Source organism: Urocitellus parryii, chromosome 4 (assembly GCF_045843805.1).
Source record: "Urocitellus parryii isolate mUroPar1 chromosome 4, mUroPar1.hap1, whole genome shotgun sequence".
Taxonomy (NCBI): Eukaryota; Metazoa; Chordata; class Mammalia; order Rodentia; family Sciuridae; genus Urocitellus; species Urocitellus parryii.
In genome coordinates, this window is record NC_135534.1 from 105,083,572 (window position 1) to 105,155,112 (window position 71,541).

Consider the following 71,541-nt stretch of genomic DNA (forward strand, 5'->3'; position numbering starts at 1 on the left):
CTGCCTCTGCACAGACTTGCACAGACTTGCCCTGCCTCTTTGGCCAGCGGGGATAGTGCACCGAGCACTGTCAAACTAAGGCCACGGTGCCGAAGGGGCGGGGCGCACAGAGGCCCCGCCCCGCCTCCACTGACGTCAGCCTCCCAGCCCCGGGAGCGGGCTAGGCGAGCGGCTAGAGCCGCCAGTCTCAGCCCAGCGGAGCAGCGGCAGGAGGCTTTCGGGCGGCTCCGGACGATGCGGCGCGCCCAGAATGCTGTCGCGCCTGGTAGTGCCTCTGGCGGCGCTCCTCAGCCTGTGCCTTGGCTCCAGTGCGCACGGTAAGGCTCCGGGTCCCGGAGCAGTGCTATATCACCAGCTCTAACCATGCGATTTCAGGCAAGCAAGGGAAACCAAGAGGGACTGGGAGATGTCGTGGACATAACTCCAGAAGAATTAAGTCAGTAGAGGAACGCCTCGACCTCTTCGCGGCTGCCCCTCTGGGCTGTATGGATGGCCAGATCCCACTCCCGTCCGTCGGTCCTCGGCCCTCCTTTATGTTCTGCTTCCCACAGGGAACTCGATTTAGCTACCCTCTCGGAGAGGGATGCTCATAACCTCCCTGTCCCTACCGGGGCTCCTTCACTCTGGCAAGACTGAGCCTCAGGCTCACCTGTTGTGGAAGTGGAAGAGGTTGAGATTGAGGGGTGTGGGGATCAGTAACGCCTCCCCACTCCAAAACTCATCCACCCACTTTTTTTTTTTTGATGCACTTCTTGAGAAAGCAAAAATTTAGTCATGGTTTTTCTGCTCTTCTGGTGCCATGATGGGACTGCTTCTTCCCGTGGGGAGTGATTTTGATATTTTGATCCCCTTCTGACTCTCCTCTCCCTTTGCCTTCTGGTCTCACCTCCATCTCTGCCCTTTCCCCACCCTATGGATTACTCCTATGTGACCATCAGAGATGGTCTTCAGCCCCCCAGCTCACTCCCATTGCTCCCTGCCTCCCTCCTGCCTTACCCCATCTCTTAACTCTGTCTGAGTTTCTGCAACCAAGAAGCCCCAGAAAGAGAGAATGGAAGGGCCCAGAGTTGGAGGGACCAAAAGCAGATGCAAGGAGAGCAGGGACCCAAATATCTTCTACATGATGTCAAAATAAAAAGTAAAACACTTTCACATGATCAGGGACTCAGGTGGGGATATGCAGCCCAAACCCTGCAAAGACTTGCTGAGTTTTTCACTTTCCATCTAATGTTTTGCAACAAAACAGAATTAATGCTCAAAGACAGTAAATGAAAGGAAGTAAGAGACAGGAAGGTCTGAGGCAGGAGGATCAAAAGTTCAAGGTTACCCGAGGCAGTTTAGCCAGACCCCATGTGTGTGTGTGTGTGTGTGTGTGTGTGTGTGTGTGTGTGTGAGAGTGGGGGTATATTTTCTAAATGAAAATGGCAGAGTCAGAAAGAAAGCAAGATTTGAGAGATGTTGAGAAGTTAGAGAACTGGGCAAGTGGGGGCAGAGCCACTGTCAAAGAAGACGCCCTAGGGGAACCCATTTGCTATCGACCTTCACTGTACTTTGTGCTTAGCACCACATTGGCAAGGGCTAGTTTGAGGCTCCTGGAACCAGTGCTGTCTGTAGTGAATGGTGTGTTGGGTTGAGAGGATGGTAGCATGGAGACAGAGCTTGGTGTTTCAAATCTCACCTTAGATCCAGGGGTGCTAGTTCTCTGAGGAGAGGTCCTTAGCACAGTCTAAAACAAGGGCTGACTCCTGGCTGTCCTCGCCTAGCCTCAGGTGGGTATCTGACTATAGGTGAAGCCCTTCTAGGATTCAGGGAATGGAACCAGCCCTCAGTTTGAGTGGCCCAAGAGACCATCTGCCCAGGCAGATGTCAATAAGTAAGATGTCTGTGTAGCCAGAAAAGTGGCCTTGGACTGGGATTGGGTGGGGACCAGGTGTAGGGGTGGGGGACAGGCCTTAGGATGATACTGGAGCAAAGACAGTGTTCAGGCAGAGCCAGAAACTAGCTCATCTGAGCTTGCTGCTGACATGCCTCAGGCTTCCCCCTGTCTTTTCCCCTGGGCTGTGTGGGACCCAGCTCTGTCTTCTCATCCACCACTGAGCTTCTGGTCACCAACAGTGCAGGACCCAACCCTAGCTCTGGAATCAGACACATCTGGGGGCAAGTCCACACTCTACCTCTTACCAGCTCCATTGGCCTTGAGCAAGTCACTTACCCTCTCTGAGCTTCCATTTCTTCTTTAGTAAAATGGGGGCAATAAATGTTCTCCATGCAGGGCTGATGTGACATGGAACATAGCAAAACACTTAGCACAGTGCTCAGCTTATTGCAGAGGACCCAGCAAATGAATTCTAATTCTTGTCACCATCACCCCCTGGAAGTAGAAATGGAAGAGGTTGAGATTAATGGTGTGGGGGATCAATAGCCCCTCCCCACTCAAAAACTCACCCACCTACTTTTTTTATTTTTTATTTTTTTAGACATCGATGGACTTTTTTAAAATTCATTTATTTGTATGTGGTGCTGAGAATCAAACCCAGTGCCTCACACATGCTAGGCAAGTGCTCTACCGCTGAGCCACACCTCCAGCTCCCCACTTTTTTTTTTTTTTTAATTCAAATGTACTTCTTGACAAAGCAAAAATTTAGCCATGGCTTTTCTGCTTTTCTGGTGCCATGATGGGACTGCTTCTTCCCGTGGGGAGTGATTTGGGTCCTCCTAGTCCCAGGGGATGGATTCTACAAGCTATTGACATCTCTTCTCCCCAGGAGCGGAACTGCCTAGCCCTTCATCTGTGTGGTTTGAAGCAGAATTTTTCCAGCATATCCTCCACTGGACACCCATCCCTAATCAGTCCGAAAGCACCTACTATGAAGTGGCACTCCTGAAGTAAGAAAAGGGGAGGATGGAGGGAGGAGAAGGGCGGTGGGGGATGGGCCAGTTGGTCTCCATCTGCTCCCCTTTCACAGGAAGGTGCCTGCCTCGTTATTGAGGCAACACAACAACAGTGGACCCTGAAACATATCTACCCAGCTGACATCCCCATCTATACTAAGCAGCATGCTGGGATCTCTGGTGTGAGAAGGCCAAGATTGGCTTTCCCCCACCAGGTTTCTCCATCTTACGGGGATAGCCTCCACAGTATTGTTGGAGAACAGGGAAACCATATGTCTGCATATGTAGCTGGGAGAAGTTAGAAAGAAGGCTGAGGGACAGGGCCCGAAGGCCTTTCTGGAGGGATAGCACTTGAGCTACTCCTATTCCTTCTGTTGAGTCTTCTACACCACAGAGAAGCTGATAGGAGGTCCCCAAACCACCAGAGACCCCTTGCAATTAGATGCCCTGAACTACAGGAAATATCCTGAGCGTGTTCCCCTTTCTTCCATGATGGAAGCTCTCTGCCCAGACCTCTGGAAGCCCTCTTAAAGGAGTAAACTTGAGCACAGTTCCTGCCCTAGCGCCTACCCTGATATCTCTTCAGGTACGGAAGACAGCCCTGGGAAAACGTCACCAGCTGTAGGGGTGCCCTGGAGTTCTGTGATCTCACCGCAGCCACCCTGGACCTGTACCACAACAACGGTTACCGGGCCAAGGTCCGGGCAGTGGATGGCAGGCGGCACTCCAATTGGACTATCACCCAAACCCGCTTTTCTGTGGATGAAGGTGCTTTACTTCCCCCTGGAACTAGTGCATGGCTTTGGCTTCTTTCCAGCCAGAAACTCTAGCCTAAGGCTTTTCTTTCTGTTCCCATATCTCCTCCCGTCATCAGACCTTCTAGCCGGGAACTAGTTACCCAAACAGGCCTGAGTCAGGTCTTTGGAGAGGTTAGATGAAAACAGCCAAGTTTTCTGAGATTTAAAAGGGAACTGGAGTTGTTTATCCTACAGAAGGGAGGTCTTGGGGTGTACTGGAGCCGCTGAGTCATGAGGGCCAGGCCTGTGAACTTGTGGAGTTTAGGGAAAGGAAGTGAATCCATTAGCACTCAGCATAGCACCTGGAGCAGTGGGCGTATTTGGTCCTCCCACCTGCAGGGGAGAATTCCCAGGGGTCATCCTTTGGAGCAGGAAAGTGCTGCTTAAGAAATGATGAAGCCTCAAGCCCAGTGGGATTTTTCTATTCCACAAATTGGGACTGAGCTTGGTCTGGGTGCAAGTTCTGCTCTGCGGGATTCCAGTTGGAGTCGATGGTCTAGAAGGCTCCCAAATGCTTGCTCACATGCCAGTGCTCAGCCAGCTGCAGAAACATTTTCTAGGGAGTGTATTTTAAAATATATTTCTAGCCAGACAAGGTGGCGCATGCCTGTAATCCCAGCATCTTGGGAGGCTGAGACAGGAGGATTGTAAGTTCAAGGCCAGCCTCAATAACTCAGAGGGGCCCAAGGAACTTAGTGAGACCCTGTCTCAAAATTTTAAAAAATAATAAAAAGGGTTGGGGATATAGCTCAGTGGTAAAGCACCCTGGGTTAAATTGTCAGTTAAAAAACAAACAAACAAACAAATAAATATATAATACATATGTATATATGTACATTTATGTGTACATATGTATTTGTGTGTGTGTTTGTGTGTGTGTGTGTGTATTTCCAGGGTCCAGCCTGCAAAATTCAGGTTCCCTATGTCTGTAGAGGGCCCAGGGCATCTATATTTCAAACATTTCCCAAGAAGTTCATATGTTCTGTGGGATTGGAAACCTGTGGCCTAGGTTTTGGGGGAGGTAAACTTGACCCTGGAGGAAAGTCATGGGTGGGATCTCCAGGCCCTCTCCATGCCTCAGCCTCATGGCTTTGTCCCTTCCCCATTCAGTGACACTGACGGTTGGAAGCGTGAAGCTAGAGGTGCACGAGGACTCCATTCTTGGGACAATCCAGCCCCCCAGGCCCCAGATGGCCCCTGAAGGTGATACGTATGAAAACATCTTCAGTCACTTCCGCCAGTATGAGATTGCCATCCGCAAGGTGCCAGAAAACTTTCCGGTACGGGGTCTCCAAGGCTTCCCTGTCCCCTGGGCTAGAATCACCTTTGTGCAGAGTAGAAAGAACCTGGGTACTGAGGAAGGAGTTGAAATGACCTCTGCCCTCGAACACACACTCCTGCGGGGAAGGCACTGCCTGCCAGGTGTCAGCAGCTCTCAAAACATGTGATGGATCTTGTTTCTGACGCCCTCGGCGTGGGTACTTTATTTCATTTTACAGATGAGGATGTGGAACATTCCAAGGGCACCCCTGCGGGTGGGAAATCTGGAATGGGCAAAATCCATCCTCTTTCCTCTTCACCACAATTGATTCAGGTTCCTTCTAGAGAGATCCTCAGCTTCTAGAAAAGATTCCCTTTTCTCTATTAATGCAAAATTGGTTGTGGTAATTACAGAGATGCTGGGCTGTACTGATAATCACAGTTGATTATCTTAGGAATAGACTGAAGGGGTTCTCGAAGGCCCCTCCAGGGTCAGGGATATTTGGGGCTCAGTGGTAGAGCACTCGCCTAGCATGCAGGAGGCCTGGCTCCATCCTCTGTATCACACACCAAAAAGGGGGGCCTCCAGCTCTTTTAGGTACCATGGCATAAGAGGATTTTGTTCATTGTTGTTCTTGTTTTGGTTTCAGTTGAGAACGAAGAAGGTCAATCATGAAAATTTCAACATCACAGCCTCAGGAGAGGTGGGAAAGTTCTGTGTCATAGTGAGGCCATCTGTGGCCTCTCGGACGAACAAGGGGGTCTGGTCGGAGGAGCAGTGCATCGTCCTCACCAAGCAGTGTGAGTGGGCTCAGATTGGCATCCAGGTGGAGAAGGACCTGGAAGGGCTGGCACAATCCATAAAGCCTCACTCAGGCTGCTGGTGCCAGTCACTGCACTGGCCCTGCCCTGTGCAGCCAGTTCTCCCTGCACAGCCCATCAGAGAGGTCGCTTGTCCCATATTAGAAAAGCTCCAAGAAGACAACTTTCGAGGAAGGGGTGGGCCCATAGAACCAGGTCCCCTGATTCTGGGGTCCTGCCACTTACATACAGCTGTGCTTTCCAGGGACCGCCTCAGGACCCCCCACACCCCCACCTCCCCGTCAGCTGTGCTAGTTCCTGTTTGTTACAGTCTGTACTGACCTTCCTCAGAGCTGGGGTACGAGGGCTTCTCCTTGCCCCCTCTCTCTCCCGAGAGGAAGCAGAACTGAGCTGTCTCCTGGGAAGAGCTGCTAAAGTCAGCAGTAGTGGGGGAGAGATGTCAGTGTGGAGCCAAGTCCTGCCCACCAGGATCCTGCCATCTGGCTGGGGGCAGAGTGTGCCCTGCCCAGCAAAGATGGCAGCTACTCTACTTCACAGTAGGGCCTGTTGTACGAAGAACACTCAACAACTCATCGTCATTGAAGTGCCAGGGCAGACTAAGGCACCAAGGACGCATCAGGCAGTGTTAAAAGCTTTTTAAGGCCAGATGTGGTGGCACATGCCTGTCATCCCAGCAACTCGGGAGGCCAAGGCAGGATTGCAAGTTCGAGGGAGGTTTCAACAACTTAGCATGGCCCTAAGCAACTTAGTGAGACCCTGGGGATGTGACTCAGTGGTAAAGTGCCCTTGGGTTTAATACCAAGTACCAAAGAGAGAGAGAGAGAGAGAGAGAGAGAGAGAGAGAGAGAGAGAGAGAGAGAGAGAGAATTTTTTTATAGAAGAAATAGTTTTGTTCTGGTCTTAGCTTGTAACCTTGGGCAAGTGACTTGGCTTCTCTGAGCCTCAGTATCCTAATCTATGAAATGGGAGTGATGATAATATTTATCTACTCAGGTTGTTAGAAGGGCCTGATGAAGTAAGTAAAATTCTTGGGACAAGATTATACTTTACAACCATATTGTAAGGTATAATTTTTTCTCATTTTAGAGATGAACAAACTGAGGCTCAGAGAGATTAAGTACTTTGTCTACACTCCAACAGCTAGCAAGTGGTGCAGCTGGGGGATTTGAACCCAGGTCTGGCTGCCCCCAGAAGCCTCTGTTCTTGCCTGCTCTGCCATCTGCCCTATTGTTCTGTTTGCCTTGGGTGCAGAGAGCTGGAAGCAGAATTGGTGTGCCCAGCGAGGGGACCCCACACAGAGGTTGGAAGACTGGCAGAGATTCACTATGGCTAAGAAGTTGCCTGTAGGGGTGGCCTGGGTCACTCACTGAGTAGTTCCTCAGAGTGGCCAAGGGACCTCTGGGGACAGTCCCTTAGTGCCCCATGGTGCCAGGTTACTAATGCATCTGTCTGCCTGCAGATTTCACTGCGACCAACCTCAGCATCTTCTTCTCCTGTGTCCTGCTGCTCTGTGGAGCCCTGGTCTACTGTCTGACCCTCCAGCTGTATGTGCGGCGCCGGAGGAAGCTGCCTTCGGTCCTGGTGAGTCTCACAGGGAGGCCATTGCTCCATTTCCCAGGCTCTCCAGAGCTCCCTCCCTCCCAGGCTGCCCATTCCCTTGGCTAACCTCGGCTTTCAGCCCTGACATTATCATGGGCACCCTCATCAAGCACCATGGGGACAGAGGGGGGAAGTAAACACAAAACCCTGTCCTGAGAACACTATCGTCTAGTAGCCCAGATACCACAGGTACATGCTGAGCAATCACAAACCCCAGTGACCACAAGTCTTGTCATTTCTATTAATAATTGGCCATGGACCAGCCCCTGTACATTAGTACCAGTTACTATCCTCATTTTAGAAGTGAGGACAGAGAGACAGTTCCATGCACAGATTTGTACAGCCGGGAAAAGTCATGAAAGGAGCCCATCTTCCTACACATAGTGGCCAAGAGCAATGACGCCCAACAAGACAGGAAGAAAGATGGGCTCAAGCTGTCAGAGAGGGAGGGGGCAGAGTAGAGAGGTGACAGTGGAGAGGAAGATTCTTAAAGGAGGCCAGGACCTCCCACCTGTCCCAGTGGGCCACATCTGGGCCACATCTGGGAGTGGCATGTCAGCCTCCAAAAGTTATCGTGTAAGAACTGTGCAGCAGTTCAGAAGTTCAGCCCACCCCCACCTGGGCTCAGGCTGCACGGAGGGTCACCACAACAGCCCCCTGAGCTGGCCTTACTGTGTGCCAAAGGACCCAGCTTGGGCAGGGAGGCGGGAGCCCCAGGGAAGCTCACAATGGTGGTGGAAAACTCCAGAAGGATCCTAGGATCTCTAAGGACAATGATGAGAGAGACCGAGTTGTTTTGAGTGGGACCTTCTGGATCCGTGTGTGTGTGCGCGCGTGGCCGGCTGCCTGGCCTGATTAGTCTTTTTCCAGGTGAGAAAGCACCGTGTCCCCTGCTCTGTACCCTGGGTAGACAGATATGAGGAGGAGACTGGGGCAGGCATGCTTAAACAGCCCTCAGGGGTTTTATAGTATCTCCTTGTGTCTAGCTGAAGTGTCTACTCATCATCCTTTCTCTGTGTTCCTGGGAGAGCCAGCTCCTCGGCCTGTTTCCCATGCACTTTGAGCATACACTCAAGACAGGGCCTGGAGCTAGGGTGGTAGCTTAGGAATGCACTGGGAGACTGGGACGAGATGGCTAGAAGAAAGTTGGGGTGGGAGGAGGGTGGTCCTGAGACCCAGGATGGGAGATTCTACTTCCGGGTCAGGAGAGGCATCTAGAATGTGTGAGGTGGTGCTTGAGCTGGTTACTGAACATCCATCACATGCACAGTTCTGTCTGGGAAGGAGCTGATTCATGTGGCCTCTGGTCCCAAGGGACTTTATTACAACCAATATGTAAACTGTGAGCTTAGCCCAAAGCAGAGAAATAACATCCGAGCAGCAGAGATGACCAGCAGTTTCTGGGGTTTTGTTCCTTCTGTACATTTGATCACAGAATTCACTTGTCCTGGAGGGTTTTTTCTCCTTGGGTTAAATACAGCCCAATTTCCTTCCCCTAAGAATCCGAGTCATCACTAATGTATAATGCTGAGAGCACTTTCACATTCTTTAGTTTGTCCTTGTTCATTAGCTGGCTTGATCTGCTCTTTCAATTGTCCATCCAGGGAAGTTTGATTGGAAATCAGGGGATCTCACAGGACAATTGAGTATAAATTTCAGATTTACTCTTCACTGCTGTGTGATTTTGGGAAAGCCATTTAACTTCTCTGTGCTTCAGTTTTCTCCTCTAAGAAATAGAGGTCAGAATACTTCCCTTGAAAAATCACTGGAGGATGCAATTCAATTGAGCACATATTTCCTGAGTTTCTTCTTGGTATGACTACACGCCTTAATGACACAAGGAGGCATGTGCCGTTATTGTTTTCACTCTGCAGATGAGGAACTAAAGCACAGAGAAGATAAGTATTTTGGTTCAACTGACAACGTTTATAGGAGGCAGAGCTGGGATTTGAACTCGGGAAGCCTGGCTCCTGAGTGTACGTCTTTAACACTAAGCAATGGTTTTAAAGTAAAAGAGACTATAATAGAGACTCAGCCAGTGAGAGTTGCATTTGCATCATTGTGTACTAAGGAAGTGAGGGCAGTTGTGCAATGGTGAGTCAGTAAGTCAGTCAACAAACCTTATGAGTGTCTACTTGTGCCAGCTCAATTCAGGCTCTGGGGACAGAGTGGCAAAAAGACTAGTTCTGGCCTTCACAGAACTAAGGTTCTTTGGGGAATGGGGAGTGAATGAGTGTGTATTATTTCCAGGAACTAAGTACTAGGAAGAAGTAAACAAGGCTCATGTGGAAAGCATGGCTGGGAAGGGCTTGATGAAGAGGTGACATCCAAGCTGAGACCTGAATAATGAGGGGACCCAGCGATGCAAAGTGCAGACAGAAGAGTATTCCAAGCAGAAGGATTAACATGTGCAAAGGCCCTGACGTGTTTGTTCTGGGACAGAAAGAACACAACTGCAGCTAGGGCAGAGGAGAGCCAGAGGGAGGGGTCAAATGACTTCCCTGGGACCCTTGGCCATTGATGGGGAGCAGGTCTTTAGCTGCTAGTTCTGCACTTGTTCCACCACCCCACGCTGCAGCCACCCTGTTTGTGGAGGTCACAACTCAGAAAGTGGAGAGATTAATTTGATGTCTCACACCCAGAAATTTTTCTAAAAATGGGTGGGATGGGATAGAGTAGAGGATCCGTCGCGGCGCACAGGGAAGCTGCTTCCATTTGCTTCTGTATGAGTTATAGGAACAGGTTGTCTTGTAATATTTGCATCTATTTGAGGTCATTGTCAGGAAGTTTGAGGCACACTTCTAGATGGGTGGGTGCAGCCTGCTGTCAGGTTTGAAAAGCCCAGAGGGTGGAGCCGCCTGGGGGCTCGGGGGTTCCCTGCAGGCTCCCATTCCACCTGGCCTCCCTTTCCATCTGGCTTTAAGGATCGCAGCTTGTGTGCATCTGGCCTGGGCAGAGAATGCCTCAGGGGAAAAGCTGATTCCAAAGAGCGGCCTGCAGAGTCCTCCAGGCCTTGTCGTCCCCTTCTGTTGATGCTCCCCTCCTGGGCCTCTGGCCTCCCTTGTGGCTCTGGGGAGGGCTCCAGCAGGTGGCTCCAACCAATCTCACTTTGTCCTCTCCTCCCAGGTCTTCGAGAAGCCCAGCCCCATTGGCGCTGTGAACCAGCCTCCCTGCCCAGACATCGTCTACCTGCTTGATGAGGAGGCCTTCCCGAAGGTGTCCCCAGAGCTAAGGAACTCAGACCTGCATGGCAGCACAGACAGTGGCTTTGGCAGTGCCAAACCATCCCTGCAGACTGAAGAGCCCCAGTTTCTCCTCCCTACTCCCCACCCCCAGGCCTGTGGGGCTCTGGGAACGGAGGTCCCCACAGAGCTACAGGACAGCTGCAGTAGTGGCAGCAGCAGTAGCACAGACAGTGGGATCTGCCTGCAGGAGCCCTGCCTGTGCCCTGGCAGGGGGCCCACCTGGGAGCAGCAGGTGGAGAAAGCCAGCCAGGGCCAGGATGACAGTGGCATTGGCCTAGTCCACAGCTCTGAGGCGCAGCCAGGGGATGCACAGGACTGCTCTGCCTTGGGCCCGGTCAGTCTCCTGAGGCCTGAGGTGCCCGAGGAGGAAGACCCAGCCGTGGTGGCATTCCAGGGCTACCTGAAACAGACCAGGTGCACAGAAGAGAACGCAGCCACAGCAGGTGGCCTGGAGGAAGAGGCGCCCTTGACAGACAGCCTTGGCCCCCAGGTCAGGACGTGCCTGGATGCCGAGGCAGACTGGCCTCCGCCAGCCTTGGCCAAGGGCTATGTGAAACAGGATCCTCCAGGAGTGACTGTGGCTCCCTCAGATGGCCCTGCCGGACAGTGGAACCAACTGCCTGAGGAATGGCCACTCCTGGGCTTGACCAGCTGTGGTGACCTGGGAACAGCTGACTGGAGTTTTATCCATGACCTTGCCCCTCTGGAATGTGTGGCAGCCTCAGGAGGTCCCCTGGGCTGCTTTGATTCAGACATGGTCACCTTGCCACTGATCTCCAGCCTGCACTCGAATGAGTGACCTGGGCTCAGGGCTGCTTTTGGTTTCAGTCATGCCTGTGCCTCTGTCTGGATCAGGCAGGCCAGGCTGGGCATTTTTCTGCAAGCCTATCGGGGCCAGCCCTGGACAGGCCCTACAGGACAGGAGGAGACTCTCTCGCTGGAGTAGCGCAAGGCACGAGGTTGGCATTGGCCTGTGCTGCTCAATGGGGCCCTGCAGACTCTAGCAGCACTAAGGGCGGGGCAAAGACCTCCCCTCCTTGGGACTCCTTCCTGTGCTGTCAAGGGTTCTGTGCTCAGGGGAACCTCAGGGGGTTCTGGAGTCGTAGTGAGGCTGCCAGGTTGCAGTCCGCTCAGACCCTGATGCCTCCTTCAGGCTAGTGAGGCATCAGAGCCTCCTGCAGGTTGGAGTGCTAAGAAAATGGAGTTTCAGGGCCTCGCTGGAGGGGTCATTTCTGGGGAGAGAAGGCAGGAGCAGAGGCTGAGCTTGATCTCTAGTGTGGTGGCAGGGAGAAGCTCCCCCACAGGGAGGTGTCTGGACTGGTCAGACCACCAGCCTTCAGGTGACCTCTGGGCTTGGGCATCAACTCAGGAGATCACCAGAGAGACAGGGCTGGGACTTGCACCTGTGCTTGCTGCTCATGTCTAGCCACAGACCCAGAGGTCAGGGCCCTGGGCTGGGAACCTGCATGCTTGGTGTTCAGTCTTGTGATCCTGGGCCAGTCACCTCTCAGAGGGCTTCAGTTTCCTCATCTGCAAAATAAGGACTCAATCTTTAGAGGGTCTCTGTGCTGGATGTTAGCCAAGATGGCCCTGGGGGTGACATTTCAGACCCTGTCCAACTCAGTGCTGGGAGGAAATCGACTCTGGAACAAATCTTCCCAGTGAGCTTCCTGCTCACTGCAAGGGCTAATAGTTCTAGCATCAGTCTGTGGGATCATCCTTGGAGAACTGCCCATCTCTGAGGTCCAGAGGGATAGGTGTGGGCTCTGCGTCCCCACTATCCATTTGAAATCTGTCTTCAAATAAAGGCCGTTGACAGTCCCCAGACAGGATGCTGGGAAGAAGGGCATGCCTTCCCAAGCTACCTCCTGGCCCTGAATTTCTCTGTGGAATTTTGAAAACAGGCCTTCTGGCCCAGGGAACCCACCCATGGCCCCTGCCACTCTGCCAAGCAGCTCCTGGGTACCAGCCTGATAAGTGAAGCCCCTCTGGCAACATGCTCAGGAGAGGATTCCTCAGGGTTTCCTTGACAGCTTATTTATTTATTTTGCTCCTTTATTTATTGAAGAGGCAGCATAAGACAGGAAAGAATTCTGTTTCTAGCCATGTGACCATGGCCAAGTCACCTTTCCTCTTTGAGCCTCGGTTTTCTTGTCTGTAAAACTGTAGAAGAATGTCTGGCTCGTCTCATTCCCAGGGACACGAAGTTCCCCTGAGAAAATGGAAACGCGCCTTGAACATGGAGCGCTATGAATGACGGATGTATTGTTATTCCAATAAATGTCTAGACCACGGAAATCTTGCGAAACCAGTCAGATTTCTGGTGACGCAGTGGCTGACTTAGTTGACGATACTTGGGATGCTAATGAAGAGGGTGTTGCTCAGACAGAGCCCTCATGAAGAGCCTGTGCTCACATGTATTGCTGTGACCTTGAAAAAATGATTTATCTTCTCAGAGCTTCCAATTTCCCATCTGTAACGTGGGGATGGCAAGTCCCCACAGGGATGTTATGAGGTTTAAATGAGATTATGTGTCAAAGAAGTTTAACATGGAGCCAGGCATGTGGGGTTCCCATGTGAAAATAGCTGTCCTTGGTTATGAAGGCTGTAAAGGAGATTTTTTTTTTCTTGGAAATGGGTGAAAATGAGAGAAGGAGTTTGCACAAGGATTCTTTCACGAGATGAGAAAAGGAACCAGTGGAAAGTGCACTGCAGCATTTCAGACGTGGATTCTGACAACCTGGAAAGGAAACCCACCACCTGTCAGGAAGGCAATAGCCCCGCCCTCCTGGAGCTCACCTGCTCGCCTTGCCCGGGAGATGTCCCCGGGAGTTCTCATAACTGCGGAAGCTCTCTGCACTCTGTTCCGAAAGCAGCCTTCTCTTTCCTCGAAAAGCCACACGTGGGTTTGACTGTCCCTGAGCTCAGCCTAGTGGGTGGAGCAAACCACAGTCCCGTGGCCTGAGCCTCTGGTGTGCTGTACTCTGCCCCAGCCTGGATCCCCCTGGAGGTGACACCTCGTCTCTTTTACCCTGTATCATCTCCACCATGTCTCTCCCTGCTTTTGCTCTGAGAAAGTAAGTTCTGGAAAAGTGCCCATTTTATGTCCTTCCATGAACTTGACCGTTTGGAGTCTGCTCGTACTTTCACCTGGAATTGTCAGGATGGAAAGGGGAGTGGAGGGTTGGAGGTGGCACCTTCCCCATGGAAAAGGCCTCTGGGAGGTGGGATGAAGCAGACCATGGGGTGGGGAAAAGGTTCAGGAAATAAGAAAATTCTCAGAAGAAATTGGGGCCAGTTTGGTGGAAGAAGGCAGCGTGAGCAGCGCCCTGCAGGACAGAATGGAGTCAGATGATGCTGCTCTCAGGGCAGCCCCCGCTTGCTCCAGTGGAAGGAGTGGGAGTTTGCTCTAGCTCCTGGGCCTCAGGGCTGCTCTCTGAGCGCCCAGCAGGGCAGGACTGTGGGAGGGGCTGAGAGCTCTCCCAGGCCACAGGGTGGATGGGACACTTGCCTACTTCTCTGGAATTGGAATTAAAGTCCCCAAGAGAAGGCCCTAATGGTTCTTAGTCTGAGCAACCGTTCTCCTAGGGCTTTTCCAGGCTGAGGAATGTGTGTGATGCTGTGTTTCTGTGAGCTAACGGAACTTCCTCTTTAGAAAGGCGAGGGGTGAAATGGGCCCATATTGACGGAAGAGGAAATTCTATTGAACTGTGTTTTCCCAACTTTGCTAACAGCTGTAGTCAAGGGTTTGCCTGTCCTCCCAAAATATCTCTATCCACCACCCCCATGCTCACAGTCTCACAGAGCACACCCAATCCATGAGCCTGGGTCCCACCCACAGACTCCCTGCGGCCCCTACACTGCAAAAGTTCTCAGAGCCCCTCCTGTGAATGGCAGATAAAGGGGAGTCATGGGCTGTGCCCACCTGAGACAGCAGCCTGGTAACTGTAAAAGCCAGGTCCAGGAGTCAGGGTTGATTTTATCAGGCCCGAGCTAGAGGCCACTGGGTACTGGGAAGCTTGACTCATTCATTTCCTGCAGTGCTCATGGGTTTGAGGGTTTCTTTCGAAGCAAACCCACAATTTAAAGGCATTGTTATTAATGGCCTTCATCACCTTTCTTCACTATCATATTGATCTTAACTTTTCTTAATTTCCCATAAACCTCAAAAAAAAAGGAGATGGGGCTCAACACTGATGAGGAAGGGCTGACTGGAATGAAATTAATATCTTAAGAACATCACCCTGGCCGAAACACAAGGCTCGAGTCAGAGGGGGTGAGGCAGGAAGCGGGGAGACCTGCTTGGGAGGTTTTATTGTAGTCAGCACTTCATTTCTTCCACAAACACCTACTATGTGCTGGACATGATGTTCAGCCCTGGGTATGAAAGGGGCTTGGCTTCATGGAGGGTGCCATCTGCTTATAAAGGCAACCAGCCAGCAGACGAGCACAGCGACAAATATACCGTGATGAGTGCCATGGACGAAATGGTATTCCACCCGAGGGATGAGGCAGGAAGCAGAGAAGCAGGGAAGGGGGCTCTTAGCTGTGGCTATGACAATAGTGTAACCTGGGGGGCTTTCACAATCGACATTTATTTCTCACAGTTCTGGAAACTAGAAAGCCCAGGACCAAGGTGCCAGCTGATTCAGTTCTGGTGAGGCCCCTGATCCTGGCTTGCAGTTGCTCTATGGACTGTGTCCTCACGTGGTGGAGAGGACTCCGGCCCCTCTCCCCTTCTTCTAAGAACACTAACCCCATCAAGGGCTCCCACCCTCCTGACTTCATCTACACCTAATCACCTCCCAAGGGACCCACCTCCAATGCCATCTCATTGGGGGGTCAGAGCAGAAGCTGATGAGTTTGGGCATCAGGGTTAGGGACACCAATATTCACTTCATTACAGAGGCTGATACAACAGCCCAATCGAATGACAGTATTGACCAGGGGCAGCAGAAGGGACAGATTCAAAAGACATTTTAAAGAAAGAGTTGGCAAGACAAGATGACAGGGTGGAGTTAGAGGTGCTCAATACACTTGAGCTTCATGAGAAACATGAAATATGGACATGGAAGGGAGATGGGTGCAGGGGGAGAGGGTGAGCTCTGGCTTAATAACGGTGTCCTCCAAAGGAAAGGTCTTTCAGCAGCTGGCCTGCCAGGCCTGGCCCCAGGTGAGAGCTCAGGACGGGGGATATCAACAAGAGCTCTGTGCTCTCTGTGATCTGCTTCATGTATGAGCACACAGTCCTTGGTGTGGAGATGAGGAGGCAGGCCTGCAGCAGATCTCTGGGCCCCCTGCAGCCAATATGCAGTTAGGATATTCACCTGGTGATCTCCCGTCTTGAGATAAAGCAGCCTGCCATCCTTTGACTTACAGAGCAAAGTGAGCCATGCTTGTGCTTGACATCTGCCTGCAGACCCCAGCCCAGAGTCTCCCTAGATAAAAATCGCAACCTACCACTGAGAGCGTAACAGCTCTCATTAGTGAATTGTCCCATCTGCAGAGCTGATAGACTCTGGAGTGGGCATGAGCAGGGGAAGGATACAGATAGGCGTGTGATCAGCAAAATCCTGGATGGAGGATGTCACACCTGTACACCTACCTGCTCAGAAAGGAGAGGGTGGTGGAGCTTAAGGCCTCGCAATGACCCTGGAGAGCATGGAACATTCTTAGAATCCTGCTACCTGCTCATCCCAGCCCTGGCAGAATCCCTTGCCCTCTGTTTCCCCATATCGCCTCTACCTACCCCTCAGGGCACTCTCACCATGTCACTGCATGGGAATCACCTGGGGCATTGGCTTCCTGGGCTTCTCCCCAAGGCCAGGACATTCTGAGTGCTGGCTTCTAGGACCTGCTCAGGAAACATGTGACTCCAGCACACAGCAAAGTTTAGTTGTGTGTCATTGCTTTAGGGAACAACTTGATGATTTGCCATTCTCTCCCTAGATGGTATCACCCAGTCCTTAACTTAGAGGGCCATCTGGATGCTGATGAGTCCAAGTGGCCAGGCAGGATTTCTCCCCCAAACTCTACTCAGCTGGCTCAGCAGCTCCACCTGGATGCCTAGCACAGATCTCAGAATTATATTGTCTGTGACTGCATCCTTGATAGGGCACATCCTTGCTTCTTCCTCCCAGAGTCTTCCTCACCTAAGTAAGTGGCCCTACTCTCCCCACAGTTCAGGCCCAAAACCCAGGAGTCATCCCTTCCCACCCCACCCCAACCCATCAGGTGAGTCCTACCAGTTCTACCTTCAGGACAGATGGTGAATCCAGTCACTTGTCACCACCCCTACCACCGGCATTTTGGTCAAGTTCGTTATCACCTCTCCCCTGGACCAGCTGCACCTGTCCTTTCCCTCTGCTTCCACTCCTGCTCCCTTGATCTTCTCTGGGCCATCATCAGCCTGGTGTGGTGCACAGGGCTGCCTAGGCTCCCTAGAACTGGAAGTGCCGAGGGCAGAAGGCAAATGACCAGTAGTGGGCATGGAGATGCATCTCTGTCCGCACAGAGGCAGTTACAGCCCTCTCAGAACTGCACTTTCCAGGTGAGGAATCAGAGGGTGCTGAGAGGAGGTGACTTGGGCCTGAGCGGCATCTGCTGTGTGTGCTAAGTTGGACAGGTGCATGGGGGTCTACAGCAGGTGCAGAAGGGGCATTTGGCCCAGCTGGAGTGTTTTGGGGGGGCTACTTGGAGAGTACAGGCCAAGGGCTCTGAAAACTTCCTGTCCAGCACCAGCTTCTTTCTCTTCCTACGCAGTCAACTCTTTGAAAGAGCACTCGCCACTCACTGGCGCCTTCCAAATGCTTCTGTTGCATGGACAACTCCAGAGACACCACGTACTTCATATTCTATAAGCTATGCACAACACCCCCTGAAGTTGTGCAGCCTAGAGGCCCTGCTCACAGCACTCCTCAGACACCAGGACCATATTTTTGTCCCCACCAACTCCTGCATGTTGATAACCCCCAGCGCAGATTCCCTCCTCCAAAGCCTAGTTATGCAATTAAAGGGCTCCATGTTCCTTCAACATGTCCAAGCCTGAGCCACCTTTTCCCCAAGTTTGGATTTTCTCTAGTGTCTCCCATCCTGACCAATGCCACTCCCACCCACATGGCTATGGGGACATGGGGATCATGCACTTCCTTCCACACCTTCACTTTTCCCTTAATGGGAAAGGTGACCATGAGGTGGCCTATCAGCCTTACCTCTTCAATAGTCCTCCAGCTGTCCCCTCCATCCCGGCCCAGATCCCCCATCAGGATAGTTTGACACCATGTCCTGGGCAGTTTCTTTTTCTCCAGCATCCCCCCTCCCTCCAGATAACCTTCCCTGCTGCTCACTGGGTTCAGGGATCTCAAATGCAAATTTGAGCTTTTAATTCCACTTGCCAGTGGCTGCCACCACCTACAAGACAACACTCACAGCCTTAGCCTAAACGAGAAGGTTCTTCAGGATCTCACCCCTGTCTCCTGCGCCAGTCCCTTTCCTTCCCTTCCACACCCTCCCTCCTTCTCCACTCCTGCCCTCACATCCCCTGCTGTCCCCAACATGTTGCCACCCCTCCGGACCTCTGTCCACGCTGGTTCCTCATCCCCAAATGCTCTTCTCTCTCTTCATTCTTTCAAGGCAGCTCACGTGTCCTCCTCTACAAAGCTTCTCTGGGCCCCTCAGAACCTGTACGTGCTTTAATAGGTAACCTGCGCTGGACAGCAGCATTCCAGGGTCTCTTGTGTACAAGAATGAAAGGGTAAGAGTGACATGTGCCTCTTGGTGCCTCTGTGCTTGGAACAGTGCCAAGTTATCTAGTCCTGGATGCACCAAAGTAAAAGGAGTGAAATTCATGAAATTCATTATATTACACTTCTTGGAGGTGAAGATGTAGAAATTGAGTTCTACAGCAGGTACTATAAGATCTGAGCTCATGATTCAAGGCTGGGCCCAAGAGAACAGGCACATGTAATGCAGCGATCACTATGCAGCCACATGCCAGAGGGTAGAGAGAGCAGGGCAGTCACACCAATGGGGTTGCTGCCAGTCCACTCAGGCTAAAGGACTCCCAGGGGTGAGGTTGTTGGGCTAGAGATGTCCCAAGGACAAAAAGGAAGAGGCAGAAGGTCCAAGGATTAGAGTGGAAAATATGCTATGCCTGACTGACCCTCGGAAGGTCTGGGTTCTAGGCTCGCCCAGCTCAGGCACTGTGTGTTCTCTGGACAAGTCCATCAGTTCAACTCTGGGTCTCGGTCTTCTCGTCTGTCAAATGGAGATAATCCTCTTCAAGCCAATTTCATTCATTAATGCCCTATCACTCTCATTAACATAGTACAGTCAGTACCATTTCATTGCGAGGTCTTTGAGAGCAGAAGTCCTCTTGATTTATCTCTGTATCCCCTGCACCCAGAAAATGCCTAACAGACAGTAATGGGTGCTCAATAAATTTTTGGTGAGTAAACAAATGCATGCATGAATAGTTTTCTTCTGTTCATGTAACAGAGGCATTTGAAAGCCATTGAAAGGAGTTGAAGAAGCATAATATCCAATGTGAAGGGCAATGTGGTGATGGTGGACTGAGGCTAAGCAGATGCTTGGATGACATTAGACTGAGCCTTAAAAAGGAGGCAGCACCTAGCTTTGATTGAAGTTCACACTCAGGCCTGCCATCTGCTTAGCTTAGTCATGTGATAATATGTTGTTTTTTTTTTTTTTTTCCTGCCCTGCTATTCTCACCCTACAACTCCTGAGTGCTGTAGGAACTCAGGGCCACAGCCAAACAGGAAGCCTGAAGTGAGGGGATATGGCCAGGAAGACAGGCAAAGGACCATGAAAACATCTGGCACACAGTCATTCACTCTGAGCAAACTGGCACTGAACATCTGGCCTGGGTGCACCCTCTGGGAATACAATGGGCAACCAGGTGTGCCGTTTCTCCTCTTCGGCCCAGTTCTGCATTACACATACACATATATACATGCAAATACACAGACACACACACACAACACACATATACACAAATACAAACACACAAGCACATACATAAGCACACACAAACACACATTACAAACACACGCATACATACACAAAAACGCAAAAACCACACACACATACACAGGTACACAGGGCTATGGTCTTCTCAGCCTCAGGACATCCCACTAATGCCCTGGGGAGCACCCCTGGCAGATCAGTGCATGCACACACCTGTGACTTCCCTGTTTCTCTCAGAGCACATCAGCCCTGCTGTGACCCTCTCAGCCATGCTTCACTATGAAGCAGACCCAGGGGAGCCTCCACAGAAGGCCAGAAGGGCCACTCCAGAGTGGGAGGCAGCCCCTTGTGTCTGGGGCCTCCCCGGGCTGACGATCCCAATGCACTGTGTCCTCAATTTGGGCACAGATGACCTTATTGGGGGCCTCCCAGGGGCCCTGCCACCCTGAGTTTCGAGTCCTCCTCCTCCAGCAGGTGCTGTGTCTCCTTGCGCTCCAGCTGCTCCAGGGGGGGCTCTCCTCCTCCTCCTCCTCCTCCTCCTCCTCCTCCTCTTCCTCCTCCTCCTATGGGGACGGGTGTCAGACTGAGGAAGCCACCTTACCCACCCTGCTGGCGCTGGGGGCTCTGGTTTTTATCTCAGCCAACCTGCACCGGTGCCTTGCTGTGTGTCGGGCTCTGTGCTGGGCGCAGGGACACAGCGAGAGCAAGAAGGGCCCAGGGTCTGCCCTAGCAAAAGGCTCCCGTCCCTCAGGAGTGTGGGCAACAGGGGAGCCAGGCCAGGACAAGCAGCAGCCCTTGGAGTAGTGACACGGGATGGGAAGAAGGGTGACCAAAGTGGGGCCCCTCCTTGGTGAAGGGTGTGACAGGTACAAAGGACTATGGCAAGATGGCTTTGGAGGCTGGTGTGGCTGGAATGGGAAGCTAAGTGGGAGAAAGGCCGGAGTTGGAGGGCTGGGCCACAGAAGGGTCTGCTCTGGATTCCAAGAGCCATGGAGGTCGGGGTCCACTTGTCCTCTGGGGGACATACTGTCCATGTATTAGTGAGGGTGCGGTAGGTCCCACCCTGGCTCCCAGGGAGGTCCTGATGCCAGCTGGGTGAGGGACAGCTGGTCTGTGGGACTTGCCTTGACCCCTGCCACCCACCTACCCACAGGGGAAGGGGCATTCCGGTCCATTCATAGCACAACTGCAGGCTCACCATGATCCCCTGCCGCCTGACCTCAGACACCCCACCTGCCTGCTCACTGCCTGGGACTCTGCCATCTCTTAAACCAAGTTCCCCCAGGGACAGTCTCCCCACCTGCAGCAAGCCTGGAGCGGGCAGGTGACCTCTGGGCTGCGTTGCTCACAGTCCCCAGCCCTGCAGATGCCCTGCAAGAGCTTGATAGAAGTGTGCTAAAAGAATGGATGGATTCTGGAAGATTCCAACAACTCAGGAAGGACACGTAGCATGTGATCATTAGTGTACAGGACTGAGCAGGAATGGGAGGTGTGCATCTGGTGGGGTGAGATTGATGGTGGTATGCCTGTGGCCCCAGCTGCGTGGGATGCTGAGGCAGCAGGGACACTTGAACACAGGAGTTCAAGACCAGCCTGGGCAGCACACAGAGACACTGTCTCAAAACCAAGGTATCCTTTTAAGAAAGGGCTAGGGGTATAGCTCACTTGCACACGTAATTACGCAATAGTCATACATTCACACACATACACTTATGCACACTCACTAATTATGCAATAATTACACATTCGCACACATGTACACTCATGCACACATACTCCCACACACATGCACACATTCATGCACATACACACTCAATATGCAATAGTCATACATTCACACACATACACTTATGCACACTCAGCACCCACACATAGACACACCCATTCATACTCACACAAACTTTACACACTCACACGCATTTGTACACACCTATACACACATGCACACACAAGGACATACACACATGAAAATACGCACACACTCATGCACAGACACCCTCAATCTCACACACACAGATACGCATACCCTCAATCTCATATACACTGGCACACATACACACTGACAGAAACATACTCACACACGCATACACTAATACATACTCACAAACTCACACATATAAACAAACCCTTTCATACTCATACACTCACATACACTCACGCATACTCACACACAATACACATTCCACACACTTGCATTCATAAATGCACCCATACACATGCACACACTTATACACACTCACATGCTCATTAACATGCACACACACACTTACACAGATATGTGCACACCCATAGACTCATACAGACTCACAGGCACTCACAACACTTACACTCACATATACATTCACACACATACATATATTCACACACTCACACATATATACACCCTTTCACACTCATGAACACTCACACACCCATACATGCTCATGCACACATGAACACTCACACACAAACCCAAACTCACACACACACAGGCACACACATACACACTTAAACATACAAAGACATGCACACTAACACATACATACACACTGACACACCCAAGCACACATACACATATGCATAGTCTCACACACACATTCAGATACACTCACATACCCATACACACATGTACACTCATGCACATATACTCCCACACACATGCACACATTCATGCACATACACACTCAATACACAATAGTCATACATACACATGTACACACTGACACATACATACCCTCACCCTCACATGCATTTACACACATATACACTATATCACACACTCACAAATTCATGCACACACACTTCCACACATATACACACTCACACATTTGCACATACACTCACAAACATACACACACATACATACACACCAATACTCATACAAACACACTCACTGACACACACACCCACACACTCACATACACGTATGCACACTCACACCACATACACATTCACACATTTATCCACACTCACACCACATACACATGTACACAGACACACCCACACATATTCACAACACACTCACAAAGACACACACTTTAACATGCACACTCACACACAAAAAGCACACACAAACACAAACACATACACACACACACACACATACACACACACACACGTTCTCCACTTGCTCCTTCCCAGACCCCAGCACTGTGGAGCTGAGGTTATCCATACTCTGAAATAGCCTCAGAGCTGGAAGGGAGCTTGAGACCCTCAGGTTCAATGGCAGCTGTATGCACAACAGACATCTGGGCCCCAGAGAGCCTGAGCCCAGCCACTGCAAGAGGAAGAACTAGGATTAGAACAGAAGATGAGGCTTCCTAGTTTCCCACCCATCCTTCTCCCGCTGGCTCCCTGCTTGGATATGAGAAACTTCACCCAGCTTTGGGAGAGCGACCCCACCTCTGCAGGACCCACCCAGTGGGCCTCCGGTGCTGCCCCACCTGTTGTTTTGTTGGTCTGCTGTTACTCTGGGCACAGAACATTTTCACTTCTGGTCCCCTAGTGTGAGAATTCACCAGGCCACTGGCTTCCTGTTTTGTACCAAATCTGCTTAAATATCACCGATTCTAGATGGTTTTTGATCACTAAGCAAATTTTTAAAAATATAATATTGACACTCCTTTGCGCTCCTACTTTGAGTTTCCCAAACCCTGGGAGCAGAGAGAGGGCACCCTACACACTGCCCTCCTGGTTCCCATCATCTGGTCCATGCGGCAAGGCCATGAAGACTCGAAGGAGAACCCAGAGTAAAAGAGCCCGTCCTCAGCTGCCAGGATCCTCAGGGTTTTAATCATCCCTTGGGTTGTTCCTTAGGTAGAAGACCTCACCATCTGTGGGTGCCCTTCTCTAGAAGTTTATCTGCTCATGAGCACAGGGTTGGCTGTGGGTGAAGATGTGGAGAGGAGATCAAATTGAACACCTAAGATTGGGCCAGGCATAAAGCCCCACGTAAGATGCCCTGAAGAAACTGAGCAACCTTCCCACCTGATTTCCTGAGAAGTTGCTGCCCAGGGCCAGGACCAAGCAAGGCTCCAGAGAGAGCTCAGAAGGGCTATCAGGCCTGCGTCTGTCTCTTAAGAAGTGGCCCCCAAATAGGAGAGAGCAAGAATGAATGAGCGCAAGGAAATAATCACGTTATGGAAGCCAGAGAGTGTTTGTAATTCAAATCACAAGAGAACAAGAGCTGTAGGTTTTTGAGGCAGCTCCTGGAGAAGCAGAATTTGAGCTGGCTTGAAGGAGGGGCAGAAGCTGATGCCTCGGGGTCTAGGAGGGTATGATAACCAAAGGAAGAACGAGGAGTGGCCAGTGAGATGCTCAGAGCTGAGATGGGGCCAGGAGGCCTGAGAGTCCTGCTCATGGTAGCAGTGGACACAGAAAGGAGACCTGCTGAAGACAGGGGCTGGTTTCTTGGGGACCAAGGACCTCAGGGTCACTGCTGGCTTGGACTGAAGGTACAGGTGGGCAACAAAGGGTTATAAAGAAAGTAAATTCTCTCCAGGCCTCGAGCAGATCACTTCACTGTGCTCTCAGCCTATTTCCTCACCCCTGGGGTTGGCAGGCTACAGTGAGGATGTGTGAACGGAGACCCCACCCTGCACCAACGTGTGCCCGCCCCACAGAGGTTGGTGTTTTCCTTCCAGGGAAAGAGTGGCTTGGTTGGGAACCATCTAGTCTTCAATCCTGGGCAGATCTCAGCAAAGTCCAGGCAATGCCCAAGTAGCAGTTAGAATCTTGGTCCACTGGGGTCTAGAGCTACTACAACTCATACATGAGAGCATTAGGACTATACTTTGTGCTTGCATCTTTTGTTTATTCAGCACCCACTGTGTGACAGCGCCTATGCTAAACATGAATACAGAGAATTTTTAAAAAGCAAGACAAGAGCCAGGAGGAGCCTTGAAGAAATAATACAGTCTTTTGATTTCCTGATGCTTAAATAGATGACTAGAGAAGTGGTGTGACTAACCCAGGGACACATAGCATGGCAGGGCAATGTCAGAATCAGACTCTATTCTCCAGGGCTCCATCCTTACACCTCACTAAGCCCGGAGGCCAGGCTGCACCCAGGAGGCACAGACTCTGTTCAGGCTCCAGTGCAGACAGTAGGGAGCAGCTGTGGAGCTTTAGGCAAAGCATGCTACCTCTTGGAACCTCTCAGCTCCCATATGTAAAGTGGGGCCAATCATAATTCCTGTGTCACAGGGTGGCCACAATGTCCAAAATGCAATAACAAGTCGGGGACAAAAAGTTCCCTCTTCTAGGACAAGGCCGCCTTTCAAGGTTATATTCACTGTTTCCTCTTTACTCCACAAGCACTTATCGAGCACCTCTAAGTGCTTCAGTTTTAGGGGCCCCTAGAGACCTATAGGACCTAACCTTTCCCGCAAAGGGCTCAGCTTGGTTGGGGAACAAGACAAATGGAGCAAACACGGCCCTCTACAACCAGGATTAAAAGGGGTGGCATCTGGTCTCGAGTCCTAAGAAGAGTTGCAGGAAAAATGGGACCTGAGCCACACTGTTCAGGGGCTCAGTGGGGGATAAGAGGGCACTCAGGGCTGGGGAACAGCCCTGACCAGGAGAGGACCCGGGAATGGGCAGCCCACAGAACTGCAGGCTCCCAAGGATGCGTCTCGACTCATCTGCTATGGCCTGAAGGAGTGAAGAGGGAGGGAGATGGTGCAGCCGAGGCCCTGGCACAGCAAGGGCTGGGCGCCCAGCCAGGGCCCAGCCCACAGACCTGCAGCCTTGATTTCTAGGAAGTTCTCCTCTCCTATTTATGAGCAAGTGGGAATCTGGCCCTTCAGGGTCCTCAACAGAAACATGTGGAGTCCTAGGGTGGGGCCGGGGGGCGGGGGCAAGAAAGGTCGCTGGGCCTGCGGAAGTAAGGAAAATGATGGGGGAGGAGAGGGGACAAGGAGCACGTCAGAGGGCCCCAAAAGAGGAAGCAGCCCACTCTCAGTTCCGCTCCCAAGGATGGGAAATACCCTCCATTCTCCCAGTCCTCAGCAGCTGTTCCTGCATCCTCTCCTGAAGCCACCAGACCTGGGACCAGGACCACTGGGGTGAACCCCAACCTCCTTTCAAATGTCCCTGAAGCTGGTGGGTCCCGAGCACTTTCAGGGACCCTTGAGCAGCCCTGCAGGGACTGCAGACCCCGGATTCACACTGAGAAGGGCAGGATTGAAAGCGTCATTGGGAATGGACACACTATAGGTTAAACTGTGGGTCTAAGCCAGGTGCTGAGGCGCATGCCTGTGATCCCAGCAGCTCGGGAAGCTGAGGCAGGAGGATTGCAAGTTCAAAGCCAGCCTCAGCAAGTAAGTGAGGCCCTGTCTCTAAATAAAATACAAAAAGAACTGGGGACATGGTTAAGTGGTTAAGCCTCCTTGGGTTCAATGCCTGGTACTAAAGTGGGTAGGGGGACCTGTGGGTCTAGTCCTCAGAGCTGAGATCCAAGGAAGAAGGAAGCCAAAGTCAATCTGTCTCCTTTTCTCCATTTCTCCCAAGAGACCTTCAAGGAAGAGAGGGAATCCAAAGCCATTAATGGCTCTTCTCCACTCCCACCTAGTCAGAGGTAGAAGACCCAGGAAAGTCTTCCAAAAAGACTCTGTTTATAAAGTCAGGGCTTGGTTACCCGGAGGACGGCAGGAATCCCCTGACAGGAAGTGAGGGGGGAGGGGTTGGCAAGGCCTCTCCTTCCTTCTGCTCTGCTAGATCCCAAAACCAGAAAGAAACAAGGCCTCAGGAAAAGAAAGATAGGAAGATAAATCACATGACCCCTCTCCCCCTCCCAGTCAGCTGCCTGGGGCTCCTGGTGGCCTTGCTGCTAATGGCAGAGAAGCCAGGGCTGTAGTTGTGTCAGCAGGTTTCAACAGCCACCGCTGCTGATGTGAGGATCCCCTCTCACGTCCTGCTCCGTCCACAGCTGCCTGGGGACTCAGCCCCTCTGGATAGAACAACAGCATCACCAAGGACTGACTAAGTCAACACCCCAGGGCCAGCTCTGACTCTGGCCCAGTAGGTCCCGCTACAGGAAGGAGTGATGCCTGGCAAGGAACATTGTCCTGCCGTCCTTGGGGGACAGCTGTTTCTTCCTTTCCCTTGTTCTTATCTGCTTCGCTCAGCCTTGCCTGGGTTCCTCGACCTCACTCCACCACTTTCTGCTTCCCAGGGCCATCTTGGCTCAGGAAACCCAGGGCACTGGGAGATACTGTCCCCTGTGCCCCATGCCCACCCTGGCGCAGGAGCCCAGGCAACTGGGACATTTCTAGTCTGTTCTCAGAACTACCAATCAAAATTGAGAGCTAACCACATTCGGGAGGCACTGAGGCCTGTCACGGAGGGAGAGCGGGCCTAGGGCAGGGAGTAGAGCCGGGTAGAGGGCAGCAATTCCAGGGGAAGCGTGGAAAGTGCCAGAACCAAGCATGGAAGGAGGCAGGGCAGAGTAAAGGCCGAACTCCGTCTTCAGAGAAGTTGTCCTCTGATGGGAAGGTTAAGAACCCTGTCTGGAGTCCCACCTCTATTTCCATAGAACTTTGCCCAGTGAAGATAGGACTGTCTTTCCAGCCCCTGGTGTCAACCCCATAAGAGGAAGTGATGGGACAGCCACCTGAGGCGCTCCCTCTGGAGTCTGGGGGCTCCTCCCACACTGTGGGGTGTGGCTTGGCTCCTCGGGACGCCTCAGCAACTCCTGCAGGCTCAGGGCCTCCTGGAGTCCGGTCCTTCTCCCTGCGTGGCCGCCTCTCTGGTTCCTGTGAGAAGGCTGCTGCCACCTGGCCAGTCCCTCCCCAGAGGCCTGACTGTCCTCAGGACTCTCAGAGAGAGTCACAGGCTAGTGAAATGTCCAAAGAAGACCCCTCATCTTCCACATTCAGAGGCCAGGCCAGGTCTTGAGGCCAGGTCTTGAGGACCCAGGAGAGGGAGAGCAGCCCAGGAGAGCCCAGGATGGTCAGGAGCTAAGCCAGGAGTCTGTTCCTAGAAAAGAAAAGGGAGGGGGGAAGAGAAGAGGTGAGAAGGTTCCTCTAAACCATGTCACCTAGTGAGGCTTCTTCCAGCAAGAAAGAAGGCACTAAATCATCTCTGAATTGTGAGTGGTCCTTGGCACTGGGCATGGGTGCCTGGACCCCCTTAGGACTTTATTTGGACTTGAGATTCACTCAGGAGTTCTGCAGCTTCTCACTCACCTCTCCCAGGCTCTAGAAGCCAGGTGCTGCCCCAGTTAGACTAGCCCGTTGGAGAACTTCATGTAGCCGCCATCTGGACTGCTGATATGGCCACTGATGGTGAAGGGTGGCCCCACTTCCAGATCCTTCAGGGTCCTGAGAAAGGTTATCTTATTAAGCTCCTAGAGCTGAGAACCCAGCCTCTCTCTGGGGCTGCGTATCCCTGGTCTAGACATAGGAAGACATTCCTGGCTGTGGGGGCCAGGTAGCTGACTCACTGACTTATCTTCCAGAATAGGACTAGTCCCATTTCTCAGGGCCAGGAGGAGCAGGACTGCAGGAAATAGATGAGATGACTCAGCCCAAGAGGACCTTCTGACTCCAGCTCCCCTCTTCCCTTTCTTTCATTGCTCCTCTTTTAACATCATACTGTGCCAAAGATGGCATTGTTCATGGTCACACCTGTCTCCGGCATAGACAGTGAAATGCTGGAGGACAGAGAGAATATCCAGCCATCTTTGTCCCCTTAGGAATGCATACCACAATACCGGCCACACTAGAACCTTACCAAATAAATGATGAATGGATGGGTGGATGGATAGAGGGATGGACGTTCCCTGCCTGAGAATGATCCCTGCTAAGAGGATCTATGCTCAAGTTTTTCATGGAACTTTTCTAAGTGGATTCTATTTGGTTTGCTTAGGGGTACAGAAAGGAGATGGGGAGGGAAACAGTAAGTTCTGGCTCCATCTTTGAGTCTTTCTTCATCATACTTAACCCCCAGTGCACACCCCACCCAAATCGGCCCTGTATCTACTCACCGGATTTGGTACAAGTTGAAGACAAAATTAGGCCCTGGGAAAACAACCAAAAAGAGAGTTAGTGCCTCCAGGGAAACTGTCAGGACCCTTCCAGAATGATCCGGTACTCCCTCACCCCTGTCTGGAGGAGCAGATGACTTGGCCTTGGGATGCCGTGTGAGGGCCCGAGGCTTCTCAGGGTTCAAAAGAACCCTGGTTCAAAAGAACCAGGCCTCGGTTTCAATCCCACTCCATTCTTTTCCACCCCTATGACTTTAGCCTCACATTCTCCTCTACTTCAAAAATGGAAGCTATAATAACTTTGTCCTCATGTGGAATTTTTTAAAAAGAATAATATTAGGCAAAACATTGTAGGTGCTTAACGAATATTTGTAGACACGGGTTAAAGTTTACTATAGATCTAAGAAATTTTCACTACCTCTCGTCATTCCATCATGCCCCTCCCACTTTCCCAGAGTCCTGTGAAAAGCACAGATTTGTCCCCAGAATTGAGAACACCTCAGTGAATTCCAGGAGACTCCCAGGGAAGCCGGAACGTCAGCACGCTTAGGAGAGGCCCCAGGATGGGGCAGGGTCTCCCAGGAGCCAGACAGGACCACCTGGAACTTGGCCTGCCAGTCCCTTGCCCTTGGCCTTGAGGGCCCACACAGGCCCCTGGGAGAGACCCCTGTGGGCTATGAAGAAAGGGGAAGCTGGCTGTTTGCTGGGGTGGGAGGAGCCCCCATTCTTTCAATAAAGGTCACACGGCCCCACCCCAGCCACTTCACCTCTCAGCTGCCCAGTCAAGGCTTCACCACGGAACTGCCACAGGAAAGACTTTTGCATCCCACAGTGCTTCAGGGCTGGCAGTTCCACCGCCTTGGCAACCGCTACAGGACAGGTGGGGCCGGGCAGACCTGGGGTGACGGGGACCAGTGCTCACTTACCCTCCCAGCAGTACCCACGCTGGTACCACTTGGCCAGGCTGTAGCCGAGGATGGACACGAGCAGCAGTGACAGCCCCACGCTGAGGATCAGGCCCAAGGTGCTAATGGAGTCCTCCCCTGCAGAGGGACACAGCAGCCTCGAGTCCTCTCACAGCCCCTCGCACTGGCTGACCTGCACCGTGGGCCACCTGCCTTCACCTTTGCCCATCAAAGTCACTGTCCCCTGGAAGTCTTAATCAGAGCTAGTTCACTCAGCCCGGCCACACTACCACATAAAACTCAGATACTTAAATTGCTAGAGTGAGACATGCAATAGTAAATCCAAAGGAAGTGACCTCTGATAACAGCTTGGAGCTGGGAGGCCTTCCTGAATCCCCAGGCATTCTGCTTGATGGAAAAGTCATTGCTGTTGGGGGATGAGCCTGGGACATCAGCTTTGGCTTGAGTGACGTGGTTGGGAGGGGCAGGCTGGAGACGCCCGAGAGCACAGACCCGAGGAACTGCTTTCCCCTGCCCGCTCTTCAAAGCCCATGTGCCCAGCAGCAGGGTGAACCCTGGGCTCTGTCTGCTGCTGGTACTTGCCCCTTCTTCCCTTTTTGTGGTATGAGCACTTGGCTAAATTTATATTTTGTTTGTAAAGCTAAACCAAGAGAAGGAAACAGACTGGAAATATGTGGGGCCAGAGACGAGAGAAGCAGAAGCAGAGGGAGAGAAGGTTCTGAGGAGAGGCCGAGGGTAGGAGCACCATGGGGCAACCCACCTGGGGTCATGGTGCTCATGAAGGGGAGAGCAGACCCCTCCAGCCCCATGAGGCACCAGGACTGTGGCAGAGCACGATGATTTGCCTCCATGACCTAATGGCTTGAGGGGTGTTGCCAAGAGGTCAAGAGGTGCACTGGTCAGGCCCAGACCCTGGGTGCTGGCTAGCATCTGAAGTCCAGCTGTGTCACTTGCCAACTCTGGGGCCCATGTCGCTCCCTTCACCTGGCTAACAGTCAATTGCCATGATGCGAAGTGAGACTAAAATAAGTACACATAGAGTTATTATGATGACGGAGGGAGATGTTGAGGAAGGAGCACTGAGAAGAGGGTCTGGCACACACTAAGTTCTTAATAGATGCTGGTCATATCATTGTTGTTGTTGTCATTAACATTATCAATAATGCAAATACATTTTTATTTGCTTTTTATTTATTCTGGTGGTGGGGATTGAACCCAGGGGCACTTTATCATTGAGCCACATCCCCCAACCCTTTTAATTTTTTTTAATTTTGAGATAGGGTCTCACTCAGTTGCTGAGGCTGGCCTCCCAGGTGGCTGGGATTACAGGTGTGTGCCACTGCACCCAGCTTGCAAGTACATTTTTAAATACTTCACAGTTCTCCCCACCCACACCTTTCTGTCTTTCATGCCCCTTGGTCCTTGCCGTTAAAGCAGCCATGTGAAAAGAACATGACCACCAGATGCAGAGAAAAGGGAGTCTCTCCTCTGTCTTTAAGGGATCTTTCCCCTGGAAATCTCAATCAGAGCTAGTTCACTCAGTCCAGGCCCTTAGGGAAACAAAAAGAATAGACAAAAAATAAGTGAGCCTAAGATTTCCCTTCTTGGTCAAACTGTTATTGCAGTTTAGCCTACCTGGCCAATAAAATTACTAATATTATTTCCTCCCCTGGGATCCTCAGCAGCTCAAGAACTGGATAAAAAGAGGAAGCAAGAGATGACACAGTTTAAGGAAAAAAGATATAGGGAGCGACCCACCAGTTTCTCACTGGGGGGTTCTTCTTCCTGCGGAGGAGGGTGTAAGCCACCTGAGAACTTAAAGTCTGAAATAATTAGTGAAGAACAAAAGACAAAGAGTCAGAAATGTATTTACAAAAGCAGAGCCCCCGATAGGTCCATTCCACATGACAGCTGGAAGTAGACAAAGGAAAGATGGCTCCAGTGGTTTATTTAAGGGGGTATATCAAAGGCAGGGATAAGGTTTAGGGGCAGAGTCTTGATTCAGGATACCTTGTAGTCAGCAGGTTGATTGGCATCTTGGCAGGTCACACCTGTCTCAGGTGCTGTGTGGGGACTTGGCAGAGCGGGATAGGAATTCACAATGTGTCAGGGCAGTTAACCAGAGGAAGGGTCCACTGGTCATTCCCAGACACAGATGCTCCTACCACTCGGCTCCATGTTCAGTGGCCCACATGAAGCCCATGGATGGCTCCCCACAGAAAGGCTTAGCCCATGCCAATATTGGAGTCCAGCACAGGAGCCAGCCACAGTGCCCCAACCCAGAACCCAAGAGTAGCTTAGAAGCGGCTGCAATGGTCTGAACTCATCCTCCAAAATTCATGTTTAAATGTAATGGCTAATGTGATAGTATCTGCCACGTGAGGACAGAGCCCCTACCCACTTGGAAGGACACAGTCACAGGATGCCTTGTTAAACAGACAGCAGCCCTCACCAGACTCCAAACCTGCCGGAACCTTGATCTTGGACTTCCCAGCCTCCAGAACTGTGAGAAATAAATTTCTATTCTTTACAAATTAGCCCCAGTCTCAGGTGTTTTGTTATAGCAGTAGGAATGGACAGAAAAGCAGAGCAGTGGCCTGTGGAACTGGAAGGTGCCTCAGGGGAGGCAGCTGCAGGCGGGTGGGGAGGGGAGTGGACCATGCAGCAGCCCCTTGCAAGGCCAAGCAGCTTCCAGCATTCTAGAAGTATTTGATCTCATCTCCTCTGCACCAGGCACTGTTGCAGGCACCTGAATTACAGCAATAAATAGAGCCAGTAAAAATCCTTGTCCTTATGGAGAGCTCATTCCAGTGGAGGAAACAGGCAATGCACAAAGGAATAAATTACATGGCACCTGAGAAGGAAGTGCCTGCTAGGGGCGGGGAAGCAGAGAGAGTACTGTGAGGGTGGAGGGGACATTTTAAATAAAGTGGTCAAGGAAGGCCTTGTGGAGAAGGCACAACTGAAGAGCAGGGATGTAAAGGAGGTGAGAGAGTGTTAAAAGGCTGTGGCTCTCAACAAGAGAGAGAAAGAGAGAGAGACTGGGGAGGCCACGCAGATACCAGGTAGGAACGTGCTAGGCAGCGGAAGCAGTAGGTAAAAGGGAGGCAGGAGCAGGCCCCGCAGGCCCAGGAGGGCAGGGCAGCCCTAGTCGGGAACCAGAGAGCAGTAGAGGAGGTGGTTACGGGAACCACTCCTGGGGTTCCTGGAAGGCAATGAGGGGAACTTGGCTTTTCCTCCAAACATGATGGGGAGTCCTAGAGGACTTAGAGAAAGGACATGACCTGAAGTTTTGAAAAGATGTCACCAGCTTGCTTCTGTGTGTTAAGAATAGCCAGGGTGGAGATGACTGAAGACATGTTACTGAGGCAACCTGAATAACCCCTGCAGCTTCACCTGCTATAAATTAACTTAAAAATCATTAATTTGGGAGGTCACACCACTGGACGATACGTTATTAGTCTCCTACTGACTTTGCTGTAGGCAGCACTTCTCATGTGGGTTTTGATGGGAACGGTTGCCTAGGTTACTGTGCAGGGACCTGAAGGCCACTTTTGCTGAAAACACTGACTCTTCCCTTGGGCCTGCCGAGGTCCCGTGGGTGGCTGCAGCAGGATGAAAAGCTTGTCACCTCTGCCTTCATATTGTGTCTGTTGCCTTTGCTGCCTTAACCTTTGGGTCAGATTTTACTCATCTCTGCACGTAGATGGGGATGTTCTTTCCAATGTTGATCAGCTGAGAAATGTTTTGTCCAGAACTATAATATAGGGTTAAGTTGACCTAGACTTACCAAGTCTCTTTTTTTCCCTCTACAACCACCTATCATCCGCCATGTCCAGAAACACCAGACCATGAAAGAAGCAAAAAGAGGTAGAACCCTAGTTCCTAGAAGATCTCAGCCTATTTCCAAAAAAGACAAGAATATCCCTCCCCTTCCTTAGCCTCTCTCCCTCATTATTCCTGACCTGTATCTGTAACCCTTCAACTCCTTGGAGTTGAGAAGTTGATTTGCAAGCACAGCTCCTGCTTCTCTATTCTTTGGACACTATTTGAATAAAGTTCTTTCCTTTCCCATCACCTCTTGAGTCTCTCTGGCTTTATCAAGTGGCAGCAGAATCAGATTTTTTTTTTCTGTTATAGAAAAACAGAAAAGGGGGGCTAACTGCAAACATCTAAGCAAGCAATGATCTTTGCAAGAAAGTAGGGCAAGAACTAAGACGGGGTCAAAGAAAGGTCATCTATGTGGGTGATCAAGAGAGGGAGAGTGACCTAAAAGTTCAGGTCTTTAAGAACGAGGGAGTAGTGACCCAGTGGGCAGGGCCCGTGACTCAGCACGGTGTGATAGTAGTAGTACTGGTAGTGTTTGTGGAAGTTGGGGTTTTGAAGGGTTTCATCAGAGGAATGTCAACCAGGGGTTGAAAGTACCAGAGGAAAGCACCAGCAGGGGAGTCCCGGGCCTTCCTGACATCCAGAGGAGAGGCAAGGGGCGGCTGTCTCGGTTTGCTGCTCTTTGACCACCCCTCCTCCTCCCAGGAGCGCCTTTGGCCTACAGGAGCTGGCCTTTCGAGGATGTTCCCTTAAGTAATATTCCTAGTCGCCCTTTATCTACCCTTTCACTTTTATTATAAAATGCTTCATGCATGTAAGCACATAGAATACCATAATTAACATCCATGTAGTTATTGCCAATTTTAAAAAGATTCTAAAATTTGCCATTCTTTCTCCTAAAGCATCTCAATCTCAGAGTAGTCCTTTCTTCTCACTCCCTTTAAGTAACTGGTCTCCCAAATTTGTTTATCTTTCCTGTGCACATTTTTAATTCTGTCGCTTCATAGTTTTTCCATAAATCCTATAAAAATGATAGCAGAACTACTTCTGCTTCCAGCCATCGTGGAATAATAGGGACCCGATTTACACTCCCATCTTCAATAACTAGAAAACCAAGCAAAATATGTAAAGCAAGTTCAAGGTAGTAAAGGACGGTGGTCCTGAAGGAAGAAAATGAAGTGAGCCATCCTCTGAGATTGCCCAGTTTACTGCCCAGGTGGATTTCCAAAACCTAGTACAGGGAAGAGGAACCCACAGAAAGCCAGGCTCAGTCTGAAGTTGAGGAGACAAAATTTGGAGTTCAAGGAAATCAAGGCAGCTAGCCAAAACCCCAGAGAGGAGGGAGCTGGACAGAGAGAATGATTTCCAGAAATCCATCAGCAAAGGGGACCTCAGAGTCTTGGGCTGTGGCTTGTCTTTTAGTTTTACTTATTTTTTTTTTTGAGCAGATTTTTAACTTTTATTTTGGTCCAATTTGTCCATATTTATATTTCTTATAAATCTTAAAAAACACATCACTAGTTGGATATATACCCAAGTTTTAAAGTTTGTTTTTAATAGTTATACTTTACCCAGCATTCATTTGTTACTATATCCATTCCATAATTTTTATATGGAAAATTCATTTTCTTTCTTTTCCCTAATACTCTTCATTGCTGCTGCATTCAAGTTTAACAGAAATGTATGCTTCTTTTTCTGGACTTAATACTATCTTCTGCTGCCATAAGTGTCTATCTTTACCTCTCCTACATTGTCTTACTTACCTATGGGCTCATAATATATCTTGATAGCTGATAAAATTAAACACTTCAACTTATCCTCCCTCAAAAGCATATTAGTTATTTCCCTACTTTGTTCTTTCTTGCAAATTTTGACATTAGTTTTCAAGGTTAATGAAACTATGTATAGAATTTTGGTTAGAATGGTAATGGACATATAGGTTCATTTGGGTAAAGCTAATCTTCAAATCTATGAATATAACACATTTTTCATTTATTTGGGCCATTTTTAATATAATGTGTAATTTTTCCTTTAAATGTTTGTTCCTCCTTTTTAAAAAATGTATTTCTATATATTTATAGTGTTTTTTAATTATTTTTTTATTGGTTGTTCAAAAACATTACAAAGCTCTTGACATATGTTTCATACATTAGATTCAAGTGGGTTATGAACTCCCATTTTTACCCCAAATACAGATTGCAGAATCACGTCGGTTACACATCCACATTTTTACATAATGCCATATTAGTAACTGTTGTATTCTGCTACCTTTCCTATCCTCTACTATCCCCCCTCCCCTCCCCTCCCATCTTCTCTCTCTACCCCATCTACTGTAATTCATTTCTCTCCTTGTTTTTTTTCCCATTCCCCTCACAACCTCTTGTATGTAATTTTGTATAACAATGAGGGTCTCCTTCCATTTTATTTTATTTATAGTGTTGTTGCAACTATAAATGGGAGCTTGCCTTGTATATATTGGTCTTACATGTAGCAATGTTATGAACTCTCATTCTGATGGTCTTGGACACAAAGATTATACTGTCCACAAATAAAAGGTAATTTGGTCTCTTAGTGTATGTTATTATATGTTTAAATTCACTTTTTGTTTTATTGTATTTATTAGAATTTTCAGTAGAATGCATTTTAAAATGTGTATTTAATGCTCCAAATTCCCCCCAAGTATCACTTTAGTTTTATACCATAAGGAACGAAGACATGTAATATTTTTACTAAAGGTATTGGGTTGAGTTCCTGTCTGGAGGCTCTAGAAAAAATTGGCTTCTGAGCTTATTCATGTGTTGGGAGTTGTAGGACTGTGGTCCCATTTCCTTGCTGACGGGTGGTGGTTACTTTCAGCTCCTAGGTCACTCTCCTATCTTGTTCATGTACTCCCTCCCCCACCTGCACTCAGCAAGGTGTGTGGAATCTTCCCGTGTCCAGTCTCTGGGCTTCTCTTTTGACACCAGTGGGAGAAACTTGGCTCTTTCTTCCTTCCCTCTTTCCTTCCTTTCCTCCCTCCTTCCCCCTCTTCCCCTGCCTCTGCCCTTCTTCTTCTGTCCTGGGGATAGACTCTAAGGCCTTCTGCATGCCAGGCAAGTGCTCTACCACTGATCTACACCCCTAACCCCAAAGCTCTGCTTTAAAAAGCCTCAGTAGTCAGGTCAGCTCCACCAGGACAGTCTCTGTCCCTTAAATTAAGGTCAACTGGTTTGGGACTTGAAATGCATCTGCAAAATTCCTCACAGCAGTGCCTACATTTGTGTTTGATTGAATCCTAGGTGTGGGACACCTTGCGGGGAGTTTGGAAATGTGCCTGCCACAGGAAGTGTCCTTAGAATGGGAACTGAAGCGTCACTAGGACTTAGAAGTGTGAGGAGGAGCCTTGCGGATAGAGACCACAGAAGAAGCAAAGGCTTGGGTGTGGGAAGGGGAGGAGCTGGAGGTGGTGAGAGCCCTGTAGGCGGGCAGGGTGTTCACAGGTGGGGTTCCCCGAGTGCTGATGGCAGGCTGGGCATGAACCCAGAGGTGTTGACGCTTCCCACTGCGGAGGTGCTAAAGGTGTTTTAGGACAGGAATGACAACCTGGGGTGGCTTAGGGAGAGAGGGGCTGGGCCACTCTGGGGGTGCTTTGGACCCGTGTAGTCTGGAAAAAGCAGAGACGTTCTCCTTTGCCCTGCTTGAGAAGAATGTGGTTCCTTTCCCCTTCGTTGCGTATTCTCCACTCATTGAATAGATAAGATGAAACAGTGATGAGCCAGGCCTGTCCTGAGTCCCAGGACACAGCGGTGAGAGGTGGACTTCATCTGTCTCCTCTCGGAGGGACTCAGTCATGCAGAAAGGAAAAACAAAGCAAAGAGGAGACTCCTGTGCAGGGAAGGGAGCAAGGCAGTGACAGGGGACACATTGGGGGCCATGGGAGACTTAAGGAGGGCTCCTGACCCAGGTCCTGGTGGAAGGTAGTCAAGAAGGAGCTGCTCATCCTGCCTGCTGTCCAGGGGCTCAGGAGATGGAAGAGTAACAGAGGCCCCAGGAAGGGTCTTCTGGGGATCTCACCTGGGCTCTGTCCCCTTTGCTCAGGGAGAAGCCTGGGCTGGTACTGGAGGAGCCAAGTTCAGTGCCAAGGCAGGAGGAAGTACAAAATTGTTTGATCTGAGTCTGGCCCCTGGAAAAGAGCTAAGTGTCTTTCTGTTGGCAGCTGCAGCAAAGGTACAATCATTAGAAGGTGGCATTTTGCATTAAAATTGTCCCCATCAGCCAGTGACATTTTCTGGTTCCTTCTGGTCAGGAGACCTTTTAATGCCACAGATTCAAATGACTCAAGCATCAGAAGTTCTTTCCCTCTGGGAGAGAAACCCAGTCTAGTCATCCTGGGGTGGATCCGCACATTAGCTGGGGTTAAAAAAGCAGATAATCCAGTGGGCACAGCAAAGTCCCAGGGCTGTGCACGAGGACACAGAGGAAAAAAAAATACACAACCGTGTTTTGTGCAACTGAACTGTTTTGTGTCTATGAGGATGACGAGTCTGGGTAATGAGCCCGGTAGGTTGGGCTTTGCACGTGTATTCATGATTGCGGAGAGAAAGAGTCGCACGTAAATGTGTGTGTGAGTGTGTGCACCAAGGAGAGAAGTGCGCAGGTATGCACACGTGTGTGCAGGCCCTTTATCTGACCTAAATGTTTCGGAATATCCTCTTAGATATCCTCTATAACCCATGAGTTCTCTGGCAGTGACTTTTTAGTTTCCAAATAGATATAGTAAGGTGTTTATCTTTGGGTGGTTTTTTAAGATAGATGTTGACTATATTGTCATGGCTATTACTCTTCATAAGAAAAGAGAGTAACAATTTAATCTCATAAGGTCAATGCTTTCATGTAATTTGTGAAATCAAAATAAAGTTTCTGAAAACTCATTCTGTAGAAGGTAAAACATCTGAAATTATTACAAATGTTATTGAAGATTCATATTAAAGATTTAACATTAATAATTAAAGTGTTTTTTTGCATTTTTCATACTTTTGGCACTCTGAGCTTTAGTCTTAAATATTTATTTCTGAACTATCTTGAGTTGACTGATTCTTCTCCAATAATATCTAACCTGCTTTTAAACCATCCTTTATGCTCTTAATTTCAATTATTATATTTTTCATTTCCAGAATTTCTATTTAATTCTTTTTAATAATTTTCAATTATTTCTCACAATTTCCTGTCATATCTCTGAATTTCATATTATTCGATAAGCCTCTTTCCTATATTTTTATTGGTAGTTCTAGGGTTGATAACATGTATCTAACTTATCAGAGCCATGTTTAAGTTAAAATAAAAGAATAAATAAAGGTTAGCATGTAAAATATTAATCAAAAGAAACAAAGTGACATATTTATATCAAAGTCGATTTTAGAGCAAGAAATATTACCAAGAATACAGAAGGATATCTTATGATAAAAGAACCAGTTCCTCAAAAGGACATAGCAATCCTAAATGTGCAAGCATCTTCATTATATGACTTTAAAATTCAAGAAGAAAAATGGATAGAATTGAAATAAATGCTAGAAAAGTCCATTATAAGAGAAGTCAACTCTTCTCTCCGTAATTACTGAACAGGAAATCAGTAAGGTTATAGAAGATACAAACAATACTACAACCCAACTCAATCTTGTAGACATTTACAGACCATTATATCAAACACCTGCTGAATATACACTGTTTTCAAGGACACATGAAACATTCATCAAAATAGATCATATGTTAAAACATAAAACTGGTTTTAATACATTTTAAAAGGCTGAAATCATACACAACACATTCCTTGACCACTGAATCATATTGAAAATGGACAACAAAAAGATATCAGGAGAATTTCCCAACATTTAGAAATTAAACAACACATTTCTGAATACCTCAGAGGTAAAAGAAATATCACAGAGAATATTGGAAATACTTAAACTGAATGATATCAAAAACACAACAGTCTGAAAAATACGAGCAGGTGGTCCAAAGCAGCTGGAATTCATAGGACAGAGGTGAGAGCTCTGCAGATAGGAAACTCGGGAAAGAAAAGAAAGGCCCTCAAGGAGTGGCTCAGTGCCCATGTGTACTCAAACTACCTGAGGCCAGAGAGGAGATCACGTGAAAGGAAAAGTTAAGAACCGTATCTAGAATAGACATCATTAAAAACTTTGGGGAACAAGGCCTGTTCCCAAAACCAGACTGGAAAGACTTATAATTCACAGGGGATTTGATAGAGAGTGAATAATATTTTGCCACAGGATGGTCCTAAGCCAAACATTGCTCTGGACTCACCTAACAGATCACAAAACAAAAGGGGTCAAACTGTTTCCAAATAAACTTAACTGCTTCCCAGAATTTTTATAGGGAAACAAAAATACCCAGTACTCAGGCAAGGTAAAATCCATGAGATCTGCCTCCAATTAAACCAATTTGTCAGACAAAAAAAAAAAAGGTCTAGATTTAGTCACCCCAACAAATGGCATAGCAACCACACAAGCAAAGCACAACACAAGTAAGTAGATAAAACCAGAGGAACAAAGACACTGGCCAAGAACAAACATCACTCCAGTAACAGAGGAATTTTCTAAAAATGGCTTCTTCTCTAGAATCCACTTAACAAAAACATAATTAAAACAAAGGAAATGAGATGTTAAGGAAACAAATTAAGAACAAAATAATGTCAGTATAGAGAGAATACATTCAATAGAAATAACAAGGACTAAAATAGAGAAGAATAGGGTGGGGGTAGAATAGACATCATTAAAAACTAAATTACTAACAGAAGGAGCTTGAGATAAGCACAAAGGATGGGGAAGAAAAACACAAAGAAATCAAAGCAATTAGAGAAAAAGCTAGCAGTTATGGAAGACACAGATAATCTAGGCTAAGGAATATGGGCAACCCTGAGATAGAGAACTCAAAAAATTAAATAGAAAGCGTTTTCCAAGCTATAAAAGAATTTCCCTGAAATGAGAGGAGAAAGAGAATCTGTAAACAAAGAATGTAAAAATTCTAAGAAAATCTGACTCAGAACACTCAAGATACAGCCTAATTAAAGTGCTGTCCCAGGTGTTCAGCTGGTTTGCTCAACACCATACCCACTGTCTGTATTCAGCCTGTCGCTGCTGCTGGGACCCTGCAGGCATTCCTTCTGGTAAGCTGACTGACGCCCTGCTAACAGCGGGTGACAGAGGGTGAAGACGGGACTATTTCTGCCTGTTTGCTTCCTGTTGTCTTCTGTGGATTTCATGCTACCATCAGCATTCCCTAATGCTAACATTCCAGCATTTCTTCTAGAATCAGTCTATTTTGCGGTTTTTCCAAATTCATAGAACCAATTTCATGACTTCCTACCTCTGCCCCAGAAATAGTGCACCAGTCTGCCTAAGCCTCTTCCTCCCAGAGTTCTGAGGGTGTCCTCCAGGCTCTGTGTTTTAACACTCCCAAGCTCTTCCCTTTATTCCCCAGACCTAAAGCTGGTAGCTCCTGCCTGTGATTGCTACCCTTAATACTTAGTGTTCTCTAGCTGCCTTTTCAGTTCCCTAGTTAATAATTCTCCATAATAAAGTATCTCTGTTCCAATAACTAATACAGTTTCTTTTTTCGTACTAGATCCTGACTGTCTGGAAGAAATATGAAAATATCTTGGGAAACAGGCAGAGGGATGCAGCATAATTTAGGTTGGCCTCAGATTTCTTCACAGAAACTTAATGTTAGGAGATAATGGAGCAGAGTCTATAAGGTTTTAGGGGAGAAAAAAAAGGTGAAACTCCAAAAGATTTTACAAAGGCAAGAGGTTGTTAAAATATAAAAGCAGCAGACAGATATTCCCAAATATGAAGGAACTTAATAGAATAGGTACATGCTTTCCTTGCACCCAGCTTCTACTGGTTGGCGGGCAGCACCAGGTCAGTTCTTAGCAAGTAAGAAGGATGACCGTGGAGAAGCGCTGCTCCACACAAGGTGTCTGATTCCAAGTTGGGAGGACAGTGGCCACGAGGAGGGACAGACCAGTGTGGGAGTCAAGGCTGAGCAAGAAGAAGTGGGCATCCATGTAGAGAGCAAGGGAAGTCTGTGGGGCATCAGAGCCCAGGCAGGGTGAAGAGGGCATCCCTGGAAGAGCAATCTGGCCCATAAGTCAGGACCTGAATGAGATGAAGAGGAGGACATCCATGGCAAGGCTGGGGAAGGTGGCCCAGAAATCGGAGTCAAAGACCACACAGGGTGAGGCCATGACTGGGCTTCCCAGTAGGAGGCCACTGCCTGAGCAGAGGGAGATGGGCATCAGTGCTGGAGGAGAGATGGCTGCAGAAACAGGGCATTGATTACATGCAGGGGATTAATTAAATGAATAAATACATTAAGAATAATGAAAGCCAGATTTCATACTCTGGGGAAAAAAGAATCACAAATACAAAAAGAGAAAGCTAGAATAAACCCTGTGGTGTTGGATTAGAACTGAAGTCGCTGGTATGGATAAAAGCTTTCTACCTATAAAAATAGAAATAAATATAGATGTGTATGTATGTATGTGTGTGTGCGCCTTGGTTCACCAAGAAGCTTGGGAGCAGCAATGTCCCAATATCACTGAGCACATCCACCACCAACATTTTGGCTTCCAAAAGCCATTTTACACTCAAAGAGACCAAGGCTCCTTGGAGAAATAGCTGATTTCAGGGCAGGCAAGGAAAGCCTAGGAAAAACTTGACTCCTCTTCCTGCACTAAAACAAGGAGAAAGGGCACAGAGAATAATAAAAATGTGTCCAAAAGATATATAAGCCATCTATTTGGCAAATCATTTATCATTTGAGCATCAAAATAAATAACAGTAGTAACAATCCACTGAATAAAACAGAAGCTCTAAGTCCATGCAGACATTAATCACTCAGTTGATTAAAAGTATAATGCATACTTTGTGACGTTTTCATAGTTTTCAAGTATTCCACACAAAATATTTATTAATTATAAAGAGGACAAAAAGCTGTAACTTTACAGAGGGGCAAAATCCCCCTTCATCATCAGTAATAACACACAATGATGTCCCCGGGAGGATGCAAGAACCCGGATCACATCTTGGACATTCCTCCAAAGATGTAAGCCTGAATATGATCATGGAGAAGCATCATACAAATTCAAATAAGCAGAGGGGCAAATAATAGCTGGAGTGTGATCTAAAATATAGGTCACTAAAGTCAAGAGAGGAGGGAGGAACGTTCCTCACTGAAGCCCACTGAAAAGACATGGACACCCAATCAACTCTGAACTGGATCCTTTTACTATAAAACCTTAACTGGGGCAAAAGACTTGAAGAAGTGAGGATTAGATGGAACTAGTGAACTGATGTTCATTTCCTGACTTTGATCGTTGTATCGTGGTTATGTAGGGAATGAGTCTTTATGGGAAATTTGTTCTAGAGTATTCTGAAGTGATGGAACATTGGGTGAGTAACTGACTCTCGGACCACTCAGGGAAAAAAATTAGGGGTGGTTTTCTGTTTGCTTTTATATGTATTTTATATATATTTTATATATACAATATTATATAATTGTATGTTTACAATTATTCAAAAATGAAAACCCATGATTTTAAAATGCATTTTGCTATAGTTTGGATTTTAAGTGTCCCCCGAAGGCCCTTGTGTGATAGACTTGGTCCCCATTGTGGTGCCACTGTGCTGGAAACGTTCTGAGGTGACAGATTTTCAGGTCACTGGGGAGGTGTCCTTGAAGGGGATGGTGACATCCCAGCCCCCTCCTCTTCCTTTTATTTTCATTTCCTAGCCATGAGATAAGTGGTTTTGCTCTACCTCATGCTCCCACCACAAGGTGCCACCACAGACTCGAAGCAGCAGCACCAACAAGTCAGTCAGGACTGACACCTCTAACACTATGAGCAAAATAACCTTTTCTGTTTCCAAGTGCATTATCTCAGGTATTTGCTACAGTAACAGAAAGCTGACTAACACACAGTTGGTCTCTCTTTACTGGCTAAGTCCCTAAGACAATACATATATAAAAAACAAGTGAACATAGACAAATTATCTTAAAGATATATATAAGATATATATATATAGTTTCTGGACATACGTAGAAGAAAAAATAATGTTATGACATTGGAAAGGAATCAGACTGTGGTTGGAAAGAGCTTTTATTTTTCATTTTACATCTTCCTATAAGGGATTTATTACCAAGCATGCATAATATTCTAACAAAACAAAAAGTACCCCCAAAAATCAAGAGTTTTCTAGAAAGTGGGATTATGTGCCATTTTAATTTTTCTTAATCTCTTGCATTCAAAATCTAATAAATAATAAAAAATGTTCAACATTTGGATGTGTACACACTGATTTCTTTTTAGTTTTCTCTCTTTAATATGGTAAAAAGTTAATAAGAATCAGTTCTCATCAGTTAAGTCAGGTTTTGAACAATCTTTGTGACAGAAAGTCTTTGTTTGATATTTTATTTAATTTATAAGGCTCTTTAATTTAAAGATCTATATGAGGAATTGTTCTTGGCTACCAATTAACAAGAATTATGGAACACCTAGACTTCAAGGCAGTTGAAGAACCATGGAGCTGAGAAAAGATTTTGGTTTCAAATTTAGGTGTTTCCACTACTTTTTTCACCCAAACCTCATCTTGTGGAATATATTTTAAAATCAACACTCCAGTTTGTGTCAAAGTAATCAGATGAGCACTTCCCAAGCTTAAAGCTTTTGAAGGTAATAAGTTTAAATAGGCTTCGATTTGATGAGCCTCTGGGTGTTTCTTCCCCATGCCGTCACACACTGCCTTCTTGGTCCAGTCATAGGCCTCTCTGTTGTGGCAGTGGTGGTAGTTGTTCCTGACAATGTCCTTGTAAAATCAAGAAAGTCTAGAGCAAGACCCACATCCCCTCAAACATGGAATGTCTAATGGATTTTGGTTAACGATCTCTTGATAAGAGATGAAAAGAGAGATACCTTCCTCTTTCAAGGCCCCTAAAGATGAAAGCTTCAAAAGACACTCCAGATGAAAGTTTAGAAGTTTCAAAAGACCATCAGACAGCAAGAAATCGCTTGCAGAATGCTAGAATCCTGTGGCAACACAGAGGAGTTTAAGAGTTGGGTGCTTGTGTCACACTGAATTTGAATCTCAGCTTTACCATTTACTGGCAATGTGTCCTTGAGCAAGATACTTAATCTTAAATAGAAATAATAACAGTATCTACCACCAGGCATTATCACAGATTCATTGAAATAACACACGTCAGCTACAAAGAAAATGATAAATATTAGTTGTTATTATTGCTTTTTAAAAACTATCACTGTCTCAATCTGTATTTCTCTTCTCACAACTCTATGGGTTAAAATAAGTTCAGGAATCACAATGTGAAGGGTAAAAGTAAGAGGGAAATGGCTACACTGTATATTCACTGAGAAACTCTTCACTAGAATGATAAGTGGAAAGAGAAGTCAACCACCTGATTACAACATCAGCCCAAGGACCTGTAACTTCCTTGGAATATGTATCCATTAGACTGTCGTCAGTAAGGCCCCGTTGTTATTATGAATAGAGGGGGTGAGAAATTTTCTTCTGAAAATGTATAGAACTTTTCCTCTGGGTTCACATCAGCTCTAAGAAAAACCCCTAGAATATCCCCTCTCACAACAGCCCCAGAATTCTATGCTCCAGGAACATGTATTCCCAGTCTCAAAAGATTTACTATAAGCCAGGCCCTGCACCCAGTCTACACTGGGCACAGAGTAGGGGCAGAGGAACCCTGCCTTCAGGCAGCCATGTTCTATGGGGAGGTGTTAAATAGATAACCACCCTAGTAATCAGGTGCTCAAAAACATATATTCGATGAAGAAGTGCAGGGGTCAGAAGAACAAGGGACCTCTACTAGTCTTTAAGTCTTTGAAATAGGGGAGAGTATAAGGCATCGACAATGAAAACTTGAAAGATTAGTGTGAAACTAGAGAACACATTGGTGTGGATCAAGAAGTGGAGTGGACTGGGTAGTGAGGTGCAGAGAGAAAGGGGCATGAGAAGAGGCAGAAGAAATACATGGGGTCTTGTAGTTCTTGTTAAGGATTTTGAGCTTCATTGTAAGAACAAGGGGAATCCCTTGAAGTATTTAAGCTAAAGGTGTCCTTTCTGAAACTACTCTGGATGCCATATTTAAAATAATTTAGAGCTGGTCATGGTACACATGCCTGTAATCCCAGAGACTCAGGAGGCTGAGGCAAGAGGATTGCAATTTCAAGGCCAGCCTTAGCAATTTAGCAAGGCCCTAAGCAACCTAGTGAGATCCTGTCTCAAAATAAAAAATAAAAAGGGCTGGGGATATAGCTTAAAATAAATAAATAAATAAATAAATGAAATAATTTAGAGAAGGAAAAAAAGAGAGAAAGGTAGACCAGTTGGGAGACAAAAGGAGACAGTGATGTGACCGTTAGTGATTATTATCCCTGCTGTAGAATACACGGAATAATAACCGAGCATCCAGACATCTGAACAGGTAGCTCTGGTGGGAGGGTGATATCATTAGGCTTATATTCAGTTAATTAGGAGAGCAGATCAGGCCAAAGCAGAATTTTATTGTCTTGGCTCAGGAGCTTTCTAACAATCTCTCTGGGGTTATTCAAGAATAATGAGCCAGAGAGAGAAGATTCTGGCATGACAGTGTGAGGAGCTTCATGGACTCGCTTCCCAGTGAAACAAGGTGAGACTTAATTTTTGTATCATAATCTTTATTGGTTTGTATTAATTATACAGAATAATGGGGTTTTGTTGAGGCATATTCATACATAATTTGATTCTTTATAAAATAACCATTTAAAACCTACAGGCAAGCAGTAAACAAAGAAACATCTATTAAAGAAAATCTATGAAAATTTAGTAAGGAAGACAAGAATCTCCCATCATTCCCTGTGTTCATCCACGTAGAAACTCCACCCCAGACTTCTCAGACCCGATCACAGAGCTTCCTGTGCCCAGTAACAGTAACAAGACTCGGAAGGGAACAAACCAGGATCCAGAATTGCTGCACTATATCATGTAAAATGTTCAGCTTTGGAACCACCCAGCAAAACCACCCCTGAGGCTGATGAGACCTCACCTCCACCTGCTGGAACTGCGCTTTTTCAATCTCTGCAGTGGCTCCACCCTGGAAGCACATCAATCTGGTCAGTGCAGACAAAGCTCCAGCTGACCGTCCTTCCATCCCATCCTACCTCATACTGGAGAAGGGAACTCCAACTTGCAGCTTGTTGAGCAACACACACACACAAAAAGAAGGATTCAACAAGCCCAGTCCTTGCTCTTGCTCTCTGTAGGAAGGCCAAGAAGAAATGGAAAGAAAGACAGTTGGCCATAGACAGTGTCCATCTATTCTTGTTGACTATTTTGACAACCTCAGTGGAAACAATGGCTTAATTTTTCATTAAGATTTTTTTTCTTTTTTTTTTCTTTTTGTCTTTTGTTTGTGTGTGTGTTTACTGTGCTGATTGGCTCATGGACACAAATACATATACATATTTGTTCTTTTTTCTCATTTTTAGCATTTTTAAAATGCAGTTATTTTTCCTTGCCTCTGTCTTTCGAGGGTTAGAGGTTTTGGTTAGTATATTTTGGTTTTGTTTCATATGGTTTTTCACTTGTCTGTTTCTCTTGTTTCTCTTCCTCTCTTTTCTTCTGCTAACAGCCAAATTCTATTGTTCTCCCTTTCTCTCTCCCTTTACTTTGTTATTTCTATTTTTTCTCCTCCTTCCTTCCAACCATCACATGCTACATCTCTTCTGCATTCTCTTTGTTCACTTTTTGAAATTGTAAACTCTTTTCTACCTTCCTATTACATTTTCTTTTCTCTTAATTAACTGTGTTCTCATCATCTTTTAGCACTAATTGGTTTATATAACTCCTGCCCCTACCATTAATGCAGCTGCAATTATTACTGCTGACACAGTTGACACCTGTTGTTTGTATTAATGCCAGATATAGTTCATGGTTACTTATTGATTTTGCTGTTAGCAGTTGCTGACCCTACCATTTCTGTTTTTTTGTGGCAGTTAATATTGCAGATGGCATAGTAGGAAGCAGTATTTAGTTTAATGCTGTATATTGTTTGAATTAGTTGTTTCTATTGTTTGTTTCCCCCTATTCTATAAGGTGCTGGGAATATACAGGGTCACTACAAGTTTAAAGGGAAGAAACTCTTCTGCTGAACATAACTTAACCAAAAGAGTACACTTTATTCCACACACAAAATAATGACAATCAATCTTCAGCTATACTTTAATACAAAGAATAGAAGAGATAAAAACTCAAACAAACAACCAGGCCCCAAGTAGAAACAGCTAGATGTGGGCCCCCAGGTTCCATCGTGGATATCCATTAGTTTAGCAGAAACAGAGAGAAATAGCAAAAGGCTGTGGATACCACACCTACAAAGGGGGTCTCAACCCAGATCACTCTAGGACACTTTGACAAATGAAGAATGTGCCCTACACAGGTCCACAATAAGAGAAATACCAACATGTGGTCAGGTGCAGTGGCCCATGCCTATAATCCCAGTGGCTAGAGAGGCTGAGTCAGGAAGATCATGAGTTCAAAGCCAGCCTCAGCAATAGTGGGGCACTAAGCAACTCAGTGAGACCCCGTCTCTAAATAAACTACAAAATAGGGCTGGGAATGTGGCTCAGTGGTTGAGTGACCCTGATTTCAATCCCCAGTAATCCAAAAAATACCTAATACATGAATATAAGAAATATGAAAAAGAGAATTAATACAACTCCTCTTAAAGTTCATAATTTTCCAGCAAATGACCCCCAAAATATTGAAGTGTATGAAATATCAGATAAGACACCCTAAAAATATTATAAGAATGATCAATTAATTCCAAGAGAACACAGAAAAACAACTGAATGAACTAAGGAAATCAGTACATAATATGAATGAGAAATTCAATAAGGAGATAGAAATATTGAAAAAGAGCCAAACATAAATCTTGGAAATAAAGACACAATAAATCAAATAAAATGTTCAGTTGAAGTCTCTGTAACAGAGTAGACCACATTGAAGACAATCTCAGAGTCAGAAGAAAAAGTGTTCAGCCTTGAACATTCAGAGAGGGTTAAAGAAAAAACTAACCATGATCAAAATACAAAAGAAATCTGGGACAATGAAGAGACCAAATTTAAGAATCACTGGAATTGAGGAGGGCTGTGAAATGTGGGCTAATGGAATGGATAAACTCTTCAAGGAAATTATAACAAAAAATTTCCAAACCTTCAGAATGAGATGGAAATTCAGATTCAGGAGGTATTCAGAACCCAAATAGGCAAGATCAAAAAAGAACCTCTCCATGACACATTATAATTAAAATGCTTAACATACAGATCAAGGATAGAATTTTACAAACCTCAAGAGAAAACATCAGGTCACATTTAGAGGCAAAAATCAGAATCACTTCTGATTTATCAGCACAAATTCTACAAGCCAGGAGGGCTTGGAAAATAACTAACAACAAAAACTGCTTTATCATTCAACATTGAAGATGAAATAAAAACATTTCAAGTTAAGCAGAACTAAAAGAATTCATGACTGCTAACTGGCACTACAGAACTTACTTAAAGAAATACTGCACACAGAAGAGATTAAAAAAAAAAAAACCTCAGAGCTCACAAAAGAAAAAAATATCATTTGAAAAGTAACTAAGTAAATGAGAAACAAGACCAAATTAAACACAATAAATAAATCAAAATGGAAGAAATTAATAAACATCTCTCTATAATAACATTGAATGTAAATGGTCTCATTTTTCCAATTAAAAGACATAAACTGGCAGAATGTATTAAAAGACAAGACCCAAGTATATGTTGTTTGCAAGAGATGCACCTTACAGGCAAAGACAGCCACAGGCTGAAAATGAAAAGATGGAAATTGATATACCATGCAAATGAAGCCTGAAAATAAGCAGGTGCCAGGTGAGGGGGGTGCACATCTGGAATCCCAGTGGCTTGGGAGGCTGAAGCAGGAGGATTTTGAGTTCAAAGCCAGCCTAAGTGCTAAGCAACTCAGTGAGACCCTGTCTCTAAACAAAATACAAAATAGGGCTGGGCACGTGGCTCAGTTGTTGAGCACACCTCTAGGTTCAATCCTTAGTACCCAAAAAGAAAAAGAGAAAAAGCAGGAGTGGCTACTCCATAAAGCAGATTCACATCAAAATTAATCAGAAAAGACAAAGGTCACTTCATATTGGTAAAGGGAACAATCCAACTAAAAGATATAACAACAATAAATATTTATGCCCCAAATGTGGGTGGGTGCAACTAATTACATAAAAGAGACACTACTCAAATTGAAGCCCTGGATAGACCCTAGTACATTATTACTGGGTGATTTCAACATACCCCTCACCATTAGATAGGTCATCCAGACATAAACTCAGTAAAGACTCTTTGGACTTGAAAATATTATAAATTGAATGGGCCTAACAGACATCTATAGAATATTTCATTCAACAACAGCTGAATACACTTTTTTCTTAGCAGTTCATGAAACCTTCTCCAAAATAAAGCATATTTTAGGTCACAAAGCAACTCTTAGCAGATTCAAAAAAAAAAGAAGAAGAAAGAAAGAAAAAAGAAAGAAGGACAGAAAGAAAGAAAAGAAACAATTCCCTACATCTTACCAGATCATAATGGAATGATATTAGAAATCAACATGACCAAACCCTAAGGAAGCTGTATAAACATATGGAGATTGAATAATACTCTTTTGAATGAGGAATGGGTGATAGAATAAATCAAGGGAGAAATATAAAAATTCTTAGACTCAAATGAGAATAATGATACAACATACCAGAACCTTTGGGGCACTGGAAGGCAATTCTAAGAGGAAAGTTTATAGCTATGAATGCCTACATAAGAAAATCAGAAAGATCCCAAATACAAAACCTAATGATGCATCTAAAGGCCCTTGAAAAAGAACAAACTAACTGCAAAACCAATAGAAGGAAGAAAATAATTAAGAACAGAGTTGAAATTAATGAATTTGAGGATTAAAAAAAAAGGATTGATGAATCAAAGAGTTGGTTCCTTGAAGAGATAAACAAGATGATAAGTCCTTAGCCAAATTAACCAAAAGAAAAAGGGAGAAAAACCAAATTAATAAAGGTAGAGATGAAAAAGGAGAAATTACTACAGACATGTCAAAAATCCAGGAGACCATTAGGGACTATCTTGAAAACTTATACTCCAATAAAGAAATAGATACATTTCTAGACAAATATTTTCTGAATTAAAAGGACATAGAAAAACTTAACAGACCAATAACTTGAAATGAGGCATAAGCAGTAATAAAAAGCCTTCCAACAAAGAAAAGCCCAGGACCAGATGGATTCTCAGCTGAATTCTACCAAACCTTCAAAGAAGAGCTAATGTCAATACTCCTCAAATTATTCTATGAAATAGAAAGAGATGGAACACTTCCAAACTCATTCTATGAAACAAGTATCATACACATACCAAAAACACCAGATAAGGACACATCAAGGAAAGAAAACTACAGACCAATATTCCTGATGAACTTAGATGGAAAAATACTTAATAAAATATTAGCAAGTCATGTTCACAACATGTTAAGAAGATTGTACATCATGACCAAGTTGATTTTATTCCATAGATGCAAAGATTGTTTACACCAATCAATAAATGTAATTCATCCCATTAACAGAATTAAGGACAAAAATCACTTAAGTTATCTCAATAGAAGCAGAGAAGACTTTTGACAAAATTCAGCATGCATTCATGATTAAAAAAAAAATACTGAAGAAGTTAAGGATAAAAAGAAACCACTTCAACATTAAAAAGGCTATGTATGAAAAACCCAAAGCCAAACTCATAGCAAATGGGGAAAAACTGAAAGAATTTCCTTTAAAATCTAGAACAAGGATTTCCACTCTCACTGCTTTTATTTAAATAGTGCTAGAAATTCTAACCAGAGCAATTGGGCAAGAGAAGGAAATAAAAATGACACAAATACTAGAAAAGGAAGAGGTCAAATGACCACTGTTTGCAGATGATATTATCCTATACCTAAAAGATTTTTAAAAAATTCACTGTAAGACTGTTAGACCGTTATTAGAAATTTGGAGAAGTAACACGTTACAAAATCAAAATATAAAATTCAATAACTTTCCTATATATCAACAATGAATTTGCTGAAAAAGAAATCAGGAAAAAAATTCCATTTACAATAGCCTCAAAAAAATAAAATAAAATATGTAGGAATAAATCTAGCCAAGAAGGTGAAAGACCTCTACAATGAAAACTATAGAAGATTGAAGAAAGGAATTGAAGAAGACCCCAGAAGATGGAAAGACCTCCCATATTTACAGATAGGTAAAATTAATATTGCTAAAATGGACATATTATCAAAAGCAATATACAGATTCAATGCAATCCCCATCAAAATGCCAATGACATTCTTCACAAAACTAGAAAAAAAACAGTCCTGAAAAACATTTGGAAGAATAAAAGACCCAGATATAGCCAAAGCAATATTAAGAGGCTGGAGGCATCACAAGACCTGACTTCAATTACAATACAGAGGAATAGTAACAAAAACTGAATAATACTGGCAGGAAAACAGACACATAGACCCCAATGGTACAGAATAGAAGACACAGAGACAAATCCACACAGACACAGTCATCTGATCCTTGACAAAGGCACCAAAAATATACATTGGAGAAAAGACAGTCTTTTTAACAAATGGTGCTGAGACAACTTGTTATTCATATGTAGAAGAATGCAACTAGACTCTTAGCTCTCACCCTGCCCCCAAATCAACTCAAAATGGATCAAAGACCTCAGAATTAGACCAGTGACTATGCAACTTCTAGAAGAAAATGTAGGGTCAACACTCCAGCTTTTAGACACAAGCAATGACTTTCTCAATAGGAATCCTAAAGCTCAGGAAATAATGCCAAGAGTTAATAAATGGGATGGCATTGAATTTAAAAGCTCCTACACAGCAAAGGAAACAATTAGGAATGCAAAAAGAGAACCCACAGAATGTGAGAAAATCTTTGCTAGCTACTCTTCTGACAGAGGAATAATATCTATAATATATAAAAGCTCAAAAAACTTTACCCTCCCCATCAAATAATCCGATTAATAAATGGGACAATGAACAAAACAGACACTTATCATACAAATGGCCAACAAATACATGAAAAAAATGTTCAAATCTGTTGAGAGCCACAGCCAAAGGGGCCCCAGCAAACTTCCAGCTGCCAGCAAACTTCAGACTGCCAGCTGATGATTGGCTCACAGCGGCCCCAGCAACATCTAGCTGATTGGCTCCTCTGCGGTGATGTTCATTGGGCTGTTTCCCTGCCCTTCAGACTGCCAGCTGATGATTGGCTCACAGCGGCCCCAGCAACATCTAGCTGATTGGCTCCTCTGCGGTGATGTTCATTGGGCTGTTTCCCTGCCCTTCAGACTGCCAGCTGATGATTGGCTCACAGCGGCCCCAGCAACATCTAGCTGATTGGCTCCTCTGCGGTGATGTTCATTGGGCTGTTTCCCTGCCCTTCAGACTGCCAGCTGATGATTGGCTCACAGCGGCCCCAGCAACATCTAGCTGATTGGCTCCTCCACGGAGCTGCTCATTGGGCTGTTTCCCTGCCCTTTCAGACCACAGAGCTGCTCATTGGGGGACTTCTTTGGCTCCGCCCATGCGACCCAGCCAATCGGCCTCAAGAGCAGGAGGATTGTGGGAGGTGGGGAGGTTTGTGTGGGTGAGAGGCTTGTGGAAGCCGGTGGTGGCAGTTGGGCTCTAAGGGTTTTTCCTGAGGAGCTGTTTTGTTTGGCGTTTGTAGTTCTAAAAATAAAGTTAGTTTCTTTTGACAAGTGGCTCCTGAATTGTGCCCAGCCAGACTGTGGCACAAATCATTAGCAGTTAGGGAAATGCAAATCAAAACTATACTGAGATTTCATCTCACACCAGTCAGGATGGCAGTCACCAAGAATATAAATAATAATAAATGCTGGAGAGGATATGGCGAAAAAGGAACACTTTTACACTGTTGGTGGGATTATAAATTAGTATAACCACTATGGAAATCAGTATGGAGATTCCTCAAAATACTAGGAACGGAGCCACCATATGATCCAGCTGTCCCACTTCTTGGTATTTACCCTGGAGAATTAAAGACATCTTAAGTACAGTGATACATGCATATTCATGTTTATAGCAGCATAATTCACAATAGCTAAATATGAAACCAGCCTATGTGTCCACCAACAGATGAATGGATAAAGAAAATGTGCTATATGTACACAATATAGTTTTATTTAACCATAAAGAAAAATGAAATTATGTCACTTGCAGGAAAACGAATGGAACTAGAGACCATCACGTTAGGCAAAATAAGCCCAACTCAGAAAGTCAAGGCCATATGTTTTCTCTCATATGTGGAAGCTAGAGAGGAAAAAAGAAAAAAAAAGATGGTGGAGGTGGGGATCTCATGAAAATCAAAGGAAGATCAGAAAGGAAAGGGATCAGGGGGTGTGAGGAAGGAAGGAGGGGGCAGTGCTGGGATAATGGCCAAATTATATTGTTATATTGTGTGCATTTCCAATTATGTGACAACAGTTCTCATCATTATGCACAACTATTATGCACCAATAAAAAGATGTGGAAAGGGGCTGGGATTGTGGCTCAGCAGTGGAGCACTCGCCTAGCATGCGTGGGGCCCTGGGTTCAATCCTCAGGCACCACATAAAAAATAAATGAATGGAATAAAGGTATTGTGTCCAACTACAACTAAAAAAATAAATATTTTAAAAAGATGTGGGAAAGGAAATAAAGTGAATTATATATGGGTGAATTATATGTTGTGTGAAGCACATCTAAATAAAGCGGTTAAAAACAGTTAAAAAGCTACGTATCGTGGTCTATACCTCTAATCCCAACTACCAGGGAGGCTGAGACAGGAGGATCACAAGTTTGAGTCCAACCTCAGCAAGTTAGGCCCTACACAACTTAGCAATACCCTGTCTCAAAATAAAAAATAAAAAAGGGTCAGAGATGTGCCTCAATGGTAAAGCGTTCCTGGATTCAATCTTCAGTACCAGAATAAATAAATAATTAAAACCCATGCAAAAAGCAGACATCTCAAGATCCTTACAGATAAGGTAAGCATCTCTCATCAATTCTTCTGCTCATGTCCTAGGATAAGGGTCTTAGCCATGGGAAAATCTGCCCAGATTGAGAAGATACACACATCACCATCATGCAGCATAATGTTTGCTAAGCCATTGGGATGAACTGACCTAAATCCAGATCTTGCAAATGGTCAGCCCACCACTCACCCATCTAGATCATGATTTCTTTCTAGATTCCACATCAACCATCATCTAAAAGTTTATTCTACAAACACCCTAGTTAGATTACTAAGATGAACCTTCTAACAAATGGAGGAATATTCACCTTGACCTTCATACTGCCAAGGAGCTTTAAAACAAAACAATCCTATAACAAGAGCAAATACATTAAAAAAATCAGAGGAAAGTGCTAAAATTCAAACCTGAGCACAACAAACCCCAATGGGAGACCTAGACTTGGCTATCAGATGAATGGAGAGATGATATTCTTCAAGCTCCAGCTTAGAGCAAAGAAACCTGTCTCCTGGTTTTCCCAGTGCTCCAATACACCTAGTTTTATTGAGCCTAACTTTGCCCCAGCTGGATTCCAGAATCCTCCTTCTGTTGTTCATTTGAACAATGATGTAAACTTAGGTTCCCCACCACCCACCAAAAAATACTGCTTAACAAATATCTTCTGAACTATATACCCTAACTTTTTAAAAATTCCAATTAACTCCTAAGTGAGAACCAGCTCCATATAAAAAAAAAATCAACCCAAGTTGCAGAAGGATAGATAGCACATAGTTCTGTTTATGTCGTACACACAGGTGTGCAGAAACACAGAGCTCTATAGGGACTCATACCACATTATATGGGAGGAGATATAGGCAGGAGTAGAAGAAGACTTAAATTTTGCCTTCATATGAGATTAAACCATAGAAAATTGCCATTTTAAAGTCAAGAACAAATATCACCAATTTCAAACGAATTTCATCTTTTGCAACATAAATGTGTATTAAAAATATTACCAAAGAATAACAATCATATAATAACATTAAAAGATCAAGTATCGCTGCATTGTCCCTAAAAAGGGGTGAGGGGACAGTAAAATACCATGTGCCTGAATGCCCCTTCCTGTTCCCAAAAAAACCTAGTCAAGGTAAGAGAACAATGAGATCAGCCTGGACCATAAAGTCTAGGTACATATTATCTTGAAGGATGCTGACTTTCTTATGCACACTGGAAACAAGGATAAGTTAGTGTTATCTGTAGAAAGCTACTTTCTTGCACGTACACAGGACAATTGCTCCTTGGGATGAGTCAGCCGAGCAAATGAAGCAAGCTAATGCTGATGATGTCACTGCTCCTGCAGCCTAGCCTATAAAGCCCCTCTCAGAGTGGGAACAGGCGCAGAACTGAGGGTACCTTGGAAAGGATCCGTGTCATTTTTTCAGTTAGCTGTCCTTGGACAAAATATGTAGGGGCCTGGAGTTGGCGCTTGGCAAAGTGCTGCGATGAACAGAGGTGCTGTATGTTTGGCTGCCACCACAAAACTCTTCTTGGAACTGTCACCAATCTCTTGTAAATTTTCCCCAGTAAACCATAAGTTACGCACTCGGTCTCTGGGCACTTCTTTGGTCTCTCCAAAACCCACCCCACTGCCTTGGCACAACTGGGCTGTGTACAGTGCAGCTCTGAGTGCGTCAATATAGTGTCATAAAGGAGCAAATCGCAGGCAGATCTATCACTTGGCCACCAGAATACTAACTTTAGTGTTATGTGACCCTGGCCATCATTGCTATTTTGGACAAGATCAAGTTTAAATCCTCTCCTGTGTTGAAATGGAGATTATGATATTAACTTCATGAGGTTATTGCAAAGATTAAGTGGGATTGTGTGTGTAAATATGTGTGTGATGGCTGGCACATGGAAGATATACAATAAGCTACTTTCCTTCTCTTGGAGTGAAAGTTTCTAGACCAGCTTACGAGCGTTGGCAGGTTTTCAGAATCTATCAGTTGTCTCTAAGCCCCAAAGACAAAAACCAGCTAAGCACCAAGCCCTGTGAGCCTACACAGATCTCTATCTACTGCCACCTAAAATCTGTCCCTAGGCCAGGCCTAGTGGCACATGTCTGTAATCCAAGTGGCTTGGGAGGCTAAGGCAGGAGGATCATGAGTTCAAAGCCAGCAACTCAGGGAGACCCTGTCTCTAAATAAAATTTTTAAAAGGGTTGAGGATGTGGCTCAGTGGTTAAGTGCCTGTGAGTTCAATCCCTGCTATCAAAAAATAATAATAATAATAATCTGCATTTGGTCCCTAACCCAAGAATGAGAGTGGGCAGAAATGGCCACCTGACAGATCACAATCTCCCATGACACAAAATGAGGCTCAGTGTCGAGTCCCTTCCTCTTTAAGCAATGCCACCATGGTCTGATACCACTTATATATTAGATGGAGATGTGGTTCCCTTGCCGTCATGTCAGAAGATGAGCATCAACCTTTACACCAATGACAAGGTGCATTTATGAAGAATCAGGAGGAGTCCTCAAGAAACTCTGCTGCCTGGTTGTGTTAGAAATGCAGTCTTAATGTCAGCTGGTTCTCTGCCCTCTCCGCCCTGGGCCTCACTCAACACACACCTGGGTGTCAAGGGCCCCATCCTGAGTCTGAGGCAAGTTCTCCCTACAATTTAGGCAATTCGGTGCAGCGGTGGCGCAGGTGTTCCCAATGCATCAGAGACTCCCCCTCACCCCTCTCCATGATCTTTCAAGGAATGGAGCTACCTGGGACCCACTCCACACCTCGCCAGTCAAACTCTCCCCAGGTGGACCCAGGAATCTAGAGTTTTCATTAAGTTCAGGCAACGCATTTGTAGCCACACTGACACCACACTGACACCATTTGGGTTTGGAGGACAGAGGAATGGGTCCACCAAAGCCTATCAAGATGAAAGTCAGTATAGGGAGTTTCCCAAAGAAATAGTTCTGATTGTATCACCTTAAGGAGGAAGAAGGTGAGAGTCATACCGAGTATACTTAATTCAGACAGAAAGATACGTACGTTTGGAAATGTATTGTTTTGAGTAAAAGGGTTTAAGATAAATAAACACTTTTGAGTTCTTGGTAGATGGCAGTCCCAAGAATAACTTTGTTTTACTACTCCCCTGAGCAAGATAAGGTCGACAAGAAAATCAGAAATAAGGCTCGTTACTAACAAGCGAGCTTTATGAATAAATTGCCAGCAGAGAGTTAACCTCCACTCCTAATGTGGCAACCTGGGGAGCAACAGCCCAGTAGTGTCTGATGGCAGAGGAAAAGAGAGATGAGAAAATGCACAGAAATTGAGCTGAGGTCCCAGCAGGATTGCTGAGTGGGCATGCGGGAGCATTCTGACAGGTGGCATCCTGAAGCTCAGCTCTCCTCCCTGGGCTCTCCCTGAACAGTCATGGTGGGATCCCCAGCATCGAGATGTCTTCCAGGAGCAGGCACAAGTACTGCATCCACACATGGCCAGCCACTGCCATCCCAGAGGACCTCAGACCTTAGACTGTCTTACCCAGGGACCAAGCTTTGGGAGACCTGGAGATGTTGTTTCTGCTTGAAGTGTCTGGCCCCCGTGGACAGGAGAATCAAATAAAAGAAGTTAGCCGCCCAAACAAGACTGTGATCCCATCCCAGGTTGCAATATAAGCTGTGGTCACACACCTTGAAGGAAGGGCAATGTCCCTTGACATCTGCCTAAGCAAATGATTTCTATGGCCTTGGATCACTGTGACCCTCTATCTCCAACCCAGGGCACCAGTTTTGGTACCCACAGTTAGCTAGGCAGGTCTATGTCTTGTGAAGTGTGCAGAAAACATCCCAGAGTGTTTCAAGGGGTCTGTTGGTAACCTCTTGGGGCCTAGCCAAAGACTCTCCCTCCACTCGTCCATGTCATTGGTCCCCAGAGGGCCAGGCCATCCAGGAGGTAATTACCTTGGTACCTGGAGACCCTTCTTGTTAGAGTCTGTAAACAAGTCTGGATGGCAAAATGCCAGAGGGAGTGGTTTGTGATGTAACGCCAGCGAGCCATTAAGTGTGGAGATTTCTTATTGGTTGACTGCTGTATCCAGTTTATGCTAATTAAGATAAGCTGTGTGGAATGTATAAATATCCCTCCGGTCCTACAATAAACAGCTCCCACTCCTGCTGTATCGTCACCCCCCCCCCCTGGTTATTTTGCTGCAGCCGGACTGCGGCACCTTCTCTGTTTTACTGGTTATGCATTTATTTCAACCTGTTTAAAGAAGAAACATAATTAGCACATCAAGTCTGGATTTTGTAAGGTTTATTGCTTAAGACAAGAATAAAGGAAGTGTTGAAAGTGAGTCCTACTTAAGTCCGAAGTAAATAATGGTACAGGTGACCAGAGGATGCAGTCGTAAAGCACTGAAGAAACACAGCCCTAGATTAAACAGACCAGTGAAACTCAAACACCAGGCTGCCCCAGAAAAGATGGAGCTCCTCTGGGCAGGATATGTCCTAAAGGAATAAACTGTCATAGGTCCTGAACCAGGATGGGGAAGGGAGAAACCTGCCCCTCACTATTGCCTTTCACCCACAACCTCAAGCCAAGATTACAGAAGTATATTGACCGAGTTATATTGTTATATCCTGTGCATGTACAAATATGTTACATATCACATAATAACTGTGATTATCATGTATAATCACAATACACTAATTAAACATCTATGAAAAAAATAAAACACCCAAATGTTTTTTAAAAGAACAAGTGAAAATGACAACCATCCTGTCAATAATCACAATATGCTACTTACACAACCAAAATAAATATTTTTAAAACTAGAGATGCTATCTCACTGAACTTCCCATAAGGCTGCAGGCATGAGCTCCGGCAGCCATAGGAGCCACCGCCAAGAGGCCCCGGATGCCAGCCGTGGGGGGCAGTGAGTTTCCTTACTGGGCTCACCTTGGCACCACAGCACAGGGATGCAAAGCCATACTGAGCCAGAGAAAATGCTGAAGGGTATCCCAGATGGCTGGTCCCAACAGTGAGCCCGAGACGCTGTCGGGGGACGGAAAGAACTGTCTGGGAGTAATCTAAAAGAGAAGTTTGAATCCTTGCATGTTTGTGCCATCCTCACCGTTTTAAATTTGTATTTTGTGTGTGTTACAATGGTCATGTGTATTTGGGGTGTGAGTACAAGTATAAATTTGAGATATGTAAATATCAGGGTTCATGCTCAAAATTATTTTCTGAATGGAGACTTGGTCAGAAAAGCTGTTGACTCCAAGTCTGTGGTCTTCTCTAACTGCACCTGCCTTCAATTACTGTCAACACTTCCTCTGTGTCCACTGAGCCTCCCACACCGGATGTTGAGGGAAGACAGTAGGGGAGACGTTAGAGGAATCTGTGCCTCTGAGTTCAAACCACTGGCATGCTGTGGTGAGGCTTCTGGGACTGGAAGGTCCCCAGGGGCCCAGGCTCCTTGCAGGAGAGGATTTAAAGATGCTCTGTAAAGTCCACTGCAACACCAGAAGGAGCACAGGGCCTGCCTTCAAAGGGGCATTCACTGGAGCTCCAGCCCCAGCACATACCAGTTGCATGACGTTGGGTGAGCCACTCTGACCTTCAAGTTCATCTTCTGTGAAATGAGTGAGTATGCCTCATGGTGATGTGGCGGGGCTCACATGAGGTAATGGAAGAGGAAAGAGGTGGGGGGGGGATTTCGGGGATCATAAAGCATCTCCACCCAGGCACCCTCCCAGTCATGAGATGGCCCCACGGGCCTCCTGGGTTTCATGACCTGCAAGGAGAGCTTGTCAGTGGGCAAATCCCACACCAGAACCCTACTCAGGTGACCAAAAGTCAGACCTAGCTCCAGTGATCTGAGGCATGGGCTCCCAGCTACCCACACCAGCTGTCAGTCACCCCTGCCATCTCCAGATTCCTGGAGCTTCTGAGGAAGTTCAAGGGCAAGAATGCTTTCACTCTCTGACTCCTCTTGTTGGTCCCTTCCAGACCTCGGGGAGGGAGTTGGGAGCGGAAACAGCTGACAGACACACAGAGGCATCACTCATTTGCGGAGCACCCAGGTCCTCCCACGGCCCCGCCTCCATTTCACCCAACCCCTCCGGCCTGGCCTCCGCCTCTCACTTCCTCACCATAAACTCTGGCTGACTCACGCACTTGACAGAAAACAGTGAGCCAGGGCTGCTTCATAGGGCTGCAGGTTCAGAGGTTTTAGGGTTTCTGGATCTGGCCTTGAAGCATCTGGAAATACTTGGATAGTTGGATGACTCTCCTTTCCTGTCACCCCAGTCACCTGGACACACACTAAACCCCAAGCCAGAGGCTCCCATGGACCTCCCCCCGTCTATCCCTACCCAGTCTGCTTGCTCTGAGTCCCTGCCAGAGGACTTCTCTGGCACAGAAAGCTGCTTTCACTCATTCCATTCTATTTTTGTTTCCTGTCATTTGGGGAAGCAGGGTTTGCTCCAGGCTTTTGTGAAAACGTCTGATGGACTTAGAGGTGGGTTCATCTCAGCCTGTGCCAGGGCCAAGAATGATCGGTGGAGGTCAGAGGTATCTGTTCACTCCAGATGGTGGCACGAGAAGCAGAGAACGTATCCTACCCACTCTTGTAGGGCTATGTTATGCCTTCTGCTGTTCACTGTGGATTCTGAGGGAAGGAGGCCATCCAGAGACACACAGGGGCTTCTCTTGCTCAGGCACACAGTTCCCCCTCCTGGTTCCATGTACCACGGTCCAGCTCAGCCCCTGGCACACAGGCTCCATCCGTGGTTGCTGAAGGGAGCCTCGAGGACCAGGCTATGCCTGATATGGTTCTGTCCTGGAACCACAACTGGAGGCTTGGTCCTCCTTATGAACCCATAACAGACAACCCTCTCCTCTCCATAGCAGACAACCCTCTCCTCTCCCAGTCCTGGTGAAATCCCCCAACTGGACACCTAAAAGCTCTTGCAAACCAACACTGAGTCGCAGAGATCCATTGCCCAGTGAAAGCCTTACATGGAGGTTTTGACCAGGTGAGAGGTCACCCAGTAGCCCAGAAAGGGGTAAAGTGAGAGAGAACTCCACCTCAGAGCAGTGCAGGCAGTCAGGGTGGAAAGGGCTCCACCCTACCTGTGCATGTGCTTACCATCAAAATACACTGCAGGAAGGGAAAATACCAAAGCCAGTCATCTGTGGTTTCACCCCTAGAGTGACACATTTCCCTGTACAGGTGCCCAAGCAAGGCAACCTGGGCTTCAATACTGTTGTGTCGACTGTGAACAACAAGCACAGGATGGAGGATGGGGGCAGCTTAGCAGCCCTGGACATGCTCCGCCAATGGTGAATCCTCTGCAGACGAAAGTATTGCCTGCCCCACTGGGATTCACAAGAAAGACTTGGCAGTGGCACACTACTATAATCCCAGCAGCTCTAGAGGCTGACACAGGAGGAACACAAGTTCAAAGCCAGCCTCAGCAAAATCGAGGCCCTAAGCAACTCAGGGAGACCCTGTCTCTAAATAAAATACAAAATAGGGCTGGGGATGTGGCTCAGTGGCGGAGAGCCCCTGAGTTCAATCTCCAGTAGTCCCCCGCAAAAAAAAAAAAAAAAATACTTGGCAGATAGAAAAATCTGTCACACCTGTATGTTGTTTAAAGCATTAAGGGGAGTGGGGCACAGTTAGATTCAAAGCTCCCCCCTTGAACAATTGGATGGCACATCTAGATTCCAAATGAAAGGTCACCCCCCCGACCTCCCACCCCCCCACCTCCTCCACCCCCACAGTGCAGTTCTGCCCCTCTCTCTCTGGATGAAACCCTAGAAGCTGGCTCCCTGAGTCCAGCCTTCCACAGCAGCTCTGGCTCCAGGAGACCTATATGAAGGGAACCAAAGGGAAGGAGAGCAGCACGTGCTGCCAGCAGGGAGCTACTGAAGCCAGAGCCCTAACAGGAAGTCAGGTCCTCCAAGAGATGTGTCTCCCACACAGAGAAGGAGTCACCATGAAGCTAATGAGTTTGGCTTCAGATGCCTTCGCCTGCATGGACCCTCCCAAGACCCTCTACCTAATTTTGCATTCATAATTTTGTATTCTTGTTCTAAGAAAGCATCTAAAATCATATGAACTTCAGGCCCCACAAAACCAGGGTCTGCCCAGAATTGCAGGAAGGACTCCTTTGTCCTCTGAGCCCCTAGTTCTTCCCCAACCTGACAGCTCCATCTTCTAGCCTCATCCCAGGACCCCAGCTGGGCATTCTTCCATCCAGCCAACTTGGACAGGTCAAACAAGTTCTTACCTCTGGGCGTGGACTTAGGATGCTCTCCTGCCTGCCTCTTCCCCCAACTTTTCAGTTAGTCACAATCTTTTGTGTGTGTGTTTGTGTGTGTTGGGGGGAAGCTACTGGGGATTAAACTCAGGGGCTCTTGACCACTGAGCCATATCCCCAGCCCTATTTTGTATTTTATTTAGAGACAGGGCCTCACTGAGTTGCTTAGCACCTCACTTTTGCTGAGGCTGGCTTTGAACTTGCAATCCTCCTGCCTCAGCCTCCTGAGCCACTGGCATTACAGGCATGTGCCACCGCACCTGGCTAGTTGCAATCTTTCTAACCCTTCAAGACTCACAGCAAATACCGCCCATAACACCAGGAAGTCTTTGCTTGAATCCCAGACAGAATGCACACTTGATCCAGGTTCCTGCCATGCTTATTCAGCATGTCCCTCTGTCGCAGCCCAAATTCCCTGTCTAGAACTGAGGTTTTGAGGGTCTGCCTCCCTGTTGAGGCTGTGACTCCCCAAGGGTCCAGATGCATCTATATCCCCAGAAAGCCTACCAGCTCAGAGCTGGCCCCACCCAAATACATGATCAATCATGCTCTTAGTGCTAGAGACAATGACTTTAAAAGGTCAGAGTGCCATCCTAGAATTACACCTGCCTTCCCGCCCCCTACCCCACACACTCCCCTTGCCCCAACATACTTCATTCCTCTCCTTGAAGCAGAGTCCTGACAAACCATTTCTGGGACCTCTGCACCCTCTAGTGGCTAAAATGTTCATTCCCAAAGAACCAGAGGCACCGGCAGGGCGGGGTCTTTGAACATCTGCAGAGCTCCCTGACCCCGCAGAACAACATGTTCACCAGGGTCTTATCTACCTGGATGTAGCATTTATGCTGCAGTTTCTGTAATTTCTTGGCCTGGATGGTGGAGGACTCATCTCATCCTTGGACCCAAAGACCCTCACCATAGGCCCCATTCCCTGGACAGTGATGGTGGTCTCCGTACCTGCCTACAGGGCCTCAGAGAAGAAAAGGGAAGGCCATCCCTGCTTACTGTGTTGTCTCTGTTCTGACATCTCTGCCTGTGACTTCCAAGGCCAGTCTGGCTGCCTCCAAGTGGGTACCTCAAGTCCCAGGGCCTCAAAGCAGGACTTTTGTGCCAGGGCCAAAATGAGCTCTGCAGACCCAGTCCTGCAGGGAGTCAGCGTGGCAGTCACATGTGCTCCTGGTTTATTAAGCACCCACCGGTAAGTCATCCCAACAGCCTTAGTCATTCTGTGTACCCACTGCCCTCACCACCTACCCCTGCCTCCTCCAACTTCTCCAACTGGGGAAAGGCTCTGTGCCTTGTGGGACCTGGACAATGCCAGGTTCACACTTGCAGGTGAGGTCTTTTGGCAGAATGTGCCTTCTGTGGGTTCCCCCCAACACCCATCATGTGCATCTAGTCTTGTCCCCCAGCCGCCCCTGGCTTTGAGAGGAATCTAAATCTGAGACCCCCAATTAAGCAGTCCTTGCAGCCCATTTCACGTCTACCGACAAAATACCGCTTAATAATGGCACCCCCTCTACATACTATAATGGCTGAGCATTAGAGAGCACAGAGAGGAACCCAGACGTGGGGGTGGCATTGGGAGAGCTCCCCTAGGGACTGGAGACCCTGCCACTGCTCTGCTCACATCCGTGTGGCTGCAGGATTGTTCCGCACCCAGGTGCTGGGGGTGCGGGAGGATGGGTGCTTGCTCCAGGGTTGGAGCTGTGCTGTCCAGTGCGGCAGAGAACGGGGTGAGGGGCTGCAAGAGGATGGGGTGTCGAGCAGCTTCGTCCTGGGAGAGGGCAGGAGAAGGCGGAAAGCAAAGCCAGGAAGGGCTGATGGATTGGAGAAACTAGAGGAGTCAGGAGCTCTACTCCCTGGCAGGAAGAAGAGTAGGTATGAGGAAAGGGAGTGGGAAGGCCAGAGGGGAGGAGAGCGTGACTAAAGAATGAACAGCTGGACACTGAGTTCTATGATGCCGGGAGAAAATTTTTGTGAAATTAAACACAAGCAGCTTAAAAATAGACCATTTTATTTACCTTCAATTCACCCAAGCCTGTAATTTGACATCTGGCCTCAGGGTAGAGTAACCACAGGCAAGAGATTAAATTCTACTGGCCCTATGACCTAGCTGTCATCAGGTCGAACAATTGGGACAACTAATTAGTTGTCTTGCCTAACTAGAACAAGTTTGATAATTGTTTAAAAGAATGGTCTCAGGCACCTGGGGGCCAGACACCCTGTGATGCTGAAGCAGAGAGAGTGGCCTCCTGGGCAAAGGTTGGGTGCTAATCACCTCTGAGGACTTCCCTGTCCTCCCCAGGCAATCTACTATCCCCTCTTCCTGGTCCCCTCCCTCCATTGAGGCTCCTCTTCTCCTACCCCAACCTCAGGTTCAGTCACTACCCCCAGGGCTGGGTGTTTGGGGAAAGGGGTAAGAACTGGAAATGGACCCCTGGACAGCAAGTTACAGGCCTAGGCATATGTATAAGCTCAGAAGAGGGTGCCCAACTGGTCAGTGAGAGGCATGTGGCTGGGGCATGGAATAAGGACTGTATCGGCTTTCTGTTGCTGTCACAAAATAGCTGAGAAAGTCAACTTGAAGGAGGAAAGTCTTATTTTGGTTCTTGGTTCCAGTCTGTAATCACCTGGCCCCATCACTGTGGGCCTGGGGCAAGCAGAACACCATGCTGATGAGCACTCAGTATAGAACAAAGCTGCTCCCCTCCCTGTGGCCGGTGGCCAGTGGCCAGTGGTCAGTAAGCAAAGAGACACAGGAAAGAGCCAAAGTCAAAGGATACCCTTCAAGGACACACACCCCAGTGACCTATCTCCTCCACCCAGGTCCCACCTCTCAAAATTTCCACCATCTCCCAGTAGTGCCACAGACTGGCAATCAAGCCTTTAGCCCATGGCCTTTAGGGCACGTTTTAAATCTAAAAAATAACAAGGACTACAGCAGAAACCCATGTAAGACCAGCCAAGCTCCCCATCTCCCCATCACCCTGGGGAGCAGGGAGAGTCCCAGGCCTCCTTTCTGTGCTCTCCCACCTCCCCCTCAACCCTCTTGCAAACCTCTCAGTGCTAATGAAAAAACATGAGAAACTCAAAATTGGAGGATGCCTTATGGGTAGGTGACTTTCTCCTAAAATAAGGGCAAGCAGGCGAGGAGCAGTGGCTGGCAGGACACTGCCAGAGTCCAGCCCTGACTCCAGGGCTGCCAGACTGCTCTGAGATGTGACCACGAGCCTCGCTCTGGGCCCGTGGGACAGAACAGGGGAAGCTCCTTCTGCAGAAGGGGAGACAGGGTTTTCAGAGTCTTTCCCTTCCTGGCCCTCAAATCAAGCCCAGAGCTCTTGGGGTGTTGCTGGTAACACAGGGAAGCAGGAAGGAGGTGGATAAAGAGCATGATGGGGAGCGGCAAGTGGGACAGAAAGGATACCAGGGCCGCGGCAGAGCTCACCAAGGCCTTTCCCAGGCCAGTCTCGGCTGCAGAGGGGACTTCCCAGCCCCTCCACACTTGTGTGTTGCCCCAGGCTGGTGCGTCCGGGCACAGCCTCAACCCAATTCACTACTCTGTCCAGTGGGAGGATCTGCAGGCGCCAGGCTGGGCCACCCCGTCATTCCATGAGGAATGGGAAGGGGAAAGGGTCGAGCTCTCCCTGCTGGGAGCCCAGCTCTGCCACTTGCCGGGGGCCCACCTCTCTCCTCTGGGTTTATGAGAAGCCTTTTAAACCCACCTCAGAGTATCCTAAGGGTGAGAAAGAAATCGTGTAAAAATGCATTGCCCACGGCAGCAAACTGCACAGACCTGGCCACCGCTGTTAAAACCAGGAGCTCAGGCTGTGCCCTGGGGCCTGGCAGGACCTCAGTCTCAGTGGGCCCTCCAATATGGCTCTACCCCTATTCCTTTGCTATCTCCCCCTTGAAAAGCTGTCCTGATTCCCTCAGCCCCGCCCCCTCCGAGCCAGAGTCGATGCCAGGTGTTGTTACGAACCCCCAATCTGGGGGGGGGGGCGGTTCTCAGCACTGCTGGGTAAACCAGAGTTTCCACAGAGGCGCAGGGCCTGCTAGAGAGCAGAGAGCTCCCACTCCTTCTGCAGTGGGGAAGACTAAGTGCTGACTACCTGCAGGTAGAGCGTTTGATTAGCATTTTATCTCTTGGCTTGGGAGGCTGGCCCTGCCAGATAAACCTGCAAGCCTACCAGTAAGGGACACGGAGAGGAGCTTGGGTGTGGGTCTAGGTGGAGCAGGGCACTAGGCGGCAGCCAGGACTGTGTCTGAGTCCAGGCCCCCAGCCACCACCCAATTCCCATGCTCCAGGGACTCTCTCAAATCCCATCCAGTAACATCCCGTCCAGATGGCCCCTGCCCTGGAGCCTCGGCTCAGAGACCAGAAAACTCCCATCTCAGGACATCCCTGGTGAGCAGGGCTGGGGAGGGAGGCTGGGCCTTCCCACCAACAAGTGTCCCAGCTCCCCTTTCCATACCCACTTTCACAGCCCCCTCAACCGTCTTGCAATCAACTCTTGGTGCTAAGAGCTAGAAGATACCAAAATACGTTCTACTGGTTATGGGAAGCGTGATTCAGGGTTTTGCTGCTGTTCTGTTTTGCTTCTGCCAATGTTAGAACCACTTTTCTTCCCAGGATGGTAGTGTAGGGCCAGACAGGAGTAGGCGGCCCTGGGAAGCACCGTGGTTCCCCTGGGAGACTGTCCTTGACTGCCTGTCCCTTCCAGCTTTAGCATTCTGTGGGCCTCTGGGTCCCTGGGGTAGGGGCAGGAGAACACAGCTGCCATTGGCCATCTGAGCCTCCTTGACAGAGCTGGGGTCTAGGGTTCTCTCCTTTCTGTTCCTCTTCCCTTCCTCCTGCTCTAATTCCCTGCCAGCTCCAGGCCTCCTGGAATTCAGGTCCCACTCTGGCTTCTCCCTACAGAGATCATCACCGCACCACCCACCACCACCTCCCCACCTGCCTGGCTGCCCTCTTTCTGGCCCCCTTCGAACTTTCTCTTATTGATCTAAGAGCAAGAGAAAAAAGAAGTGCCCCCTCCTGCTCCTCCAGCCCTGTGACCTCCCATCACAGTGTCCTGGTTGAGGTTGGAGGGGCTTTGCTGGGGAGACCCAGTGCCAGCAGGGCCACCTGGAGGTACTGCCACCACCAAGTCTCTTGTTCCAGCACCTGTTCCCAGCCCTACTTGTCCATAGATGGGACTCCTGTGTGCCACCCAAGGTGGGGATGACTAGAGACAGGCCAGGGCTCAAAACCCAGTATTATCCCCACCTCCTCCAAGAAGGAAGGTGATGGAAGAGAAAGCACTGGCTTCAGAGAGACCCAGCTTCAAACCCGTGTTTCTAAGGAAGGCACGGCATGTTCACATACAGCGCTTAATACATGCTCACTCCATAGTGGCATTTCTTGCCAATGTATTATCTTTTCAAAAGTAAATAATTCCAGGGACTAGTATGGCAAGTCCCTACCTCGGCTTATCTCCTTCTTGGCATCACTGTTCCAGGGAAGCAGAAGCTGTCACTGTTACCAGATGAGCACACAATCAGATCAAAGGAAGTGGGAGGGGGCGGGGGAATGCTTCGCCTGAGCTCCCGGAAGCCCTGCAGATGACACTGGCCTCATCAGGGGACACCCTCCAGGACCAGGACTGGCTAGTGGGCCTACTCCATGGCCCCTCCTCTGGCCTGGAGTGCTGGACACTAACTGGCCGGGAAGCCCCTTCCTCAGCATCCCAGCACCTGCCTTTGATGGCACATTCCTCTTCTAGACATATGCCACTAAGCAGAGTGGAGCTCCGTCCACTGAGCCTCCCTATCTCCTCCCATTATGAGTTGACTTCACAAAACCAACCCTCTTGTCCTCCGGGGGTTCCCACTGCTGCAGCCCACAGCCTGGCTAATGAGGCCACTCACCGAGCTTGGGTGTGACTCCACCCACAGCCTCCTTCGGGCTTCTTACAACCAGTCTCTCCCTCTGAATTGAATGGTCCTTGAATGTCCACCAAAAGGACTTTCAATTGTGTTCCAACAGAAAAGCAGGTCAAGGGAGACCCCAAGGGTGGATACAGCAAGTCAGGCACCCCCTCAGCTCAGGATCCCTGGCTGCACACAACCCGCTCCTCTCCAGCCCCGTCCCCTGCCCCAGCCAAGGGACAGCTGCCACCGCACCACTTCCCACAGCCCGGCTGCTGTCAGCAATGGACACAGGCAGTTCACTCAGGCCTGCCCTACTCCTTCAATTTTGCATTTGGGGACCAGGCACACAGGTGGGGAAGAAGGACAAGGGCTCCATCCATCCAAGCTGGCCTCTGTCTCCGCAACATCACATCCCTACTTTTAGCTCCTCTCTTTGTTTCTGAGTTTCTATCTCTTCGTCTGTTTGCATCTGTTTTTCCGTCCATCTCCCTCACTGCCTGTCTTCTCCATGTCCTAATGCCACCTTTCATTATGTTTCCTACAGTTGGCCATTCTCTACTCTCCTTTCTGTTTGCTGTCTCCTCCAACTCTCTCATCACCACCTGTCAATCTTTATTTCTAAACCTTCTTTACTCTCTTAATTTTGAAACTTTTTGCCTATCCATTCTCAATTTTCCTTTCCCTCCCAAAGAAACATTTTTATAGCCAATAACCTTTCATGGATTTCACACACCATCCCCACCCCCATGCACAGAGAACTCTAAGTCCTGCCAGAGGTTCAACTTGGTGGTTCTGGGTGCCACCCCCACAGATGTCACTGATAGCAAATGTCAAGCCTCAACTGGTCTCTCGGTGGAGCACATCCTGCAGCTCAGATAGCCCAGCTCAGAATGAGCAGGTGAGGCCAGAGTGGAATGCTTCCGTTCTGAAATTGACCTTGGTGGAGCCATTCTCCCTGGCCAGCCACCAGCCCCCACCCAGCCTGGCAGCTGCACAGCACCCGTGCCCCTCTGCCCCACCAGTTGCTTATCTCAGCTCTGATGGTTCCAGCAAGGACTCCCCCAGCCCAATCAGGATTTCCTAATGACTTGGGCCTGGAGCAGCACAGGTAAAGTGGCCTGATTCTATGCAAGATGGTGGTTCAGAGGAGGAGGAAGACACAGGGTCCCCACACTTTCTGTTTCCCAGAGATGGAACATAGGAATGGTCAGCATATGATCCCAGGGCCCTGGTACCCAGGGTCCTGGCCAGTCTTAGGAGGCCCAGACAGAAGATCCCATTTCTTCCTCATGTGACCACCACTCACCAGGGCCCTGCCCCAAACCAGCCACAGGACCTCCAGAAGCCCGACAGGCAGGACGGTTCCACCCAGTGTTCTCCCTGGCACGTCTGATTTAACCCATCATCTTCTTCCCCAAACCCACCCCTCACCTCCACTTGCCATCTTGATAAATAAAATGGTGCCACTATTTTCCTTGTCACCCAAAGAACAGAATATAATCCCACATCCCCACTTCCTTGTTTACCAAATCTAGTGGAAATTTCTGTCTACTCTCTTGTTTCCTCTAACCTGGGTCAGGGACCTCCTCTTCTCTCACCTGGACTTCCTTGCTGGTCCCTGCCACTCCCTCTCCCCCAGCATTTTGCTCCACAGGGTGCCAGGTGCTCTTTGCAAACAAACAACACAGAAACAAACGTGTGTCATCTGCTTACACAACCCCTACTGGCTCCTTATTGCCTATAGCTGTGGTCTCCTCCTTTGATCCCTGCCGATAACAAAAAAAGTTTTAGTACACATCTCCAATATACATAGGTTAGTTTATGTGTAAATTGTGTTTCCACGCCCTGTCACTGCGAGCTGATATCTGAAGGCGCAATAAACTTTGATGTGAATATTACAAACATCAGATTTGAATCTGTATTTCCAATGATTTCGACAACTTAGAATTTTTTTTAATATTTTTCTCTTAGATGTTGATAGATCTCTATTTTATTTATTTATACGTGGTGCTGAGAATCGAACCCAGTGCCTCACACATGCAAGGCAAGTGCGCTACCACTGAGCCACAGTCCTAGCCCCAACTTAGAATTTTCTTTGGCCATTTTCTATCACTTGTGATCATATTTTGCAAGTTTTAACTCAAGATGGGAGATACTGAAGGCCCCATTCAGAGCAGGGGAGCAGTGGCCTTGCTGTTTTCTTGCTCTCTGCTCATGCCTGCCTTACTGGCCCTCTCTTGACCCCAGTATCTTTTCCGAAAATTTACTAAGTGCTTTGTCCACTGTGTGAGGATTAATCCAGTCGAAACTACATAAGATCGCAGATTTGTCCACTTTACTGAGCACGTGCACTTTACTGAGCACGTATAAACATGTCACAATAGGCTGACAGTAAATGAAGAACCCCTCTGGCCTTTGTTGTGGAAATCTTGAGCTCCATTTCCCCTGGGCCCTGCATGTGACAAGTGAGTCTGGCCTGGGACTAAGCACAGACACCTAGGCCATTGTAAAAGTGTAAATGCTTTCTTTGTTCTTAGTTAACAAATATACATGATTACAAGTTTTAGTGTTTTTTCTCCTATTCCAATAGATTATCCTTCATAGTCTGGGGTTCAAGAACTCTAGTGTGAAGACTTTGGGCCTATGTCAAAGGCCAGTGGCCCAGTTCTTTAGCCCTACAAGTCCTTGGGAAGAAGCTGTCTTTTGCAAGTTTCTCTTCATCCGGGTCATACATTATTCATTTCCCCATCCCCAGCGCAGGCTGGCTTAGAGAGGGTGCTAGGCAAGTATTTGTGGAATTAATCTGTTTCCCCAAA

General features: G+C 47.4%; 2 protein-coding genes across 2 annotated transcripts; one reads left to right on the forward strand and one right to left on the reverse strand.

The window, feature by feature from the left end:
* Positions 1 to 248: 248 nt before the first annotated feature.
* Il10ra (interleukin 10 receptor subunit alpha) lies at positions 249 to 12,691 on the forward strand. The gene is made up of 7 exons (XM_026396360.2): positions 249 to 317; positions 2,766 to 2,886; positions 3,479 to 3,660; positions 4,800 to 4,969; positions 5,600 to 5,750; positions 7,231 to 7,352; positions 10,497 to 12,691. The coding sequence occupies exons 1-7, from the start codon at positions 251 to 253 to the stop codon at positions 11,412 to 11,414; spliced, it is 1,731 nt and encodes a 576-aa protein (XP_026252145.2). The 5' UTR covers positions 249 to 250; the 3' UTR covers positions 11,415 to 12,691.
* Positions 12,692 to 27,800: 15,109 nt separating this feature from the next.
* Positions 27,801 to 30,261, reverse strand: Smim35 (small integral membrane protein 35). The gene is made up of 4 exons (XM_026396339.2): positions 30,252 to 30,261; positions 29,492 to 29,638; positions 28,566 to 28,599; positions 27,801 to 27,900 (listed from the first exon to the last, which is right to left on the reverse strand). Exons 1-4 carry the CDS (start codon positions 30,259 to 30,261, stop codon positions 27,801 to 27,803), a joined length of 291 nt encoding a protein of 96 aa, XP_026252124.2.
* Positions 30,262 to 71,541: the final 41,280 nt, after the last annotated feature.

Excerpts from the sequence above, each read along its gene's own strand:
- Il10ra (XM_026396360.2), top strand. The coding sequence starts at position 251 with ATGCTGTCGCGCCTGGTAGTGCCTCTGGCGGCGCTCCTCAGCCTGTGC. Across the intron at positions 2,887-3,478 it reads TATGAAGTGGCACTCCTGAA|GTACGGAAGACAGCCCTGGG; the intron begins GTAAGAAAAGGG and ends ATATCTCTTCAG. Across the intron at positions 3,661-4,799 it reads CCGCTTTTCTGTGGATGAAG|TGACACTGACGGTTGGAAGC; the intron begins GTGCTTTACTTC and ends TTCCCCATTCAG.
- Smim35 (XM_026396339.2), bottom strand. Across the intron at positions 28,600-29,491 it reads GCGTGGGTACTGCTGGGAGG|GGCCTAATTTTGTCTTCAAC; the intron begins GTAAGTGAGCAC and ends TTGTTTTCCCAG. Across the intron at positions 27,901-28,565 it reads TTCAACTTGTACCAAATCCG|GACCCTGAAGGATCTGGAAG; the intron begins GTGAGTAGATAC and ends AACCTTTCTCAG.